This window comes from Nelumbo nucifera, chromosome 7 (genome assembly GCF_055504915.1).
Source record: "Nelumbo nucifera cultivar China Antique chromosome 7, China Antique-T2T, whole genome shotgun sequence".
In the NCBI taxonomy this organism is placed as follows: Eukaryota; Viridiplantae; Streptophyta; class Magnoliopsida; order Proteales; family Nelumbonaceae; genus Nelumbo; species Nelumbo nucifera.
Genome location: NC_142655.1, coordinates 15812473 through 15878558, shown reverse-complemented (window position 1 = coordinate 15878558; position 66086 = coordinate 15812473). Strand labels below are relative to the sequence as shown.

At 37.5% G+C, this 66086-nt stretch overlaps 2 protein-coding genes and 1 pseudogene across 3 annotated transcripts in view; 1 reads left to right on the top strand and 2 right to left on the bottom strand.

Annotated features, from left to right (window-relative positions):
* Positions 1–5644: 5644 nt before the first annotated feature.
* Positions 5645–36039, bottom strand: LOC104607784 (uncharacterized). 2 transcript variants are annotated; one of them, XM_010273479.3, is made up of 10 exons: positions 35726–36039; positions 34855–35006; positions 29941–30012; positions 29694–29774; positions 29584–29613; positions 15277–15363; positions 11961–12021; positions 11747–11822; positions 6583–6656; positions 5645–6002 (listed from the first exon to the last, which is right to left on the bottom strand). In XM_010273479.3, exons 1-10 carry the CDS (start codon positions 35874–35876, stop codon positions 5875–5877), a joined length of 912 nt encoding a protein of 303 aa, XP_010271781.1. In that variant the 5' UTR covers positions 35877–36039; the 3' UTR covers positions 5645–5874. The 2 variants fall into 2 exon arrangements, with proteins under 2 accessions (XP_010271781.1, XP_019055064.1); XM_019199519.2 differs by lacking the exon at positions 15277–15363.
* Positions 36040–39476: 3437 nt separating this feature from the next.
* LOC148790209 (heat stress transcription factor B-4d-like) lies at positions 39477–41106 on the bottom strand (annotated as a pseudogene).
* A 16701-nt stretch (positions 41107–57807) lies between these two features.
* LOC104607783 (pentatricopeptide repeat-containing protein At1g80270, mitochondrial-like) overlaps positions 57808–66086 on the top strand; it is a 15217-nt gene continuing 6938 nt past the window's right edge. Inside the window, exons 1-2 of the mRNA XM_010273478.3 lie at positions 57808–58021; positions 58278–58866. Coding sequence (XP_010271780.1) covers positions 57984–58021; positions 58278–58866 — 627 coding nt within the window. The 5' untranslated portion in view covers positions 57808–57983. The remainder of the gene's footprint in view (positions 58022–58277; positions 58867–66086) is intronic.

Here is a 66086-nt window from a genome sequence, read left to right as displayed (position 1 = left end):
ATGGTTCAAATGGGCTAACCACCTGGCCAAATGAGCATTTTGGTCTATATCCAACCCAAGTGTTACAACATGGTACAAAGCTAAGAGTGTATTGGCTTTATTTTCATGTCTTATTGCTGGAATAATCATTCAGCAATGCTATCATTAATCTAACTAGTTATACTAATGTCATTGTTCTTCCGTTTAGAAGAAAGTGTTTGAATAATCTGTTCAAAGAGGCTGAAGTGGACATCTAAATGACTTATTAACGGCCAACTTTTGCTCTCCAGATTTTTCATCAAACATAGTTTATAGGTTGTTTGTGTGAGTCCTACCTTGAAAAGCCAAAAGTTGTTGCACTTCAGCCCTCCTAGACAGGCACTTGGCAACAAGAGGGGCCGAGTTGCAAAGCAATGAGATATCCAATGACAATGTTTTCAAGACACCGAAAGGGATATTAAAGGCTTATCCTCTGTTTGCATAGTCTCTTCTTTTTTATGTTATGGAATTTTATTTGTAATCTTTAGCATGAAGTCTTTCTTCCTATGCAAAATTTAAACAAGATTGGGTTCTAGGTGATCACATTTTCAATGGTTTTCTGCATGTTTGTGGTGTGGTGTGTTTCAAAAGGTATGAATTTAAGATGTATTGGTTTTGGGGTTAGATGGACCAATGCTAAGGATGGCCTTCTAATTCCATGAGTATGACTAGATTCTCAATTTATTTTCTCTCGTTTTATCACCCATTGGAACCTATTTCCTTCATTATTAACCTTATCCTTTCTAGTTTTATCACTCATCGTATCCATCCAAAGGCCACACTCATTTCTACACATGTTATTTCTTAAGTGCCTATAATTTAATGATTTACATGGTTGTGATTTGAATGACAAGCTAACTACCTAGTTGAGTTGCCCAATAAATGATATGGTTTTCTAAAGCATTATTAATTATCAATTTAGACCCAAAAAAAAACCCTTGCAAGCTTTGAAACTAAAACCAATAATCAACTTATTAATATGTATGATGGCCACATCATAAATTAGACACTTCTTATCATACAATAAGCAAGTAACCCTTATATGTAGAAGATTACAATGTCAAAAATATCAATACACCCAATACACATGACATACTGGATTTTCAGATCGTTAACATGTGACATGGGTGGAATGGCCTAATGTCATTCAACAACCGCTATGCACTATATCAGCTAATACATCCACTCATAGATACTGTGATGCATCGCCAACTAAGTGGTGGCTTGGTTCGCATGTTAGCTCAGTAGTCTCACTAGAGACGTGGATTCGAGTCTCACTATTTCCACCTACGTTGAAAAGTTAGTGTGTTGTGCTAAATACCAAAAAAAAGAAAGATATTGTAATGTATCAATCAATACTAGCAAGCAAACCCATGTAAAATGCATAGGGTTGAATAGAAATTTGGCTAGGTTTGAGTTGGCAAATCTGATTTGGTTCCAGGGAAAGGTCCATGTTTAGGGTTAGTATTGGGTTGACACTTAACTCCATCCAATCCATCTAATTTATACCCATGTTTTATAGAAAGGGTTAAAGGGGTTCAAGGATATTTAAGAGGAAATGAGGGATTTAACAGGGAGAGGGGAAATATTACAAACATTGACTATTGAAGAGAGAGAGAGAGAGAGAGAGAGAGAGAGAGAGAGATTTGAGAACATTTTATTGGAGATGAGTAACATAGATATAATTAAGACATACATGAGTTTTTATGGGGAGACATGTATAGTAAATTTTCTATTTTTCTAATTTTAAATTTTCAAAATTCCTACATAACTCCTCTATTTATTCCATCAATTAATTCCTATTAAATATCCCTATTTCTCTCTTCCATCTTACCTCTTTTAATATAACTTCTCTTCCAACTCTTCCTCTCCTTGCCCTATGTTAAATGCACCACATCTTAACTCTCTTCTGAGGCTAATATATAAAAACTATATGCTACTACAGCATTATATTAAAATATCATGGATTTTAATTTTAAACTTTTAATCCAACTTTATGAACATCAAAGTTAGTATTTTTTTTCAAGTGTTTGTGTTATTCCATTTCCAACATTTTAAAACTCAATAGTAGCCTCATAATGAATAATATGCTCAATGAATATGGCAGTTATTGACGAAGGACTGTCCCTTTTTTAGCAAAACAGTGAACAACCGAGCTACATGAATGAGGTGCGTAGTGCACACAGTAGCAATGTTGAAGGATGACAATAGGATCATATGCATGAGAATCCCAATGCACATTAGGAACATCTCCCCATAATCTATATATATATACACACTAAAATACAACAGCAAAGAAATTTTCTCTTTTTTTTGAATTTTCTATTTTTTTATTCCATGTTATTTTTTAAACAACCAATGAGATGCTCTCCTTTCGCATAAAAATTTCCTAAAATCTCTCTCTCTCTCTCTCTCTCACACACACACACACATGTTCCTAATAATCTAAATAATATCCTCTCCTAAAATTTCTTCTAAATTACCTCCTCCACTATCCCTCACTTTCTCCTAAATGATCTCTAATTTAATACAGATTTCTCTCCTAAATTATCTCTAATCCTATTTATCATCTCCCCCACTTTTATCTATATCTATCTAAAGAAAGTTTGAATTAAAAAATTTTTAAATTATTTAATATTCTCATGAAATTATATAATAACTTTAAAATATTTATTGAAAACACAAAAAACAACTTCTCTCTCTCTCTCTCTCTCTCTCTCTCTCTCTCTCCCCACACACACACACACACGTTACAATAACCTAAATAATATCCTATCCTAAACTTGGGTTGTATCAATTTGGGTCATTTTTTTCTGTTTGGTCGATCGGTTCAAAAGATTTAAACTTAAAAAATTAAATTTAAATATAAAAAATTATAATGGCATTATTAAAAATAAATTTTAAAATCTAAATTTATGATGCGGGAAAGATATGGTATCAGAAGAGTATTGATTAATCAAAATCCACCCATGAATTTTGATAAATAAGACCTTATTGGCTACCACATTCATGATACCAATTGATTAGTCAAAAAATTTTCAAATATCATATATTTCCCATATCGTACTCAAACCCAAAATATAAATAGTTATTAATTATTTAAAAAATTAAAAGTACAAAAAAATTGTATAATCTTATGTGTTTCTATTGTTTAGCCTTCGCTTAATAAATCTCGTGCATCGCACGGATCGCACGGGTCCCTGCTATTTTAACATAAATGACCAATTGAGTGGTGGCTTGGTTGTTATGTAAACTGAATAGTCTCAAAAGTGATACGGTTTCAAGCCCCAGTGTCGGCTCCCACCACCTTTGAGAAGAGTTATTGGAATGATGTTGAGAAAAGTGTTGTACTACGCCAAGAAAAATAAAATAAAATGCGGCCCCTATGGGGGCACAAAGGCGAGTGATTCAATACCAAAAAAATATAAATGTATGAAAGATATTCTCAATGTGTGAATGAAATCTTTGTGAGCAAAGTTTTTGCTTGCAAGAGATTCAAGCTCAAATTCAACAGCTTGATAGTAAACTATTTCACAATTACTCCTTGTACCAGTATCAGTGATGGATGCATTGCTAAGTGAACGTGTGATGTAGAGGAAACCCAGTTGACAGCCAAAGTCATGGAATAAGGGCAGCCATGGTTTTCTTTATGCATATGTTTGGCATCGATGTTGCAGTTGCAGCAGATGTGTGGCTTGGAGCACCGTTTCCTCGGAAAACGATGCTTTTTTTTGTTTGGAATAATTGCTGTCAGGTAGGATGTTTCCTGGAACAACTTTTTGTGTTTGGTACCAATGCTCCAGAAAACGTTTTCTACACTTCTACCCATTATCCACTGCCCTGTTGGCAGCAACGAATTGCAGCTCTAGGAAATGCCAAATTTGGCATTGCTCCAAACCATGCCTTCCCGACTTCCAATGCGTGACTTGGAGCATCGTTTTCTATAGAAAAATGGTTCCATACAAAAGGTTGTTTCCTGAAGCACCATTTTTTTTCTACATGGCACTGATGTGGCGCCGTTTTCTGAGCAACAGCAACGATTCCAAATAGACACAACAAGAATTGTATCCTCAGCAATCGGTCCCAACAAACTAGGTCGTGTTGTCTTAAGAGGGATGGAATGAATATTCATCTAACCTTTGGCATTCTTCTTTTCCATTTCCTTGAAAGATAGAGACAGTGGAGGTTTTATTTATTTATTTATTTATTTATTTAGTATGCTAGTAGAGTTCTTCAGAACCTTCCGCATAGTTTTATTTTCAATGCAGTGCACTAGTGCAAAAGTACGGAAGTGCAAATGAGTTAGAATGAAAATTCTAATTTATTTTTGTGTTAAACTTTACCTTATTTTATCTGTTTGCATTGTAAATGAAATAAAATAAAACTCAAAACAAAGTAAAAGCTGAAGTACAAGTGAATCAGAATTTACACTTTTCTGATTTTTACTCCTGTGCATTTGCACTGGTGCAAATGAAATTGCAATGCAAACAGACAGAACTGACGTTCATTTCTCCACATAATCACATCGTTACTTCAAGGCTGTCTCTTCCTTCCATGTCATACCTCCCTTTTCTTAAAAAGGTATGACCAGCATGGTTCAAACATATTGATTTTAACCCAAGTGGTGGCTCAGTTGGTACGTAAATTGGGTAGTCCCATAAGAGAAACCGAAGCCTGCTATAACTCCCATCACCTTTGGCAAAGATTTGTTAGAGTGTTGCTAAAAAAATGTGTTGTAATATGCCCAAGAAAAAATGAATTACCGCCCCTATGGGATAGCAAGTCGTGTGATTCAATACAAACATTTCAATCATTATGAGCCATTTGAAACACATTAGAATGCATTTCCCATAACCCACATCTTATCAAATCAGACCTATTTATCACTTTTGACATTAACACAAATGACATCCATCCTCTGGAAAACAACTTCATATCAGACTCCATTTCAGTGTTACCAACCACCTATGCTTCTTATCCTAGGTATTAAGCCCAGCACATTATAACCCTACCTTGAGGCAAATGAGTTGGAGTCAAAACCAAGGTTCAAAATAATATGTATATGCCACTGAGATTTTGGTCCTATTAATAACATTAAACAATAATAATTATCAAAGTAAAAAAAAGAAAGAAAAAGAAAATGAGTATCAATGGTTGAAAACTCAAGATACACAAATTTTGCATATTCAGAGTATCAATGCTTTGAACCTTGGTTAAGGCTAGCAAAATTTGGTAAAAAGTAAAAACAATTTTTTTTTTCCTTATTTTTTATGGTACAAGGGTTACTTAGCAATTTTAGAGCATACAGTGTTGTAACCAAGGTTTAAAGTATTGACGATACTGATACAGTCCGATACGTATTGGCCTTTGGAATAACCAATACCTGGCACGGTATCGGTATGACTTGTAACCTCTCTTATTATGTAGGGTTCGACTATGATATAGAAAAGATATGATATCCAAAAAAACGTCTGACCAATCAACTGGAATCATAAACGTTGCAGCCAATCACATGTTATTTATCAAAACTTATGGGTGGGTTTTGATTGGTCAAAACTCTTTCTATATCATGTCTTTTCCGTATCATAGATTTTCCCTATTATGTATCTTGTGGTTACTTCTCATACTACTTCGTTTCGTTCTTATTAGTACAATATTGTTGTTACTTACAAAAAAAGATCTCAGTACAATCTATTGTATGATGATTATTTCACGCCAGGGACTGAAACTGAATTCCAGGCACCCCATTATACAAGGATAAAGATATTCTTATCTGACACTTGTCATTGAGGACTTTTCCTTCCCTTAGTTGCATCATTCGCATATATCCATACAAACCAGACCTGAATTAAAATCTTATGAGGTAGAACTTGCACCTGTCCGGCCACTGATAATTTCTGCAAACTCCTCCAAATTCATCACTATGACATTTTCTCCATCTTGGATGGCAACTAACACAGTTGTTGCAACACCAGAAACAATGCCTAGAGAAACATGATCAGATAAGAAGACTTGATTTCAGATCATAAAATTTGAAGCATAAGCGTTTTCAGGTGGAAAAAGTGCATGTCTAAACAGTCTTAATGTATCTCTGACCCATGCTGCCATAACAGCCACCAATGGGGCTTCCTGGATGAAGCAGATAATGGCATCCACATCCATATGATCAGATGACCATAACCACCATACAGAATCCTTTTGATGGCCTGCCAGATAACACACACACACACATATATATATGTTATCTGGCCATCTCTGGGATGTGACTATCCAATGGTTAGGTTTACATAGTCTGCCAAGATATTGAGTCGAGGCTTTGTAAAATGGATCAGTTGACTTCATTCAGACGTGTGGTTCATGTGCCCCAATTGTTTCGGGTGTCATTAGACTGCACATATGCCCTTATTGTAGGTAAAGATGGTTTATACACTTCTTGTGACATAGTACTTGAACTAAGTCAACAGCATGAAAGAGTCGAATCATGTAGGAATGATGAGAAAGACGCATGAAGTAAGAATGAGATGAATATTTTATATTTCTAAGCAGGGTAGACTTGTATCTTACCATTTTCAACCACTCCAGGTATCATATTGATGTTCTTCTCGAGTTCAGATGGGTTCTGAATCCCATTTGGAAAGCTAGTTGACCAGACAAGGAGTCAAATAATGATTATTGAATACATAAGAAAGAAATGGAAATCGTTCAATTTCATAATAGAAAACAAGACCACCCAAGTTCATGAAAAGAAAAATTTAATAAACAACCAGACATTACAACCTGTGTTTATTTCTTTTTGTTTTATTAGATGGAAATTGAAGAACCTTAACATGCATTACAACAATCAAAATCAAAGATCGGAAATTTCTGCCAGCAGAATTGATCAAAAAAATTCTTCCAGCAGTAACTGTGGGGATCAAAGTCCATAGACTCCAAACAGCATCATAGAATGAACCCTCCCTCACCCCCTCCATTCCACAGACACAAAAAAAGCAGAAGAGAAAAAAGAAAAGAATAGAATGGGTTCCAGATTCTGAACCTGCTGCAGTCAAGGAACTATAGGCATCACCTACACACACTTTTACTTGTCAAGGTCGACTGCTTCTATGTAATGACTAAGCCTTCTCAGAAATTAGAATTAAAAATGCATTCATTAAATTTCACAGGAATATAAATATTGAGCAGAAAAGTCCATGCACATATAAATGGTAAAAACATGTATTAAAGAACTATAGCTTTTACTACTTTTAGACAATAAAATATGATCTTAATTAGACAAGGAAGATGGAGGTCAATGGGTCGCATACAACTAGAATCTTCAACCTTGCAGCTCTGGGGACAAATGCTAATCATTATGACTTACAATTATGCTGATATCTTGGATTATGCTCTTTTTCCTTTTGCAGTTTAAATCCAAAATCTATATCTCATCAAATTATCACGCTATAAGGAACTTCAGCAAATCTAACAATTCTAAATAGGCTGGATGACCCTAAACGGCCCACCTCTGGAACCTTTTGTCTTCTCTTAACAAGGTATTGCCAATTTTAATTTGAAGTGAACTCACAAACTCACATATAGGTTGAACCTAAAATTTTGAGTGAAATGCCCTAAAATTTTGAGTGAAGTGTCTGGATGCTTACATCTTTTAGGCTACAATCCTGGTTCCTGGATACCTGTACATGCCTAGCGCACCAGTGTCAGATATGATATTTGTTGGATACAATACCGGGTACCACATGGATATTTCTAGATGTACTTTATGACATTAACACTTCTATGACATCTAAAATGGTATGCTTTAACAAATAATACTATGAAAAGATTTCCACATTTTAGAAATTAACTAAATTTGCAAAGACTTTTTTCAGTAGAAAATTTGGCAAGACTTAAGTCTTGAAAAATGACTTTAACTTCAAAAGCTAAATATATGCGCATGATATAAGCATATTACACAGGATACCTGTATCATTATCCATATCCAGGATTTTAGGAAATAGGGAGCCATATCCCCATTTCCTGTATATGTGTCAATGTCCATATCTGCATCTGAGCATCATAGCTTACAGGAGAAAAAAATGATTAGATGTTAGCATTATCTAACAATTTTCAGATTTCTTTTATTTTCTTTGTTGCTTGATTGTCCCAGAGAATGCAATATGTTCTTTGCATCATCCACTTGGTACTGATTTTTGTCAATTATGCGTCCTAGCTGTAGGGCTGATGTAGGAGGTATGGGGACCTTTTGGCATTTAGTGTATCATGTGTCAACAGGCTGTGGAAAGAGAGATCTAGGAGGAAAACAAATAGCTGTCTGATAGGTGAAGATGTGATCTGCAAGAAAAGTTTCTTTTATGAGTGAACAAAACATTTTATTAATGCATAAGAGATAGATGTATAAAAGGCCTGAAGACAAAAGTTTCTTTGTTGTCCTGCTGTTCTCTGTTTGGGAAGCTAGGTGGTTTTTTCAATGAAATCTTTTCAGTTATTTATCAAAAAAAAAGGAAACTTTACCACCTTCTGCACCTCCAAAAGAGTGTACCAATTATGGTGATACAACTTGGCTTTGAATGGAGTTTTGTTAACTTTTCTGACCTGAGGATACAGGCTTGATGAAGTGTAAAATGTTCAATTCGGGCACCCAAGTTGCAACCTTGACCAATTATAGACGAAGACTCAATGCTTGAAATTCTGACAACCTTGACCAATTTTCAACCTTCTCCAAGCAGTTGAAAATTCTTCAATTTCTTTCTTCCCAAACAACTCAACAAATAGAATCAGGTAGAGCTCCAACTGCCTATTGAACTTAGAAACCAAAAGTTAATAGCCTCACGAATGGAATGAGAGTGGACTAACCATGATTTTTTTTTGATAAAGAACAGAATTGTATTGAATTAAAAAGAGAGCCCGAAGTTATCCAGAGTGGACAGAAGGGAAGGTACAATGAACACCTACGAGCTGAACACAACAAAGCAAAGCAGATATAGAAAATATAACCAGTTAGAATTGGACCCTGGCCCAGGCAACCCTAGATACATCCTTGACAGTTGATACGCGATTTGGCTAGTCTATCAGCAAGGGAGTTGGACAATCTTGGAACCCACTTGAGCAAGCAGTTCAGGTTCCTTCCCAAATATTTGGCTTCCCTTACCAACACTCTGAAATTCCACCTGGTTATACTTCTGAAGTGAGCCACGGGATTACTACTTCGCAATCACCATCTATAATTACTCCCCTCCAATTCTGTAGGGTTAATAATTTAAGCCCTTGCATCACCGTCAACAATTCTGCAGGTTCCTGCAAGGTGGATTAGCCATGATGACTCAGTCCCTAAGGAATGAGGTGCCTAGGTAAATAGAGGTAATTCACCAACTCCTCTGGTTTGCACATGATGCACAAATTTGAGAGAAACATAAAAGTAAACAATGAGAATAAGGGGTCATATACACAATTTGGGGTTGAGGGGATAGAGGCAGGTCTTGAGAAGAGAGATGAGGGTTTTCCAGGGTTATATGGCTGTATGAAGTGATTAGAAAGCTAGTTTAGTGCTGAAATTCCTGCAATATGCAGAATTTTTTAGAGAGAACCACAAATTCAATACCTCAAGATTGGAATAAAATTTCTTCAAACTGTTTTAGATGAAGTTTGGGTAAGTGAACCAAACTAGGGGGGCGAATTTGGATGGGATTTGAGAAAGCTAGTTTAGTGCTGAAATTCCTGCAATATGCAGAGATTTTTAGAGAGAACCACAAATTCAATACCTCAAGATTGGAATAAAATTTCTTCAAACTGTTTTAGATGAAGTTTGGGTAAGTGAACCAAACTAGGGGGTCGAATTTGGATGGGATTTGAGAAGGTTTGGCACAAAATGAGAGTTCTCAAAATTAGAAACATTTGAGAACTAAGACTGTTTTAATGGGGGTCCAAAGGAACCTTAGATATGGGGGATGAGTCAATCAGATCTAATTTTCACCAAGCTTGGTAGGGAAGATTTAGAGAGAGAAGTTCGACGTTGAGAATTGAAAGGAATTGAGACTTGACTTGAGAGGAGACCTGCCTACTTCTTGTGTTCAAGTGGAAAATCTAGTTACTATCTATTAATCTCCTGTCAATTTGCAGCTTCTATTTGGAGATTGGCTTTATACCTTTTTGAGTGCAGGTGGACTGGTGGAGTGAGCCAGTTGGCCTTGATTTCATATCCAAGGGTTCATTCCCCCCTTCATCAACAAAGAGAGGCAAGATTATGTAGAGATTCATTAGGGCCACAACTCTCTGGATGATTTTAGCAAGAAATGAACAATAAAATCTTCAAAAGAAAAGGAATAACTCAATAAGCAATTATGGAATCAAGAAAGCTAAGGCTTTTGAAGCCTTTTCCACTGAAGATATACTTAGAGGATGGACTGTGGTAGCAAATGCTTCTTCTCAGAACGGTGTTGTTTCGTTGCATTTTTCCCACCAAACAAAGGTTGATGAAATTACACTTTGATGGGTGCAATTTGGGTAATAACTGTGAGGCATCCTTAGAGATCACAATGGACACATGTTGGCTATATATTTGAGACCTTTCGGCTGTGTTTGGTTTGAAGGAAAAGGTAGGGAAAGGAAGGGAAAGACAGGGAAACCTGTACAAATCTTGTATGGGTTTCCCTACCTTTTCCTTCAAACCAAAAACAGCCTTAGGGAATGGGAACTCTGTTAGGTAAGAGTTGCCAGCAGTATTACAAGATCTAAGATTGCCAATGAACTTAAATATAAGGAAAATTGTTGTTGAGGGGGACTCAAAGGACAAAGGTGGTGGTAAGCTGTCTGATACACAACAAACAAGGGTCATGGCTATGCTGGAACTACTTGGAAGAATTAAGAGCCCTAGCAACAGTTTTTTTTATCAGCAGAAAGATTATTTTATTAAATTAGTTATATATGGAAACAGTATAATTTGATGACATGAATTAAGAGCCCTAGAAACAGACCTGGAAGCAAGCCTTCAGTGGACTTAAAGATCAACAAATGTCTTGACTGATGCCATGGCCAAACAAAGGGTGAATAGGGTACATCTATACTGGGGCACTTTGTTATGGAGTACATTAATGTAAGGCAAGGTGGGGTGAAATGTTCCAGCCTCAATGGAAGAATGTATGACATTCTATGTAACATATGTGACTAACTCATAATTCTTATCATCAAATAAAAGCCATGTTAACCTTTAAAAAATATTGAAAAATCCATGAACCGCTGACTAACTTTGGCAGCAAAGAATATCACCACATAGGTTGTCTTCAATGGCCAAAATGAGATACTAGCTTGCTTGACAATTTGAACACCCACTAAGAGAGCTTCTACTTCCACTTTAGGAGAGTCTGCATCACCAATAGAGCCACTATAAGTCCATAGACACCTATTCTGCCTCTAAGAGAACAATTCCAATCCCAGATGGATCTGGGTCCCCTTTAGAGCACCCATCAAATTAAAGTCTAATCTTTGAATCCATGGGAAGGAGAAAGCAATCTACTTCATATCTCATTACCAGCTAGCCATCTCCTTAGATATCTTGATGACTAACCAAATTAAACACAAAAGCTACTAAAAATCTCTTTTAATGTACACATTACAACATTAATCAAAACTGGACTTATATTCAGTTAAGAGATGCTGAATCATAAATAGAGTCCTTTGACCACCTTATTTATCTCTATCTACCAAGAATAAATGAAGAAATACAAGGGCACACCTCACATCTACAACCATATTTCCTAGGTCAGTGATGACTGGACCATCCTTCCTCAAGGCAGATCGAATTTCAGGAACTGCCATTCAGTAACTGCAGTTAATTGAAAAAAACCCTTCAAACTATAAATTGAAGAAACCTATAGAAATTCTATATATGAACATATAATCTCAATGCAGTAATAGTTTGAAACAGATTCAGCAATATCAGAACTGACCTCCTCCAAGAGTAACAAGCCGCCTCAAAACTGGTGAAATTGCAGAAGGTAGAACTTCCACCTACAAAACATCAATTGCATCTTACCATGAATGAATTAATTATTTGTATGTATTCTAGTTGTTCTGAAATGATTAAATTACAGAAGACAACTTGCTTAAATCCTATCCCTGTCCTTCAATACTGTGAACAGGTAAACTAACAGGTCCTGATAATGTATCAGAATTATTTAATGCAGACTCACTGGATAGTATTGAGGGTGGGCGCGCAACAGTTGGATTGCTCCATTGCGTCCTGGGTGACCAGGATTCAAATCTCGGAAACAGCCTCTTTCTATGTGCAGGGGTAAGGCTGCGTACATTTATCCCTCCCCAGACCCTGTATTGGTGGGAGCCTCGTGCACTGGGCTGTCCTATAGACTCATTAGATAGTATTGAACAGGCAGTTTAAATGGCCTGTACTTACAAGAAGTTTAAACAGGACAAACTGTCTTACATGCTTTAGCTGCAATGATTTTCCAGTTAACAACTCATGGAAAGCCTTGGCCCAAGAGCCATCTCTCACATGAAAGAGACGTATCTTCTCAAGTTATTTCCCCCTTTTCTTGGTCAGGCTTTCGTTTTTAATTTTTTGTTTTTTTTTTTTCTGTCTAGGTTGGAAGGGAGGACTCCACTGCAGGACAGGGCTTAGAGCTCATAGACATAGGTTCTAAAATTCCTAGATGTGCGTGCAGCTGTTTTCTTGGTCATGCTTATGTATCTGAGGGTGTATGTGAACCACCTGCCTGCGTTGCACATAATAATGAAGCCTATAGAAAAACATGCACTTGCATCAACAATTTGTTTTTCAGTCATGCATAAACAACTTTTAAGTATGAATATGTTCATAGTTATATCACCAGTTCCACAGGTTTGATAAGAGAAACAATGTCTCATTTGCAACTTAACTACAAATATCAAAGCAGAAAGGGTTTCCTGAAGCAATAAGCTCTAAGTTCTAACCCTGATATTAACTTTCAGCTCCAATGGAAAAACAACCAATTCAGGAATAAGAGAGTAGCGAAAGATGTTCGATGGCACCAAGAAAAGTCGATCTGGTGTGGTTCAGGCTAACATGAGGCAAGTCACAAAGCTGTGCCATGCCGGCACAGCCCCCCACATTACAGTTTACACCTCTACCTGATCCCATATGATGGACCATTTTTAGCATCAAACATTGAACAACTCAACTCAATAGAACCTTATTCTGACCATTTGGAGCCAGCTATATAAATCCTTCTTTGCCATTTATTTTGTTTGTATTGATGGTAGAATCTTTTATTGAAAGTATTCATAGAAAATATTATGTACAATAGGGATTAGCACACCCCCGCCCCCTTTTTTGTTTTCTAGGCTGGCATAGGCCACCTAGCCCAAAAAGAACTTCCGTTTTACATTACAACCTGCTCCAAAATGTCACATGCATAAGACCAGGTCCAGCATGCACACTCCCGTGCAAACAGCCAATGTTTTTAAAACTGACCCGGACAACGAACCGGCCAGGGGTCCGGTTCCCGGGTCAAACGGTCTGACCGTTCGAATCGAATGGTCAGCCCATTCTGACAAAAAAATAAAAAACGATCAAAACCATTGAGCAGTTCGAACGGTTCAACCACCCTGGTCAGTGGTTTGCTGACCAAATCAACGTTTTTTGGCAAAAATCCGGTTTTGGGGAAAAACAAAACCAGTCGCATGACCAGTTCCCAGTTTTTCCGGTCTGACCGTCCAGTCTGATCCGGTTTTGAAAACCATGCAAACAGCCCATTTAGCCCATTAACTAACAAGGTCGATGGTGTCAAGTTGGAGCTGAGGAAATGGGTCATCTTCAAAGGTGGAGAGGAAGTCTTTAGGAGTAAGGCTCGGGCTGTTAGTAGTTGTGTCAATCATTTGTGTTAACATGTCAAGTTGATGTTAGTGGGGCCATGTTTTCTTCAAATTAGTAGGGGATTAGTTGAAGCCTAATTTGGATTGTTGCAACTGTTTAAGAGAATCCATGTAAATCAAGATATCAAAACTATCATTGGTTATCCAACTCTTTTTCTCTCTATATCTCTAAATCTTCCCATGAACTTGAGCTTATCCCTCGACTTCCAAGCCTTCCAACCATAGGTCCCAAAGCTAAATTGACCCTTGATGGAAAGAGGACGCAGCCCTACAAGGTGTACAGATTGCAAGAGAGTTAGGATTGGAAAATTTGGTGATAGAAGGGGACTCCAAGGTGGTGGTGGGTTGTCTAAAAAACCTAGATTCAGTGATCTGGGCTTACAGAAATGAATTGAAGAAATTCAAATGGTTAACTCAGCAGATGGAGGTAACTATACAGTGGGTGGGGAGGGAGGCAAATGCTTTTGCTGATTCTCTAGCTAAACAAGGGGTAACTAGGGAACAGTTGTACTGGGCCCAATTGTAACTTTATGATGTTTCTGTATCAATGAGTAAGGCTGCACCTTGCGCCTCATATTGGGATGCTTGTAACAAACTATTTATCATTTGCTTCTAATGAAATCAATTGAATTTTGTCTATCAAAAAAAAAAAAAGGAGACAGGGCTGAACAGAGCACAAAACCATCATTGCCTATTCACCCCCTGCTTTGCCAATGTGTCAGCTATGCTATTAGTTGATCTCTGGACCCATATATTCATTCCAATAAATATAATGTTTGATCTCCCTCATGATATTCCTAATCTGCCAGGACAGTGTATTCATTTTTCAACCAGCTTATAACCACCTTAGTATCCCCTTCTCCAACAAATCTAAGCAATTGAGTGCCCTTTCCAATCCCAATTACCATTTGCAAATTTTTAGGAAATCAATTAGTAAATAGATTCCCCACTTACATTGTACAGGATACACAGGGGGAGATAAACATCAATTTGGCCTTCTCCTTTGGACTTTGGAGTTGGTCACTAGCATTGATCTTATGATGATACACCTCCCAAACAAAAGTCTTAATTAAGAGGGGTATAGACCCACTCCAAACTTCTTTAACTAGAAAAACCTAATAGACTAATAGACCAAATTCTAGAGTCAGGTAAGGCAGAGTCAAGGAAGACCCCTTCAAGAGCATTGATTCCATTCTATCAAGAGATAAATCCTCTATAAATTATAAACCTTCAGATTTTTTTCTCAGTACTTCAATCCACACACACACACACACATTATTTGTGTGGGCGTTTGCAAGCAAGGATGCAGAAATAAATAAAATATGCATACAGGATGTGTCTATGTAATCATCAAAATTCCTTTCAACACAACAACCCTAGAATATGCTAACTCACCGGAACTGGAAATGTGCTACCAAGCTGGAGAACAACCTTTGATTGATCAGCCAATATAATACACTCCTTTGCTACAGAATCAACAACCTGATTAAACCACAAACCATGGTTCTCAGCATATAAATGTCAACTTGGAACCAACAATCCCTGGTTGCTATTAAATACTCAACCAGAATTTTGACATGAGAACTATAATTTGTACCAACAGAATTCATTTTGCTAGTACAATTTTCAATAGTTTATAGGTCACTGGAGTGGGTTGAGAACTACTGGACAGGGTGCACTGTCAAGCTTGTTCTTTTTTTTTTTTTGGTAAGTATCAAGCTTATTCTATTTTTTCTATTCCAAATCATTTTACTTAAAAAATTCTTAATATTCTTACTTTCTCCATGCATTATTCATTTATTTATTTATTTACTGTTGATGAATACTTTTCTTCATGTTGTTCTGTTATTGGTACCATACCACTAAATTTTGAAGGAATGAGCTGCAGGTCCATATCTCAATAAGATCATTACCCAGTGTAGGTCCCAGCTACCTGGGGTCTTGGGAGGAGTAGACTGGACTGGATACAGACCTAAGACACCTAACCTTTGGCTTTTTTGGCACAACGTGGCTGCTCTCAGACTCGCACTCAAGTTCTCACACTCGTCAGGTTCACATCCCAATATGGTCACAAATGTCAAATTGTCAAACATTCAAGTGAAGCTAGAAAATGGTGCACATTTAGCAGAGTTCCAGCAAAAGTCATGTTGATTGAGCATCATAGCTGTTCGATTTGTTAACTATTAGATGGTCAATAAGAAATGGTGAGAAATCCTATATATGCATATTTTGGACCTTACTAATAGGAGGGGCAGGATTTTGGGGAGATGTACCCGAGCAGCGGTGCTTTGAATAGTTTGGGAGGAAAGGAACTCCAGATTTTTTTAAGATAAAGAAAGAAGTAAGGAAGCTCGGGTAGAAGTCATAACTCTAAGAGTGGTACACTGGGCTAAAAGTCTGAAACTTTTCTCAGATTTTAAAGTTGAGAACTTCCTCAGGTCTTGGGGTGTAATTGCTGCCTCCTCATCCAGAAAACAGAAAATAGTTGAGGAGTGGTCACCCCCAAATTGTGGCTGGAAGAAAATGATCTTTAATGGAAGTTGTGTGGGCAATCCAGGCCCCTCAGGTATAGGAAGGGTCATTAGGATGGGGAAGGAAACATCATAGCCTTGTACTCAGGACCAGCTGAACAAGGTGATGTGGTTAGATCAAAGCTATTGGCTGCAGTATATGGGGTTGAGAAATGAACTCAGGTGATTTAAATGGGTACCAAAAGACATGACAACCAAATTAAATTGGTTAGGAGAACTGCCAACAGTCTGGCAGATGGTCTAGCTAAGCAAGGGGTACAAGAACTTCCTTGTATTGGGCTCAATTGTATTTCTTGGGATAGGTCAGCTTCTCTGAAGCTGTTTTTTTCTCTTTGTCCACAACCTCTTGTAATTATTTTCTCTATAGTTAAAGAAATCATTTCTGTGCTGCTATATATATATATATATATATATATATATTGGACAGCTACGTTCATCTGATAAGAGTTGTTTTTGCTGAAAAATCCGCAAGCTAAGAACCCATCCAATGGCAGTTTCCACTAGTCACTTTTATCAAGATTCTAAGCAAGGACATACCAATATTGTACAGATATGTCATACTCAAGATCTGCTAATCCTTTCAAATTATGCAATGTTTTATATCGTTTGTGCCCAAAAGTAATACATGCACAATGTATCAACAGAAACTTCACATAGCAAATGTAATAAGATTAAGGATATACGCATGGATTCAAATAAGGTGAGGTTAAAACAAAGGATTCAGAACAGAACAAAAGCAAGCTTCTGAATATTGATTAAAAAACAATGCACTATGTAAGAAGGCCGCTCAGTGCTGTATGTTTGCCTGCTTAAAAGACACTGTCATGTTCATCTTCCTGAACATCACACCTAATATATACTATGTATATTGTTGTTAGTTATAAAACCCGTGTGCATATGAAGCTATTTTTTTTATCAGCAAGAAAATTGGAGTTGTATTAAAATATGAAATTGGTTAATACAATGAAAGGGCAAATGCATCCAAAAAACAGCCCAGTCCCAACAAAGTTACAAAATTATAATATTGCCCAAAATAATTTTTGTCTATATACCCCTTGTTTTGCCAAAGTATCAGCCATCCCATTTGCTGTCCTTCTAACCCAATTAAATGTTATGCCCAGCTCCGGCTTGATGCTTTCTATTTCCCTAAAATCATGCCTATAGATCCATGGCACAAGATGCCTACTCCTGGCCCAAGAAATGGTAATTTTTAATCTCCTTCTACTTCTTATTGCTGAAAATTTGATTGTTTGGCAATTTGTAACCCTTGTAATAATGCCATCAGCTCAGCCTGTAGTGAATCTCCCAGCCCCAAAGGTCGTGAAAACATAGCCAAAATTTTCCCTGAACCATCTCGAAATACTCCACTAATACCTGCCATTCCTGTGCTTCCCATGGAACTCCCATCAAAATTTAATTTTATTTTGTTAGCCATTGGGGGTAGCCACTCCATAAAGACTTTTTCCTTTCTTTTAGAAGAAGATGCCACTTCAGTCTATGTCATCAGGATATCATTCACTGAAAATTCTTTGAATAGATCAACTGTCTTTACCCAGTGTGCTGCTCTAATTTTTATAATTTCAACCATTTCCTCTGTCGTTCTACTTTTGTCATTGCATATGAAGCTATTATCAGCATGTTCTTTTGATATTGGACACTAACATTAACTTTAGAAGCATATCTAACATTACAAGTGTTGTTATGCATGTTTTTGCATTTTATGTTTTTTGATCTCCAAAACTTGCCACATCAGAAACCTCATATTATTTCATACTGTCAGGACCACTGTTCTGAAAACACTAATCATATTTCAAATCATAGAGAAGTTTGAATAAAATCAAATTGTTAATATTATAGTAAATTTTAAAATTATTTCAGCCTTTTACAAAGTTGCCAAAAAATTAAAAGTATGAATACACACAAAAAGACTTACCCCATGTTTAATCCATATCCATGGCATATGTACTTGGTACCATGTACAGATAGGCTCTACCATATATGTACTTAATACAGCATAGTTTACCACTTATGCAACAGAAGCCTAAAATGATACAATCAGGTTTAACTTGAAAATCAATTAACCCACAGACAGTAACTCTTTAACCTACATATTAGGGAAAATAAGCTTAATAAGGTGTTCAAATAGGTCTTAAATAACCTAAACAAATCTTATCTAGTAAGGGTTTTAAAACAAAAGCCCCTTGAAAAAAATTAAGGGTCTGTTTGGCTCACAGTTGGAATCAGAATCGGAATGGTCTATTCCCATAGTCTGTTTGGTTCAGACAGGAATGGGAATGGAAATAGGAATCAGCAGGAATGGAATTTCATTCCCAAGGGAGGGGCAGGGAATGGCCATTCCCTCAAATGGGAAACGCCATTCCTGCAGGAATGGGAATGGGATTTCGATTCCACACAACCAAACAGTTGGAATCGGAATAGCCCATTCTGATTCTGATTCCAGACCCCTATTCCGGTTAAGGGGCCTAAAACAAATAAAGGATGAAAAGACTAGAGATTAGGTTCTATTATGATTCGGCCTGCCCCTTCAGTTCTGTTAGTCTGATAACAGCCAAGAAGAGAGAAGAAGAAGGAAGAAAGAGAGAGAGAGAGAGAAAGGAGAAGAAAAGGAGAGGAGAAAAGTCTGGTTCGAATGAAAGAAAATTACCTCTCCCATTCGTCCAGATATGTTTTATATCACTAACATAATGGAAAAGTGTTGGAAAACGTGGGGTTACTGGTGTAGATGTATATTTGGTAGTTAGCATCTATATTTGGTAGTTGTGTAAAAATAGGAATGTGTGAATATGTATTCCTAGGATTGTGGAAGAGTATAATCCCTTAAATATGGGGATTAAAATAGTTAGTCCCTTAATTATAGGGATTGATTTAGGAAGATGTTTTCTATTTATTGCAGCAGCTTACTGTATAAATATGCCGGTTGGCAATGGAATGATAAGATCAGTTTTTACCATTTCAAAACATGGTATCAGAGCTCTAGGTTTGCCAACCTTGAGATTTTTTTCTCCGGCCTTCATTGCCAAATCTTTCCCCTGCTTTTCTGGCCTTCATTGCCAGTTTTTTTTTTCGTGTTTTTCTGGCCTTTAGTGCTGATCTGTAATCAGCAGTGTTTCTTTTCCTCCTTCTTTATTCTCCTTTCCCGCTAGCCTTATTCTTCCTCCATTGAAAATGTCCGACGTGACTGCAACAAGTGCTCCCGTCCAAACTTATGAAGGAGCAACGAATTCTCATCCTCATACCGGTGATTTGCAGAATATTCAGGCAACATATAGACTGAATGGCCAGAACTATTTGAAGTGGTCACAACTAGTGCGTACCTATTTGAAGGGAAAAGGAAAAATTAGTCACCTTCTTGGAACAGGGCCAAAATTGGGCGAGCCAAATTTTGATGCTTGGGACGAAGAGGACCCCATGATTATGTCATGGTTGTGGAGTTCAATGACACTCGAGATTAGCGATACTTGTATGTTTCTTCCCTCTGCAAGGGATATTTGGGACGTTGTCCGACAAACCTATTCCAAAGCCCATGACGCTGCTTGTGTCTATGAGGTCAAAGTGAAGACAGTGGCGGCCAAACAAGGAAGCAGAAGCGTTACAGAGTATGCAAATCTGCTGCAAAATTTGTGGCATGAGCTTGATCATTATTGGGTTCTTGAGACAAAGTGCCCCGATGACACTGTGATCTTGAAGAATTTTATTGAAAGAGATAGGGTGTATGATTTTTTGGTCGGACTGAATGCTGAATTTAATCAGGTCCGAATACAAATTCTCGGCAAAGAAGAAGTGCCTCCATTGAATGAAGTTATAGCCCTTGTCAGAGCTGAGGAAAGCCGTTGTGGAATCATGCTTGAGCCTAAAGATCCCGAAGGTTCTGCTATGGTGGCAAGGGAAGGAAATTACCGTGGTTCAAAGGGTGAGAACAATCACAACTTGACTCGTGACACAACCACCCGTGACTCTAACAATAACCTCTGGTATTGCAAGAAGCCCAGACACACAAAAGATTGCTGCTGGAAACTTCATGGGAAACCTCCCACATCCAGCAAGGAATGGGGCAATTGAGAAGTTTCGAAACCAGTTCAACAGGCCCATAATGTCTCCACAATCCCGCAGCAAGAACACTCAAGTCAGGGGCCATTTAATGATGAAGAAATTGAAAGACTAAGGGGTTTCCTGGGATCCTTGAAACCAGGAAGTGGTTCTACCTCTCTTGCTCTCTCGAGTGAGTCTTTATCACTAGGATTACATGTCTCGGCTAGTGTTTTTCCATGGATTCTTGATTCTGGAGCTACTGACCACATGACACCCTCTTCATTACATTTTCTCACATATACACCCTGTCCTAGTAGTAGGAAAATTTCTGTTGTTGATGGTTCTTTCACCACAGTGGCAGGAATTGGGAATATTCAGATTACTACATCCCTATTACTTAAAAATGTGCTTCATGTTCCTATGTTATCCACTAGCCTTATCTCTATACATAAACTCACCCAGGATGTGAACTGCAATGTTGTGTTCTTTCCTTCTTACTGTGTATTTCAGGACCAGGTTTCGGGAAAGAAGACTGGACTTGCTAAGGAAAGGGATGGACTCTACTACCTTGAAGCAACCGGCAAACCATCTCACACTGTTATGCATGTCACACACGAGTCATTCTTATCTTCCTCCAATAAAGATTTAATTTGGCGTCATCACTTTCGTTTCGGTCATCCTTCATTTTCTATTTTAAAAACAATGTTTCCTTCCTTGTTTAAAGGGATTGATGTTGAAACCTTTCATTGTGAAGTTTGTGAATTTACTAAACACAAAAGGGTTTTTTTCCCAATCAGCAATAAAAGATCTCCAATCCCTTTTTATTTGATTCATTCGGATATATGGGGCCCTTCTCGAATTCCCAACATTACAGGTTCTAGATGGTTCGTCACCTTTATTGACGATTGCACTAGGGTCACATGGATTTTTCTTCTTAAGTCTAAATCTGATGTGGGCACCATTCTTCCCAACTTTCATAACATGGTCCAAACTCAGTTTGGTGTGAAAATTAAAAGATTTCGATCTGATAATGCTACAAATTATTTTAATCAGAATTTGTCCCCATTTTTCCAGAAAGAAAGCATTGTGCATGAATCCTCCTGTGTTAACACTCCCCAACAGAATGGGGTAGCTGAGAGGAAAAATGGCAATCTATTGCAAACCACCCGAGCCTTTCTCTTTCAAAACTGGATCCCAAAACAATATTGGGGAGAAGCTGTCCTTACCGCTGCATACACCATAAATAGACTACCATCTAAAGCTCTTGACAACTGAAGCCCAATACAACTCCTCTCTCAATTCTACCCTGATATTCGAACCTCAAATAATCTCACACCAAGAATTTTTGGTTGCACTGCCTGTGTTCATGTCCATAATAAGGGAAAATTAGATCTACGAGCAATCAGGTGTATCTTCTTGGGATATTCCCCAACTCAGAAAGGTTATAAATGTTATCATCCAGCCACCAGAAAATTCTACACCTTCATCGATGTCACGTTTGAGGAGAGACAATCTTTTTTCACTCAACCTTATCTTTAGGGGGAGCCCTCATTAATGGAAGATAAGGCCTCGGATCTACTCTCCCTAGATGTATTACCCTCCTCACAGTCATCCAACCGTCAAGAATCACATCCTTCTGAGTCACATTCCTCTAAGCCCCACATTTCCGAGCCTCAACAAGAGTCAAACAACCTGACCAGTGAACCAAATCCAGACACTATTAACCCCACCAATGATGTGCATGATGATGTGAGATATATGCAAGTTTACTCTAGGAGAAGAAATCCAGATCCTCAACTTGTGCAAGTCCAAGATTCAACTCCTAATCCTAGAACTAAGGGATGTTCAAAACCTGAACATGTACCTTCACAGTCTGAGTATGAGTATGACCTACCTATTGCCCTGAGAAAAGGAACCAGAGAATGTACCAAACGCCCATTGTACCCTTTAGCCAAATCTGTGTCGTTCCAAAGATTCTCTGAACCCCATAAAAGTTTTCTAGCCAACCTTAACACCATTCCAATTCCTAATACTCTAACTGAGGCACTTTCTAATAAGGAGTGGAGAAAAGCCATGAGAGTGGAAATGGAGGCACTAGAAAAGAACAACACGTGGGAAGTTGTGGATCTACCGAGAAACAAGAAGGTTGTAGGATGTAAATGGGTGTTCGCAATTAAGTACAAATCTGATGGGTCATTAGAAAGGTACAAAGCACGACTGGTAGCCAAGGGATATACACAGACTTATGGGGTAGATTATCAGGAAAATTTTGCCCCAATAGCTAAAATGAATACAGTTAGGGTGTTGTTGTCTTTGGTTGCTAACTATAATTGGGATTTGCAACAGTTTGATGTAAAGAATGTGTTTGTCCATGGTGATCTAGAAGAGGAGATATACATGGACATTCCACCGGGTTTTGGAGAAGGCATTAAGGAGAACAAAGTTTGTAGGTTGAAGAAAGCACTATACGGTCTCAAACAGTCTCCGAGAGCATGGTTTGGAAGGTTTACAAAGGTGATGCTTAGTACAGGTTACAAGCAAAGTCAAGGTGACCACACATTGTTTATCAAACACACAGCCTCAGGGGGAGTTACTGCTCTATTAGTCTATGTGGACGATATAATCGTTACTAGGAATGATAAAAAGGAGAATGAAGCATTGAAAAATTGCCTTGCCAGAGAATTTGAGATAAAAGACTTGGGGAGACTAAAGTATTTTCTCGGAATTGAAGTTGCACATTCTAAACAAGGCATCTTTATCTCTCAACAAAAGTACGTTGTTGATTTTTTGAGAGAAACAAGAAATATAGCATGTAAACTAGCTTCCACGCCTATAGATCCCAATCATAAACTTGGAGAAGCTAGCGAGAATGCAAGTGTAGACAATGAGATGTTCCAAAGACTAGTTGGAAAACTCATTTATCTTGCCATATGTTGTAAGTGTAATAAGTCAGTTTATGCATAATCCCAAAGAAGTTCATCTGCAGACTGCTCATCGAATTCTGCACTATTTGAAAGCCAATCCAGGGAAAGGAATTTTATTCAGAAGGAATGGGGGACTGGCTCTTGAAGCATATACAGATGCCGATTATGCAGGATCTCCAGTAGATAGACGGTCCACTTCTGATTACTGTACCTTCTTTGGAGGAAACTTAGTCACTTGGAGTAAGAAGCAAAATGTAGTGGCTCGGTCAAGTGCAGAGGCAGAGTTCAGGGCTATGGCACAAGGAGTGTGTGAATTACTCTGGTTGAAGATAATTTTAGAAGACTTGAAGATTCCACGAGAAGAGCCTATGAAACTATATTGTGACAACAAGTCAGCCATCAATATCGCTCACAATCCTGTTCAACATGACAGGACGAAGCACATTGAAATTGATCGACACTTTATAAAAGTGAAACTGGACAGCAAGCTGATTTGCACTCCCTATGTATCTACAAAAGGACAACTGGCCGATGTACTTACTAAAGGGTTCAATAGTACAGACTTTCGTAGAATTGTAGCCAAGCTGGGAATGGAGGATCTCTATTCACCAGCTTGAGGGGGAGTGTTGGAAAACGTGGGGTTACTGGTATAGATGTATAATTGGTAGTTAGCATCTATATTTGGTAGTTGTGTAAAAATAGGAATGTGTGAATATGTATTCCTAGGATTGTGGAAAAGTATAATCCCTTAAATATGGGGATTAAAATTGTTAGTCCTTTAATTATAGGGATTGATTTAGGAAGATGTTTTCTATTTATTGCAGCAGCTTACTATATAAATATGCCGGTTGGCAATGGAATGATAAGATCAGTTTTTACCATTTCAAAACAAAAAGACACATGTGCCCCTTCTTAAGTGAGGGACACTAGTTCTAACATAATATTACACATCAGCAACCCCAACATAATTATAAAGACAGAAATGCCCCTACATACTCAACACTAACACTCCCCCTCAAGATGGTGAGTATATATCATATAATCCCAGATTGTTACATATGTAGTCCACTCTTCCCCAACTCAACCCTTTAGTAAATAAGTCTACCCACTGGTTCCCTGTGTTAACATATGCAGTATCTATCACTCCACTTAGCACCTTCTCTCTCACAAAGTGACAATCAACCTCTATGTGCTTGGTTCTTTCATGAAACACCGGATTAGAAGAAATATGAACTGAAACCTGATTGTCACAGTAGAGCTTCATTGGAGTGTTAACATTGTATCCTATCTCCTGTAGAAGGTTCCTTAGCCACACTAATTCACAAGTAGTATGTGTCATGCTTTATATTCTGCCTTCGCACTGCTTCTCGCCACGACTGTCTGCTTCTTACTTCTCCATGTCACCAGATTACCCCCAAGAAAGATGCAATAGCCTGTGGAAGATCTCCTATCAAACATAGAACTAGCCCAATCAACATAGAACCAACCCAATCAGTTTATACATGAATTGACATACCACACTAACCGCAAATGAAATATCTAGCCGAGTAATGGTTAGGGAGTTCAATTTACCTACAAGTCGCCGGTATCTGCCAGGGTCTTCAAACACTTCACCCATATCACTGCTCAACTTAGTGTTTGTTTCCATAGGTGTTTCAGCTGGTTTAGCACCTAACAAACGTGTTTCTTCCAGCAAATCAAGCACATGCTTAGACCTTGCTACTTCTATCCCCAAGAAATATTTCAATTTACCAAGGTCCTTTGTTTGAAAATGTTCCTGCTGAAAAGTCTTCAACCTATCAATGCCCATTTTATCATTTCCGGTAATAACAATATCATCTACATACACCACTAATAGAATTTTTCCTGCCTAAGAGTCATGACTGAAGACTGAATGATCAACTTGGCACTGTTTCATACCAAACTTCTTTACCACCTCACTGAACCTACCAAACCATGCTCAAGGAGACTGTTTAAGCCCATAAATAGCCTTCTTTAGTCTGCATACCTTACCATCCTCCCCCTGAGAAACAAACCCCGATGGTTGTTCCATATAGACCTCCTCGAGCAAATCACCATGCAAGAAAGCATTCTTGATATCAAGCTGATAGAGGGGTCAATCATACATAGCAGCAAGAGATATCACAACATGAACCAAATCTATCTTAGCAACTGGGGAGAAGGTCTCTATGTAGTCAATACCAAAGGTTTGGGAGTACTCTTTTGCAACCAGCCTACCTTTCAATCGCTCTACACTACCATCAGGTAAGTACTTAATAGTATAAACCCACTTACAACCGACAGCCCGCTTCCCAGGAGGAAGAGTGGTGAGGTCTCAAGTATGATTATGAGTTAGAGCTGAGAGTTCTTATTCCATTGCACGGCGCCACCCTGGAGTGGGTGAAACAAACTTGGAAATAGAATGAAGGGTACAAGTGTGTTTACCATTCCGCAAGGCAATGGGAAGATCAAGATCAAATATTGGGTTTGGGGCTGGTGTGGGGACAACTGCCGGATTTGTCGACGTTGATGGAGCTGGAGGAGGAGCAGCCAGTACATGTGGACGATGTGTATACACTTGACGAATAGGTGGTCGTTCAATGGGTGGTGGCACTTGAGGCAAGGACTTGGTCACAGCTGGAACAAGAGGAACAGAATCCGCAACTGGAAGAGGAAGAGGAGGAGGTGATGAGGATGAAGAAACATCACCGGACCCCAAGAAAAATGGAGTAGACTCAAAGAAGGTAACATCAGCACACACAAAGGAATATCGAGATCTAGGATGATAACACTTATACCCTTTCTGGGTCCGGGAATAGCAAAGGAAGATGCACTTAATGGATCGTGCATCTAACTTGTCCTTCCCGGGGCCTAGATTATGGAGGAAGCAAACACACCCAAAAACCCAAGGAGAAAGAGGAAATGGAGGCACGGTGGGAAACAAGGTAGTGAATGGGGAATGACCATCAAGGATAGACGTGGGCATCCGATTAATCAAGAAACAAGAAGTAAGCACCGCATCACTCCAAAAGGGTTTGGGAATATTCATGTGATGCATGAGAGATCGAGCTGTTTTCAAAAGATGACGATTCTTTCTCTCAGTCACCCCATTTTGTTGTGGGGTGTAGGTACATGAGGTCTGATGTATAATGATATGTTGGTCCAAGCATTCTTGAAATGATGAAGAGAAATATTCACGGCCATTATCGGAACAAAAAATTTTAATGTGAGCACCTAATTGGTTGCGAATCTCAGCATAAAATTTTTGGAAAATGGTAAACAATTCATTCATTTCTTTCATTAAATAGAGCCACGTCATCATTGAATAATCATCAACAAAAATGACAAAATATCTATATCTATTGTATGATATCACTTTATAAGGACCCCAAACATCTAAATGAACCAAAGAAAAAGGACTCGACATACGGTTATCAACTATAGGACTAAAGGGGACATGATGATGTTTCCCCAATTGACACGACTCACAATCTAAAACATAAAGTTGAATCAACGAAAGAACCAAAGACTTCAAAACTTTCAGTGAAGGATGACCAAATCGACAGTGCCACTGGAGAGGAGAGAGAGATGACTAGAAAGTTGTTGATGTTCTTCCACCACCGTCAAGATAATACAATCCACCAGCTTCATGCCCTCCAACAATCTTCATCCCCGTCTTGAGATCCTAAAAAACACACGAAGGGTAAAAAGTAATAGAGCAATTGAGTGACTTGGTCAACTTACTAACAGACATAAGGTTAAACGGAAATTTAGGGACATACAAAACTGGGGATAAAGGTAAGGGGGTCATGTTAACATTGCTAACACCACAAATAGAGGATGTGGAGCCATTAGCAAGGGTAACAGATTGTGATGTTGAACAATGAGAGAGGGAAGAAAACACACCTGGAGTTCCAGTCATGTGATCGGAGGCTCCATAGTCAATAATCCAGGGATTGGGTGTGGATGTCAAACAAGCCATACCTGAGTATGCGAGAGTAGTCGTGTTCTGCTGAGATGTGGACTGGACAAACCTCTCATACTCATCATGGGGGACACTCATCATCTCCTTCCCGGGAACATCTGTGGATGTAGGAAGCATCTGATCAACTGAACGACTCTCCTGTCTGAAGTTGTTGTCACTAGTCATAGCATGATTGGCCCAAGTTGAGGGTAGACCATGCAAGTCATAGCAATAATTAATGGTATGTCCATCCATACCACAGTGAGTACACCTCATCGGACCCGAATCACGTCCTCTGCCATGGGCTCCCCCTGAATCTCTACCTCCAGTACGACCACCACCACAATTATATGTAGGTCCACTACCACCACTCCGGTCATATACCAAACCATTGCTACCACTACGACCAGACTGAGCTCCACCTCTAACCCCACGGCCCCTCAATACTACAAAGGTTGATCTATCGGAAACATTAGAGTTCTCAGTAAATCCAATGGAAATCCTTCGAAATCGAGCAAACACCTCATCTAAGGAAGGGAGAGCTGACCCTCCTAGTATTTGAGCCCGCACTGGTTCATACTCAGATTTCAGCCCCACCAGAAATCGAGTCACATCAAGTTGTTATCTCTGTTGTTGCTGAATTTTGACATCAGAAGTGAGGAAGTGATAAACATTCAACTCATTACGAATGTTTCTCATACTAGCATAGTACTCCTCAAGACTCTGATTCCCCTGTTGCAGATTATAGTATTCCTGACACAGTTGATATACTTTGGTTGTATTGTCTTGACCAGAATACAACTTCTTAGCATGGTCCCACACATCTTTGGCAATGTCAAGAAACATGAAATTTACATTAATCTTGGGTTCCATATTGTTCCATAACCACTTGATAATTTGTGCATCCTCTTGTTCCCAGTCATCATACTCATGAGAATCAATGGAGGGTTTTTCCTCCCTTATGTATTTCACCTTCTTCTTTTCCTTAAGAAAAACTTCTACAGATTTATCCCAAAGTACATAATTCTCTCCATTCTGTTATTGTTGAATTCAGCACACTATACACTAGACAACACCACACACTGATCAAACTAGTTTCAGCACTTGCTATTGCTGAAGATTGCACTTTTTACACCACAAACCCTACCCCATGACTACCTAAAATCTCATCACACTATATGAGGACTACTCCCCCTTCGAATCACACTGAAAACAGCATAAACCCAAGCATACTACAATCTGAAATCCCACCATACGATCTGAAACAAACTTCTTATTTGATTCACAACAAAAAAAAATGCATAGAAATCTCTTACCTCATCACCCGAAAATCAAACCACACAAGATACCCACTGCACCACACGAATCAGCCCTCTTCTCTTCATCGATTAGGGGAGGGCTTCTTAGAAACCATAGCAACCGACCACAAACAGCACAACTGGAGGCATAGAAACCTCCAAGGGAAGAGGGAGACCACTCCTTTTCAGCCCTTTCCCTTATCTCCAACCGATGGCAAAGAAACCAAGAGAAAACCCTAGACTGAGTGCGCAGAAAACAGAAATCTGGGCAGATCTGAGTTGCTTAGTTGTGCTCCGATACCATATTATGATTCGGCCTGCCCTTGAGTTCTGTTAGTCTGATAACAGCCAAGAGGAGAGAAGAAGAAAGAAGAAAGAGAGAGAGAGAGAGAAAGAGAGAGAGAGAGAAAGGAGAGGAGAAAAGTCTGGTTCGAATGAGAGAAAATTACTTCTCCCATTCGGCCAGATATGTTTTATATCACTAACATAATGGAAAAGACACATGTGCCCCTTCTTAAGTGAGGGACACTAGTTCTAACATAATATTACACATCAGCAACCCCAACATAAGTATAAAGACAGAAATACCCCTATATACTCGACACCAACAGGTTCCAATCAAATTAATTTAAATTGCATGAATTTATATTTGTAAGTTTTTTATCAGTATTTATATTTATATTTGTAAGTTTCACAAACAAAATCAGAACATATTTTATCAGAAAATGGTTTAGATGTAAGATTCAATCAGAACCCTTGATATCCATGATTTGAATCATGAATCCTATTGTAAATTGTAAGATTTTTACTACTATGGCAACAATAACTAGTGCCCCCTTAGAATATACTTTGAGTTTTGAACTCATGGTACTCTGGTAGAATGATAAAGTATAAGTGGTTAGATGAATAGTTACTTTTAAGACACACCAAGTTACCTTTTGCATGGTATGTGCAGCACCGCCACCCTAGCAAGAAAAGAGAAATTAGTAACTAATGTAATCAATGTTAAATGCTACAATGGAAATAAAGTGAGAAGTATTTCAACCTTTAATAAGTTTTTATTTAAGTCCACTTCGTCTACACCATCAAATGCAATGTCGATGTTATTAACATCATTCAAATCAACCTGCAAAGAATGAAAATCATAGAAAGCATATGGAAAAGGGGAAACAACTTTTATTTTCATTGTTCTTGAATGCTGAAGTATCAAAAACAAAGCTCACAATAATTAAAAAAACAATAAAGTCAAATGAAATAAACAAGTTTCTAGATGTTTCCTGATTACAACTTACAGTTTTCACACCGAATTGCCTAGCCAGAACTCGTGATTGATAGTTTGCCCCAACAGCAACAACATCTTTCAACTGAAAGAGATAAAAGAGGCACAACAAAATCATTGATAAGATCATGAGAACAAGTTGAACTTTGGGCTGCATTACTACACTTTAGTTATCATAAATCTACCTCATTGTGGCTTAAGCAACCAAACTTTCAGTGTTCTAATCTACATTCCATAATCATTTCTGTATCTCAGAAATTTAGTGGGAGTCCCAACAAGTTCCTTTGGCAATAGAGATCCTTAGATCACCTTCTGATTGCCATTCCCTATGCATTTTGTAAATCTTTTTGTAACTTTGAATTTTTATCATATAAAACTTATACTTTTAGAAAGACCATGTAACATGGTTCTATTCCTGCAACTTCAAATCAACCATAGGAGATAGAACAATGTCAAGAACTGAACCAGGTTTAATATTTCCTAGGTTATAGACAAAGAGTAATATCGTCATTTTAAATAAATCTAACAAAGTTAACTAGGCAGTTTAACAATATGAGATTTCCTAGAAACCATCAATGTTAACTAGGGGTGGCCACGAACCGAGCTTCTCACGAGCTATTCGAGCTTGGCTCGGCTCAGTTCAAACCGAGCTTTGAGCCGATCTCGAGCCTGATGTATAGGATCGTTTGCTAATCAAGCCGAGCTCGAGCCAAGTGAAGCTCGACTCGTGAGGCTTGTGAGCTTAATCGAGCCTAGTATAATAAATAATATTTTTATATTATATATACATATACATATAAGAAATAATTTTTATTATATATATAATATTCTTATTTTTTAAGTATAATAGTAAATAATTTTTATAATTCTTAATCTTTTGTATATAAAATAAAAAATATTTTTATATTTATACTTTTTGATTTTAGAAAAAACTTGGCTTGCAGTCGAGCTCAAGCTGAGCCAAGCTCGAACTTGTGAGCTTTGAATTGAGCCGAGCTCGAGCCAAATCTCTAGCTTGAATCGAGCTCAAGCTCGAGCCTAACACAATTTCAGCAAGCCGACCTCGAATAGCCAAGTATTCAGATCGGCTCGGCTCGAATCCACCCCTAATAGCCAAGTATTCGGATCTAGTGATGCCAACCTCATAGTTTCGTCTTTCTTTCCTTCTTTTAGTTACATATATTCTCATTGTCCGGCTCTTATAAGAATGTCATTGTTCCCTTTCACCCTTAATGCTTATGTAACAGGCTTGTCCACCATAGAGCTCCTAAACATGGTTTCAAATGTTGCGAAATGTCGCTAATGTCGCCCGACATATGTCGATGTCGAGGCTCATCGACATGGAAATGGATGGTAATATAAAAATTACATTATTTCAATCGACATTTCCTATATTTCGGAAATGTCGACCAAACCGGTCCAAATAACCAAAAAAAAAGATAGTTTTTCCTATTATGTCAACTAATGTACATTAATGATATAATATATTAGTATATTATATTATTATAATACATTATATTAATCATTCATCAAAAAAATATAATACATTATATTAATATAAATTATTCCATTAATAATTTCTATTTAATATTTCAAATAAAATATTTATAAAAAAGAATTAGCAAAATATAAAAACAAAAGAATAAATTAATTGCTTTATAATATAAAACATAAAATATTTTTCAAGTAATAAAATATTAACTAGTTAGTATTTTTTAAAATATTTATTAAAATCAGAAAATGATTATTAAATTATAATAAATCATATTCTACATTTAATACAAAAAATCAGAATAAATTTATTATATTTTATACTAAATCATAATTTATTATAAGTTTAGTATTAAAAATCATAATAAATTCATTAAGTTTTATAAGAAATCAGAATTTATCATAATCTTAATACTACAAAAAAAGAGAATCAGTTTATTAAAATTATAATAAAACATAATGTATTATAACTTTAATATTTAAAAAATCAGAATAAATGTATTTCTATTTACTAGTGTGAAATAAATATATTAGAATTTATAATAAATCAGAATTAAAAATAAGAAAAGAAAATATCGGATAACCTTGTAAAAACATCAAAATGCATAATAAATCAGTAAATCATCATTTACTAATTTGTTATTGATCTTAGTTTCTTAGCTTTATATAATGGTTGGGAATAAGATAATAGTCTAGAAATATGTATTAATGCTTCTTTTATCATTTTACAAAATACCATTGCATATTTCCACATATTTCATAATATTTCCACAATGTCTCTAATTTTTACAATATTTCCCCTCGACATTTCCGACATATGTCCTATATTTTGGTAAGCAACATTTTCATCGACATCGACATTTTAAACCTTGCTCTTAAATAACAAAAAGGCAAGATGCAACACCCAAAAGCTCTACTGATTTTGCACAAAATACTGTTTTACAATGTCTTTTTGTTATTTAAGGCCCATGATTCGAGAATTGCTCTCATAAAGGTCAAAGATATGTATTAATAGAATAGAGAAAATATTTTTGAGAAAAGATAACAGGTTTCATTAATCAAGGGAGGGATGTAAATGAGATGTACAAGGCCTTGTCAACAAAAAACAAAAAACAAAGCCCACTGATAGTTTGGCAATGTATGTGCACTATACAAAAAGTCCCTTCCCAACCCAGATTTTGCTAGGACATCTGCCAACTGGTTTAACTCTCTGGTAATCCATCTAAAACTGCACTGCTAGTAAGAGGAAATCTCCCAAATTTCTAACAGGAGGTGAGAGAGCTTCCAAGGATCAGGGATCTGTCCAGATGCCCAATTTATGGCACTCCTCAAGTCTCCTTCCATTGCAATGGAACTAAGCTGCTATGACTTGGCAATTCTGAGACCTTCAAGCACCATTTGATCTGCCTTGGAAGGACCACTAAAATCTCAGGCCAAGTCACCATTTGATCTGTGCAACAGACCGCCTATTCCTGCCGTGGAGGAGCCCTCCGAAGTCTTCCTGAAACTTCCATCAAAGTTCAGAATAAACTCACTTTCTTGTCTTGTGGTGATTTTAATGGGAGGCAGAGGATGAAAAGGAGAGTTCAACAGCAGAATTGGCCAATTTCTTTGCAATGTCACTCCAATTGATACCATCAAAGGCTTTACTGTTCACCATCCAGCTATTAAGATTAGCTAGGATACAACCTCTAGGAGTCTCCAAGGAGGAGTATTTCTCTATTCTATCTTCTCTAATAGAACAGAAAAATATTGAAAAAAGATTGTGTAACAAGGATATTTATCAAAAGATTATGAATCAATCCAGACCCGTACAAATTTTTACCATGAAAATATAGACTTGTTTTACACTCTATTGCATTCATTCCCCATTTCACTAAACTGTCAGTGATACATTTTGCTTTATGAAAATCATCTCAAAACAGTTATATATATATATATATATATATATAGAGAGAGAGAGAGAGAGAGAGAGAGAGAGAGAGAGAGAGAGGACCTCTGGGAGACCTCCCCCTAAAATCAATAAGGGACATTTTTTTCCATTTATTATTGAAGCAGCCAAGGGACAGCATAATCTTGCATAACCTTCTACGCCAAATAATTTACAAGAATTACCATGTGAGAAGAGAATAAAATGCTAATAATGATGAGGGTGGAAGATGAACATCAGTGTCAAGATGGAGCATTCATTTTATGAGAGAGGAAGTTACTAGATTATCTTCTGCAGAGAAGTATGCTTCAAAAGCAAGTGTTTTAGTTTGACAGATTCAAAAAGCAAGATCCATCAGAAAATCTTGTGTTTGATGTGTAATGATAGTATAAAGAAAATGTATTATGATGATCTGAAGGATGATTTCCTTATCTAGAAAAAGTATGATTACTACCTCCACTTTTTGTGACATATTCTTCAGTAATATAGAAACCATGCATTGTACAAAAGCTGTTAATCTGTTATAATGAAATTGTGTCGGTTTTTTCTTACCCATTGGTTGTCCTTTATAAAGCATTTCTGTTTTGGAGTGGTAAGTAATTAATGAGGTTTACAAGCCAACAGAATTTACCTGACACGATTGATAAGTGTTCGTGTTTACTGTGGTCTTTTGAAGTCCTTTACAAGATTTTCAAGATAGATTTGTTGCTTATAAATATCAATTTTTAATTAATCTTTTCTTTTTGACAATCACCAAATGATTAAGCTTCTTTCTTTTCTGTCTTGAAATTTAATTAAGATTTCCTTTTTGATAATTACCTGTTGTTTAAGTTTCCCTGTCAAGAAAAAGAATATACATGAACAATTTATATTACCATACTTTTAGTTCTTTATCCAGTAAGGACATGTCACGGGGCCCTGGCATACCAAGATTCGAAGTATCAATACAATACACCCCATATTGTATTGGGAATATCGTTTCATATCTTGAGGTGGTCGATACGCCTATTTTAAAGGCTTTTTCAGATTTACGGTTTTTAAAACATTAATATTGATATTGGTTACGACAGATGGCCTGTCAAAATATCAGAACAAAACATTAAAAAATAATCAAATTTTGTGTATCAAGAATGTGATACTGTTATGGACGCCTTCCTAGTCTCCTATTTAAGGAGACCCCATTATTGAATGAGATATCGAATATTCAGTTGAAGAAGTGAGGTAGGAGAGTTGGTGATCTCTTGAACAAATCACCAGAGGCGCCAAGATAGGTTCATCAAGAGCAGGAAGGAACAAGGGAAAACAAGAGGTTTTCCCCGTGGACCGACCCATGACGAGATCCTATTCCCGGGCCCTCAATAGATACTTTGAACCATGCATCATACCAATATCCACATCCATGTCAGAGTCCAAAATTTTTCAGTGATTGAAATTGGTTCAAGCCATGGCCTGAAATACATTACATCCAGAGGGCACCCCTATGATAAATTGATTTGGCAGCCTCACCTTTCCTTTTCTAATCAGCCTCCCAAGCTCTTCAGTGGCAAGTGATGCAGTGCTTCCTGTGCCAAGCCCAACTACCATTCCAGGCTTGACTAGTCCCACGGCTTTCTTAGCAAGAGCACGCTTTAAAGCATCCTGGGCTTCAGGGTTTGTCGCTGAGGTACCACAGCCAATGCCAATGTTAACATGTTGTCATCACAAGAATGTATTTGCAGTCATAAAAAGTGTTGCAGGTTTTTCTTACATATTTACACATCCACGTACACAATAACGTATTTAATCATCTCCAAAGCATCAAGTTTAGAAGGGTTGAAGTTTGTCAAAAAAAACACAAGTTTAGAACAGGGTTAAATCAATTTAGAACTAATGGTATCCTGTTACAATCTGTAATGATCAAAGATTCGGATGAAAATTGATGATGGAAGACAATTATTATTCAGAAGCGCACCAAAGTAATAGCTGAACCTAACGATATTGACATGTTTACTAGTGTAAGGACATAGCTATACATATAAAGATCCCATGGTTAAGCAGTTTCTGGTATTCATAAGTGCACGTAACATAAGCAAAAGCAGAAGTGCTTCCAAATCAAAACAAGCTGAAAGTTTGAAATTCGAATAGAGAGCAGACGGAAACCAAACTCAGTAGCCAAATATGTAAAGAAAATAAACATCCATGAACAATGCTTCAGAAACCAAAGTTATATTGACACAAAATTCAAAACCGAAACACCGATCACGAAAACAAATCCCTCAAAATTTTAATACGGTTTTGCACAATCCGCATTCATTACTTACACTTAAACTAAACCCCGCATTCAAATTTGGAACTGTCGACTTCGAAGAAGCAAGAGTTAGGGTTACTGAGAGTTTACCATTTTGGGAAACTGCAGAAATGGACAAGCTTAGACTCCTTCTCTTGGAGTCACTGGACTTTGTTCCATTAAAGGGAGTACGGATGGTATTGGGGTAGAACAGAGACTTGTCGCCCGATGTTAGCTGCTTAAAGGAAATGGCACCTTGCATTGCAGAAACCAAACTGAGCCTAATATCCTGATACTTTGGGTTTCAGGATTCACAGATTCTACAAAGATTGAAGAGAAGAAACTCTAGTTAATTATAGGATTCAACCCGCACTGAACTTCAGTGCAGAGATTAAGATAAAACACCATTAACAGAGAAATTATTCAAGGAAAGAGAACGAGATCGCCCTTGTGATTATCAGTGCCACGAAAGAACTCTCCTCGGCCGCCCACGTGTCCTAATTGTAAAGGACACATCATTCACTGGGTCCCATCTCATGGATTGTCCACCGTACACTTGCTTATTTGGGAACATAATAAAGGAACAAAAATCCATTTGAAAAGACAAAGGCACCACCATTCAAAATAACTAATAGATTAGAATATGCAGTGGTAATTTTGTCTTTTTAGTGTTTTTCTTGATTTATAGCTTAATTCCACGTCAGCAAAAAATGCCAAGAAAAGACTGGTGCCTAGCAATAAATCGCTCCCAACTCATTCCAACTTTGGGGCCCAGTGATACTGATGTGCGGACACAGATCATGTTAAAACGTCACCCTCGACGTATACACGACTACACGAGTGTTTTTAGGGCGGAAAACGGATCGGATGGAATGGGATACGGGCAAACCTTTCTTCATTTAAATTTGAAATCGAATCAAACCTTATCCGTTGAATTTATGTCGAATTCGTATTGCAAATCCGGATCTCCTGCCCACGTTTAACATGTCACAGTATTATTCAAGGGGAAATGTTCCCAATTCATGAGGTAGTGTGTTGTGGGTAGACGTGGGCAGAGTTTGTGTGGGCAGGACATGAACAGAGTTTGTGCTGGTAGGAGATCTGGACCTCCTACCCACACAAACTCTATCCACGTATATCACAGCCACACATGGAAAACATTTCATCCTCTACATAGTATTATGTAAGGGGAGATGTTCCCAATTCATGAGGGGTAGTGTGTTGTGGGCAGATGTGAGCAGTTTGTGTGGGTAGGAGATCCGGACTCCTCATGAAGCTAACTCATTGCTCCCTTCTCCCTCTCTCATTATGACACCTCACCATGTCTGGCCCACCCCTCTTTCCTCTATGTTTATCCCTTTGGATATCCCTTCTTAAAACTATTCCTAAAATCTATCTCTATCAAAATCTAATCTAATCTAACCAAATGGCACCACTATCCTCCACTTTCTCCTAAATTATCTATAATTCATATTTTTCTCTTAAATTATCTCTAATTTAGTAGAGATTCTCTCCTAAATTATATCTAATTCCTATCTATCCTCTCCCTCACTTTTCATCAATACTAATAGAATGCCCCATGCGATGCACAAGATATTTGGACCAATGAATGATACTACAACCAGATAAAAATCTTAAACAAATTGGGTGTAGCCACTTGTTTGATTCTTCACTCGTGTTAGCGTCGATCTATTTGATTGTCCTAAAATAAAACCATACTTCAATTACTTCATCATAGTTGAGTGTGAGTGGTAATGTTAAAAAAAACAAAATTGACTTAAAACCAACGCTTTCGAATCGCTGTTAACCCGGACGGTCAGACCATTCAGCTCGAGAACCGTCCAGGCAACCGGTTTTGTTTTTACCCCAGACCTGGAATCTGGTAAAAAAACATTGAAAAAGTCAACAAACTGTTGACCCGGGTGATCGAACTATTGACCCGTTCAACCCAAAATCTGTCACTTTTTATGATCCATAAAAACTAAATTCAAATTGCCTAGCATGCCAACATTTTGGGTTTTGATTGAGTTATACTATGTAGGATCTGAATAGGTATTATTTCCAGGCTAGATCAGTAGGATTAGGGTTGTTCATAAGAAGGCCCAACCCGACCAAACCGACCAACCCGAACCGACCCAACCCGAGTCGGTCAGGTTTTCATCAGCACCGGTCGGTTTCGGGTTGGCCAAATTCATAAACCGATATATTGGGTCGTTTCGATTTTCTTGTGTGAAAACCGAAACCGACCCGAACCGAACTGAACCAATTAGTCGTCTTCTAGTTCGGTAGTTCCTACTTAACTAGTCTTCTAGTTCCTACTTAACTAAATTGTATTTATCCTAGTTTCTATAGTCTTTTACACCAAATAGGCAACCCATTAGGTAATTACAATTAGAATTAGGTGTCATTTTTTACCTATATTAGAATTTAGAAAGTTTCTTGAAATATAAATATTTCAGCCTTCTTTCTATAAAACAATTTGACTTTCTATTTTATTGATAACTTTTGTCTTCTATTAGAATTAGGTGTCCTTTTTTACCTAAGTTGTATCTAATATAGTTTTTATAGTCTTTTACACCAAATAGGCAACCCATTAGGCAATTACAATTAGAATTTAGAAAGTTTCTTGAAATATAAATATTTCAGCCTTCTTTCTAAAAAACAGTTTGACTTTCTATTTTATTGATAACTTTTGTCTTCTCTTCTATTCTCTAACTTGGTCCGCCCCCCTCAAGTCCTCAACTCAAGACATCATTTGATTTTTGAACTTGGCTCTCCCAACTCTCCCATCTTCTCAAATAAATTTCCTTATAGTTCTAGGCTTCTCTGTCCTTTTTGTACAGGAGCAAAACTGAAACCGATCCAAACCGACCCAACCCGAATCAAACCGACCAGGTCAGTTTTGCCTATCAGTGGGTCGGTTTCGATTTCCACTTCAGGTAACCTGACCAGGTCGGGTCGGTTGGAAAAACCCTAGTAAACCGACCCAACCCGACCCATGAACAGCCCTAAGTAGGATCGGTGCTTGATAGTCAGAAAGGGACAATAATAATGAACTACTCTTTCTCTACATGTTTATTAGTTGGACTTAATTCAATTAGGTGGATCAGGTCTGTGATACCCACAATCAGGCTTTACACATCAAAAGGAATAAGTAAATTAACATAAAATAAATTTTCCTAATTCACCAACTTAGTAAGATTGAATGTTCAATTATAGACTTTTCAAACCAGCTACATTAACCACTATTGAAAAATCACATGAGTTGAGTAAACTGTCATAGAATAAAATTAACCTATTCAAAGGTAAGTTGAACGATTCCTCAAGAGTTAGGATGGTATCAGAGCCGGTTTGACCAAGTGGTCTAGTGTTGCATTAGTTATGAATGGGTCTGTGCTTGGTGTGAGTGGGTGTGTTGGAGAAGAAAACATGTTCAGGGACTTCACCTACCAACTTAACTACTTAAGCTCTTGTTGTTTTTGTTTTATTTTTTTTTTATGCTTAAAAGCAGAGAAACCCAAAAAATGAGCTAAAATAATACTTGAAAAATAATTTATTGTTTGTGGTTTTCAATTTTTACTGAAAATGAGATGCTCATATTAGAAACTATAAAAGCATTTCCAACACTGAGCATATACGGTTTGGATGGTTTTTTAAGTGATCATTGTCTCCAAGATGCAAAAGATGTGGATTTTGTCAAAGTTTAAGCTATTAGAAAGAGGGGAAAATTGATTTAAAGCTAATGTTGATCATAGAAAAGCTTCACTTGTCTGAACAGTTCGTACTTACATAGCGTCCCTTATGATGATACCTCGATAGAGAACTAGAAAATGGTAGTTGAAAAAAATCATAGTCAATGATGCTAATCAAGATAAACCCCACATTGTGGCTCTTCATGATGATCAATATTTTCTAGGTGCAATCTCTTCTTCCCACGAAGAGGGACCCCGAAGAGCATGACTGTGTTGTTGGGTTCCTCAGCTAATGTCACCGAACAGCTGCTCGTACCATAGGTTTTGAAGGTTTGAAGGCCAAAAAGAGTATGTGCTTGAAGAGAAGGAGTCATTTCTATGAGCTAGGCCCCAAGCTCATGGACCTTCGATGATTTGCAGGCACTGGTTTTACATGGTTCTGGAGGAAGTAGATTATGTCATTATAAAGCTTCTTCATGTGGGTCAGTTCTGATAAGAGCATGTAGTTCCTCTTCCTCAAGCATTGGTTATCCTCTGTGAGCAATGGTGACTCAACCCAACCGCCATTTTCATTTGAACTGAGAAACGGGGTTGGTGCATCAATGTACTGTTGGTGATGCTGTTGAGAGCTTTGAGGTGTTTTCCTTCTGTGGATCTCAGACAACAAGTGTTTCCCTCTGTTTCTGACGAACTCATTTGCGAACTCCTATCTATGTGCATCAATCTTCTTAAATCCCTGTACATATAATAAACAGAAAAAAAAGGAAAATGAGAGAAGAAAATCTTATTATCAAATAAGAGAAAATATTACAAGAGTTGTTTCAGACACCATCTTCAAGAAGTATTCATATGGAAAACTCATAAAAGCTTTTGAAACTGATTTCAAGTGCAGCTTGTTCCAGAAACCAAGTTTTCTTTTTGGAAGAAGACAACGCAAAACCCAATGAAAAATTGCTCATTCTTCTCACAATTATTATGTAAATAGAAGGCCAATAGCTTACTACTGTGTTGGTCAAATACATAAAAAAAATATATAGATTTGAAGAAAAAATCCTCAGTCCATACAACAATTGAAAAAAAAAAGCTAGTACTAGTCATGGAAAAATGCATAAAAAATATATATATAAAACTCTCTAAGTCTTCTTTTAGATCTCAAATAAGAAAACCATCTTTTATAATTTTTAGAAAGAAATGTTGTTGGTCAACCTTTCTCAAGATGCTTAGAGAAACAAGAGCCCTTCTCAAAAAGGTCAGAAAAGATATTCAATGCTACATGCAAGAGTGGTATCTATTCCATTAAGGTAACAAACATGGAGATAACCATGGCTTTACTGCTCATATCAATCAAAAAACGATGCAGCTAGAAGGTTTATTTAATAAAATCCATCACTGCGGCAATCCAACTCCATAGATCAGTAATGGAAACACAGGAGAAAGAAAGAAAGCAAGACTCTGAACTAAAAGAATAAACAAACTCAAATGATCATAATCCATACAAGGGACCGAGAAGTATGGAGAAAAGCAAAAAGTGCTGAGAAGTTTTGTTGCTCACATAAGTGTTGAGTTGCCGAACAAAGCTTGAGAAGTTGTTATGCTTGAAGTAGTTTGGGAGGAGATCCCTTGCAAACTCTGGGGTCTCCAAACCACAAAAGTGGTTTCATCTTCTCCCAAAGACACAATGTGATTTGTGCAAGGGTCATCTACAAGCTGGTAAGTCTTGGTCAGGAAGGGTGCAGGGACTGCCTTATGAGAATCCACAGACAACACCATCTCTTCACACCTCTCCACCATGAATGTCATACCAATTAACTGAGAAAAGAAGAAAGAAACCTAGCTACTCTCTTACTACTCATAATCTAAAACTCAGCCCACTCACTCAAAGATGTATAGAGCGAGCACCTCTCTCTCTCTCTCCCTCTCTTTCTCTTTGTGGTTCCTAAATTTTAAGAAACATATGACTGTGTTAGTAAAATATTAAACTTTTCTAAATCTACTATTATGAGATCTAGTGAGCTATTAATTATATATTGATTCTTCTCCAAAGGCAGGTGAAAGTGGTTGATTTATGTGTCCCCATGCGCATCATGAAATTGCTTGGACATCGTCTGATGGACTTGTGGTCCTTGTACCATTTATCTGCCCCAAACTACACCCTAGGTTCAATGATCCAGATCATTCAAAATGTTGGACAATCCTTCATCAATGGTGTTCATACAAAAATGAATTAATCCTCAAAGAATCCTAACCTTCTGATCAAGGGTAAAGAGTTGAATCTCCAATCCATTTCAATAGGTCTTAAGGATATATAACGTATATCTCTCCATTATAGAGAAAAATTTCACATCCTTATCTCTTTATTCTTTTTTTGTTCTATTGTAACTTATGGCTCGAGAAGTTCTATTGCATTTTTTTTTTTCATTTCTTGTAATTTTATCCTTTAAAATAAACTGAATCACATGACTTTGAAGATATACAAGATTTTTTTTTTTTTTTATTTTGGTTAAAATCTTTTTGGGTTTTATGAAAGACATTCCTAAGATGAGATCATTTTAAACTATGCACGCTTAATAAAACTATATTAGTTTCTTAACTTTCTATTTTTATCTATCTAAGAACATTCATCTACTTTATTCACTTGTTTATTTTCTTTTGTAGATATCAAAGCACACCCATGAGTTGGATGTTATATGAGAAAGAAGTTCAGGGAACAATTTATATGTACTCTGGTAGAAATACTTTTTCAAAAAAAAATTATGTGAAGAATCATTTTTCTACTTCTTGGTTCTGTTATTTAGCTACATGATGTGATTCAAAGCTGCTTTCCCATAAAAATAGTTCTTAAAACTCTCTATAACCCATAATAAAAACCTTTTTTTATTGAATCTTCTTTCCCATAATTTTCATTTTTAACCACTACCCATGTGAAATCAAAGTACCCCAGAGCCTAATCTCTCGCGAGATGAACTGGAAACGAGAAAGGAAGAAAGGAGATTTGATTTTCTATGTACAAATGGCAGCAGTATGACATAGTTGTTCACTGGATATTGTTAAGCACAAGGTAATGACAAACCCAAAAAGCTTTTAATAAAAAATGATGAATCTAGAGTTTCACTAGGACAATGTTACTATTAATTCCCAAATCATGGTCGTAGAACTTCGTGTTGTAGATATTTACCTTATTATCTAGATCATAATACACTAATATATAATGTAAGATTACTGAGCTGAAGTCACTGAAATCTAAGATGGAGATGACACCAAAATGGGTATCAGTAAAGTGTGAATAAGGTAACTCATGAGACTCCCAACTTAAAGAAATACTTCCATATTATTCACTAGTAGTTTGGTGTCTGCCATCTCAAAAATTTGATTTCTCATGTGAAAGAGACGAAGATGGTCTCATCTTTCTTCTTCTTCTTCCATACAACTTTATAGTTAAGTATAGTTGTGGTCTCCGGGAAGCTCATGGTCGGCTTAAAAGAGTAGGAGTTGCCACCCATTTTTTAGAAGAAATGGGCCCTCAATTTCAAGTTTGAAAAATGGTTTATTGGCCTTGATAGTGACTCCGTTCTCCGCCAAGGAAAGGCACTAAACCGAAAGGCTTTGGGTTCAAAAGATTGGGAGAGGGAATGTGTTAGGCACCCCTCTCTCCAAGCTGCTATAGCAGCCCACTACAGGAGTAATTTAGGCTCAAATTTTGGCAGAAACACGTACTAACAAGATTGTCCAAAACTCTTGAAATCTGGCGAAAATGTTCCCAACTTTGCCCATAATTGATTTAAGGTGATGTTTTTGGGTCTTAGGTATTAGTTTTCCTAAGACTATCGCCTCTTTACCTCTTTTTCTCAATCCAAAGGCAGATGAGAATGCAGATTTCCCAAGATTTCAGAGTTTTAAGCAACCTGAAAGTAAACTAAAAGCAAAGAGATGATGGAATGAGAGGCTTACCTCTCATGTATGACATTGAAACAAGCTTTTCAGTAACCGAAAGGACTTCAAATGAAACTTGAACAAGGCAGGAGCTAGGCTAGGCGTTTTTGGTGTTGAGACTGAAAAACAGAGGATGAGGCTTGAGCTTGGCTACAAGGATACCGAGATTTCAAGCAAGTTGGGTGTGTTACAGGAGTTGGAAAGCTCTCTCCCCTTTTAAGCTCGAGCCGAACCTCTATTTATAGAGAAAATGGAGGGAGATGGGTCTAAAACTCATCCAGCTACAATGTCTATAGCTCAACAAAGTTTTTTTTACAGAAATGGGTAAGAATTTTGAGAGAAAGGGGCTTGTAGTTGACCCTTCCTTCTTTGTGCAACAAATCTTCTCGGTTTTGGGTGGTTTCTCATAGGTTCCGTGCGTCCAATGATTGGGGCATGCCAAACGTTGCAGCCCCGTATTTGGGGCTGACAATGGCAAAAAACGTAAATTTAAAAAAAGTTTTAAAAACTATTTTGTCTTTTCTTGATTTTAAGTAGGGGCTTATTTGGCATTTTGGGTTTTTTAAGCCTATTAGGCTCAAAATCACTGGTCTATGTGTTTTAATGGGGTTACATAAGGATCTGATGTCACTCCCCACCCACTTAAGATCCTAGGTTGGACAGCTGATGTGGCGATTCAATTGGGTGCGTCAAAAAGGTATGAAATGTGGTGTGTTGGGTTTTTTTTGGGTCTCTGAACACAGCGGTGAGGTTTGATCAGGCAAACGGGGTTGGGAAGATCGAGATCTATGGCTGACAAGTTTGGATCAATAAGATTTGTTGAAATAGAATCTTTGTTTAATGAAGGATCAAACGAGGGAATTTTGGAATTAAATTTGGTGGGTAGGCACTTTCAAACATCCTAAATATGATGGAAGTGACGGATCTTTGATCAGATGTGCGGATTGACTGATTTAGTTCAGATCATGGTCTTAGCTTATGGTTTTTCAATTAACGAGAGGGCCCAAAATGGAATCTTGCTTGTTCAACGGTCAAATGGAGGTGTTTAGTCGTGAAATTTGACGTGCTGAGATTCTGTGGGTCACTGAACATGGTGGTGGGGTCTGATTGGTCAGATAGGGATTGGATTATGGAGGTTTGTGACAGGTGAGCTTTTGATCAATAAGATTCGCCAAAACAAAATCCAGGCTTGATTTTAGGTCAAACGAGGGAATTTTGGGATAAAATTTGGTGGGTAGGTATGGATTGAGATTATGAGGCTGTTGGAAGGGTTTGATTGTATTAGGTGTATACAGATCACGAGTTTTAGATTCTAGGAGAGTCGTAGTGTTATATGCATCAAAATGGAATCTCTGATGGATGATTGGCTAAATCCAAGAATTTGGGGTTGAAATTTTTACGTGATTGGTTGTTTGAGGATTTTGTTTCATGTGATGGATTTTGATCGGGGATCAGGTATGGTGGTGTGGCATAATCAAGATCATCAAAAGGGAATCAAGTGGATTTAACGGTGGATTTATGGGCATTTGGGCTAAAATTTGGTTTCTTAGGGTTTAGGCATGTTTTAAAGTGATTGGTATAGTTCGATTGGGCATCCAAAATGTATGAAATGGGTTAAAGAAGGGACCAAGTAAAAATTGGGTGCTGACAACAGTCAAAGAAAATTGGGCCCAATATAAATCATCACAGATGGGTTGAACTCCATTCACGTTTAACAAGGAGACAAGAAAATTGGGCTGGTACATAAGGAGTCCAATCTGTCCATACATGCCTTTGGTGATAGGCTAGCCCTAGCCATGTGTTTTTGGGCTGGACCAGTCAACAAGAAATAAGGATCGGCTGAAAATCTCCACTCCCTGGCATTATTATAGAAAAGTACTAATGGGTCACCTGGAATTCTCCTCTTTCAGATGTTTGGATGAGTAATGTGGCCAATCCATTAGGCACGATCACTATGGAGTAGCTATTGTATGCCACTGCCACTTCAACAGATATTGGATTTCAAACATTTATCTATGACCTTAGGCTGCATTTGGTTGCAGTTCAAATCTGAACCAAATACAAATTTGCACCTGGTCAGTTTTGCATCTGTTTTTTTTTTTTTTGTCTTTTTATTACCTGACACAGAATTTGTACTTTTTGTCTCATTTGCACTACTAATATTGTAAATTTTGCATCTCAAAATTTGGTGCAAAAATTTCACCACCTTCCCCCTAACTCAATTCCCTCTCATATTAAGTGGGAGACCCATCATCTTGCTTCCTAGCTCACTCCTAATCAAGTAACCCTCCTTATACTCCCTTTCTCTTGCATATAAGGTAGGATCATACTATTTTACTTTTCACAAACAAGACAAGGTCAAATCTAAAGCAAAAGTAAACTAGAATTTACACTCAGCCTATTTGCACTCCCAAGCATTTACGCCAGTGCAACTACAACCAAATACCCAAACTTTCAAAATGTGACAATCTAGTACCTGCCATTAATCAGTCTACTAATCAGCCGTTAAGTGACATTTGAAAAGTCAAAAATGCCCTTTGAATGACACATAATTCTCTTTATCAATCATCCAAACATTGACAAAAAACTGAACAGTCCCAAATCTTAGCCTTTTTTATTCAAAAAAGTTGGTGACTATTTAGAAGAATCTAGGACTTAGGATTGTTCATTTTATTGTCAATGTTTGGATGGTTGATAAGGAGAATTAGATGGCATTTTTTACTTTTCAAATGTCACTTAATAGATGATCAATGAACTACTTAACGACAAGTACTGGATTGTCACATTTTGAAAGTTCAGATACTGGATTGTCGCATTTTAAAGTTCGAGGAACAAATTGTCACTCGAACCAAAGTACAAGGTACTGATAAGGAATTTTCCCATTAAAGTAATATGGTCCATGCTACCCGCAAGGACAATAACTTGGGTGGGCCTTAGCCTGTTGGTTATAGGTTAACCTAAACACAGGTTGTGCTTGAATTGAGTTTTCAAATTGCGCAACCCAATTTGAACCCCGGACATTGTATATTATAAACACAGTGACAGTATGTTAAGTCTCCATTATGAACTCATGATAAGTATACATGTATATGCATAAACATTTTTATACTATTATATACAACGTAAAGTATATTTAGTAATATAACATGTATATAATTGACCTAATCTTAAGCCCATGCACAAACATGTACGAAAAGACATATCTTTCACATGTTATTTATATTAAAACATTTTTTCCAAAGATGCATTTAGTAATGGCATTTATACATATTTTTAATTTGTTATATTCTTAAATTAAGCCATTAAGCCCTTGGGTTGGTAAATTTGGGCTTGACGGGCCAAGCCTGTGTCCAAGGTTTAAGTCGTAGAATTGGCCTAGTTGATCATTAAACCAACCCAACCTGCCCAAGTTGCACCCCAGATTGGCATGAATCCAATTTATATTGAATTGAACCTACTGTTGCATGGATGCATGTTTTACGTGCGTAGCCGTTCTGGACCTAAGACAAGGTGGGCCAAAACGTTTTGGGGTCCATTATCTATTTCTTTTGTATGCAGTGTTATCGGTTGTGCTGTCTAGAAAAGTGGGGCTTAAACCAATATAACATTTTGAATGCCTTAGTGATTCGATTTGAGTACCTATTTGGGTGGGCCTAATCCAAGGTCATTGGCTGGTTAGCTCATTGTAACAATGGAGAATCCTTCGGACAGCAGTGTAAATAGGGCCATTGATCAGATCTATGCGAAGAGGAGACAGCAAAACGAAAGAGACCTTCCCTCGAAGAGGAGACAGGTTCTCTTTCGGACAGCAGCGTAAACAGGGCCATCGATCACTTTCCTCGAAGGTCGTCGGAATCGAAGGTCGCCGGAAAGGAGACAACAAAACAGGAAGGCCTTTTTTGTTCTTCCTTTGCAATGACAAGCTCTCCTTCGGACAACAGCATCCGAGGGCAAAACAGGGTAAAACGGCAAATGCACAAGACTGAGAGAAACTCAAAAGCTCAAGAAGCTCTCTCGAAGAGGGAAACTCAAAACATGATTGGGTTGCTCTCACGTGGGACTCTCGATCTACTCGCACAAGTAAATTCTAATTGCTGAAAGGAGAGCATACCCATGTATATATATATATATATATATACACTACACATCTGGAACATTTAAGTGATGCTCTACAACATGGATGATCTTTGTTTTCATTTGTTTTTGAAACCTACATGTTACCAAAAAACTGAAATATGTTCTTAAATTGTGGTTTTATTTTGAGAAGCAAAAAATAAATTGGTTTTGTTAAAAAAAAAAAAAACATCCATGCTTTTGAAACCATCAAGATGATGGTTTTTAAAATGAAAAAAAAAAGGTTTTGGAGTACAATTATTGGAAACAAATTAAAAGACACATATACAAACCAAGAACATGGTTTTATGTGTTTTTGTTTTAAAAGCCAATTTAATTTCAAATCAGATGGTTTCAATTTGTTTTTGGAAATCAAAACAAAGAACAACATTTACATTGAATAACACCCCTTGATAACTTTTGGGTGCTCTAGATGTTCCAAATACAAAATACTATAGATTAATACATTATATAATTAGCATTTCCCATCTTCATTAGGGGTGGCAATTTTCCCCGTCCCCGACGGGTACCCGGGCTCCCCGACTTGATGGGGTCGGGGATGGGGGGTACCTTGGTAGGGTCGGGGTTGGGGATGGGGCTACCCCTGAATCCCCGATTGGGCACGGGGACGGGGAATGCAATCCCCGCCCCGACCCGTCCCCGATTAATATATATATAATTATATATATTATAAATTTATATATATATATATAATATTATTCATTTTTAAAATATTAATTATTAAAACTTGAAAAATAATAAAAGTGTAAAATACTAAACAAGTCTAAAACCCTCGACAGAGAAAAATCGAGAACTCTCAAGTCTCAACTCGTATGTCTCTGGAACAGCTTTGTTGATTCGCCTTCCAGCCCTTTCTTCATCTTCGACTCTTTGTCGCCAATTCGCCGACCGTCGGTGTTGTCACCCGTCGTTGCCGCAGAAGGTTCAGAACCCTAGCTTCATGCCTTATCGAGTGATAGAGAATAGATAAAGAAGAGTTTTAGTCGTTAGTCCTTTAACCTTTGCCTGTCGTCATTGACCACCGTCGCCCGTCGGACTCTCTCTCGTCGTTGATCTTAACTTTCCCAATGGTCATCTCTCTCTTTCTCTCTCTCTCAGTCTCAATCTCTCATTCTCTTTGTCTCAACCTCTTAGTCCATCGGGGATTCGGGTCTCCGACGGGGAATTCTTCCCCGTCGGGGTTGGGGATGGAAGGGGGATTCCTTTCCCCGCTGGGGATTGGGGATAGGAACGGAGGGTGATTTGGGGGCCAGGGTTGGGGATGGGGAATGTAATCTCCGCCCTGTTGCCATTCTTAATCTTCATTTTAAAATAAATGAACTGATTGATATGGTTGATGACTCAATGTTTTGAGATAAGGCCAAGGCAGGACCTTTTATGCAACCTGTTTGATAATGGCTAAATCAATTGAAGCATACAACCACTACCATCTAAGGTGGATGACAAAAATACTAATAATCTTAATTTCACAGATGCCGAATGGCTTGTTGATATGAATATTTTTAGTTTTATACACCTAAATACCTCACCATATGACAATTTTATCTACTAACAGAAGCAATTGAATCCAACCAATTCTGCAATTATCAAAATTCCCCCTTTATGGTTGAGCCTAGACAACCCCAAATCCATGCCAGCTTGTAAGTTATGTTTTTTATTGGCCCTAGCTAGGCCTCCTTAGGGGAATAGGACTATGTTAAGTTTAGATGCAAAGCTCTTTGCTATTGACCCAGTGGTTGAGTAGGTCAGTCGATATCCCTCCAAAAGAAAAACTAAGGTGATGTTTGGTTTAAAGGAAAAGGTAGGGAAAGGAATTGAAGGGAAACATAGGGAAAATTATACAATGTTTGTAATGTTTTCCTAGGGCTGTTCTTAAGAAGACCCAACCCGACCAAACTGGCCAACCAGAATCGGTCGGGTTTTCTTCAGCACCGGTTGGTTTCGGGTTATAAAAAATCATAAACCGATGATTCGGTTCGGTTTCGGTTTTCATGTGTGAAAACCGAAACCGACCCGACCCGAACCGACTTAATAGTTAGTTCCTAGTTAGTAGTTACAACCTACTTAGTTCCTACTTAACTAAGTTGTCTCTATCCTAGTTACAACCTACTTAACTAAGTTGTCTCTCAAACTCTGCTCCCTCCACAATTGGATCCATGGATGGGCCACAAAACATTAAGGAAATGTTGGTTTCCTTTGGGAATGTAGAGTCAGAAATGAACACTTGAACAACAACTAAGTCACCACTAAGTAGAGCCGAAACCGACCCAAATCGACTCAAATCGATCAGGTCGGTTTTGCTTAACACAGGGTCGGTTTCGATTTCAATTTCAGGTAACCCGACCAGGTTGGGTCGGTTGAAAAAACATCAGTAAACCGACCCAACCCGACCCATGAATAGCCCTATGTTTTCCCTACATTTCCCTTCCTTTCCCTACTTTTTTCTTCAAACCAAACACATCCTGGGATAAATCCCATGAAACCGCAAGTTCTCCATGGTATGGCTAGTTGGCCTTACATGCACCCAGCTATGTCCATATCCCTGATTCCCCTATAATGTAAACTATGAAATACCCCTCCCCCAAATAAAAGCTCCTTTCCCATCCTGCTCTTTATCTTTGGATCGAAAAACATTATCCAGACTAAGTAGGGAAAAATATCAAGGGCAAATCAGTTATATATCAAACAAGGTTTTTAAAACTGACACAGACAAAGAACCATTCAGGGGTCTGGTTCCCGGGTCGAACAAACGATTTGTTTTGACAAAAAAAAATAAAAACCGGCCAAATTGTTGAACAGTTCGAACTCCCAAGTCAATGATTTGCTGATCAAATCAGCAATTTTGGGGGAAATAACAGTTATGGGGTAAAACATAACTGATCACCTGACCATTTCTTGGTTTTTTTGGTCCGGTTTTGAAATCCATGATATAAAAAAAAAACGGATTTGAATTTACAATTGGACCAGTTGGATTTAATTCAATCTTGTTAATTGGCTATAAGTTATTTCTTGATGTGCCATGATGATAGCAAACTCATAAAAGTGCCTAAGCTAATCATGTGATTAAGTCTTGTAGCTTGAATGTACTAAATGGCTTGAATTTTGGCTTAAAAGCTTCACTTTCTATCATTCAAGTAGCTAACAATAGAAGGGATAAAGTATTCAAGTGCTCAAGTGTCAAAGTCAAAAGGGAGCAATGCAAAAGTGTTGAATTAAAAAGGGAGCAAGTTGTGTGCACTAGCAAAAAGAGTTCAAGTGTTAGATTAGGCCTTTTAGGGTCATTTTATGTAAATCTATACTACTAATAAAAGAGCGAATAACCCCGTTTTCTGGACTTTTCCTTAAACATTTTTACCCCTTATCTAAGCAACATACAACAGGCATAAAAAGGGCATATATGTCCTTTACTCTCATTCCAAAAACTGCCCACATGTAACAGTTAAGAAACTGCTCACTTATAAATGTTCAAAAACTGTCCACTTATAACAATTAAGAAACTGCCCACTTATAACTGTTCAAAAACTATACATGAATTGTAAATAGTTATTTTGGAGATACTGTCACGTGCAAATGCATGTACATGTTTACTAGTCAAATCAAAGGCATGAAACAATGGCTCGAAAGAGTTATTCCCAGATTGAACGTTAGGTTGGTTTCCAATATTCATTGACCTTTAAACAAAATTAAATTAGGCTTTGGAATGAGTTGGATGAAGAACAGTCAAATTTTAAGTCTCTTTGGGTATCATAAGTCAACCCCTACTTGGTAGGAGATGAACTCTTAGTAATTGTCAAAACACACAAATTTGATAATATGGTCAAGGGTCAACCCCTACCTTACAATGACAGAAAACACAACTTTCAAGGAATGTTTACATCGAAAATGAGATGTAATTTTACATAAAAAAAGAAGTAAGTTTACATTCGAAGTGGGCTTTTGTTAAAAAAGGTATATTAATTTATCGGGATTTGTATATGCATCCATTAAAATTGTTTGGTAAGAATGCAGGATTTTTCCAAAATCTTGCTAGATCCATAGTAATGGATTGTTAGAATTAACAATAAAAAAAAATAATACTAACAAGACCAAAAGAACCCTTAGTTTCATACGTTTACAATGCACATTTGCACAAATATGACCAGAATGAATAAATAAATGAACAAAACAAAGCCCCTCTCCACAGTCTAAAATCTATGTGGATAAAAGATGGAAAACCAAAATACCAAAAACTCAACCCAAAATCGATAAATAGGGCACTCATCAACTGCAACCTCTATTTGGCATTTCTTTGTATTGCAAAACAAATTTTTGCCTTTGCAGCATCATCTCTTCATAGAACCTTTGAATGAACATTTATGCCCTTTGATCCATAGATTCTTTTTCATCTCCCCGAATCAAAGGAGACTGAGGCAACTCCCTTAGAGCTTCATCATCATTATCGGTATCATCTATGATTGTTGGAAGTGCTTCCAATGCATAAACCGTCAATCCTTCTTCACATTCTCCATCTTCTCCTCCATCAACTCTCCAATTGTTGGAATGGCGACACAGAAAGAACAACGAATAGATATCTCCACAGCCTTTCTTCTTGAATGGTTGTTTGTAATAAAGAAACAGAGGAGTACTTAAGGAGAGAACTCATATTCCTCACTAAACGCATAGTTGTAGTGTATGCGGTACTTGCATGTGCCTCTTGAGTTTTCTGGTTTTCCTCAAGAAAATGAAACTTGGGTAGACGGGTTTTCCCATTTTCTCCATGAAAATGAAAACTACAAGAGATTCAAAGCCCTCTTGAAAATGGGTGGTTTTTTTTTTGGGCATTTTTAGGGATCTTTGCTTCACTCTCTCTTTTTAGTAACAAAAATGTTTAGGGCATGAGGCTTATCAAGTTGTGCAATGGGATTAGGATCACCACAACTATGAAAAGGAATCATCGATAGTGTTGTAACTATGAATGGGGAGAAATTTCTCCCTACAAATAGATTGGATCGGATTCGGTAAGGGCATATCCGATCTGACTCGTTAAGAAAATCTGACTAATCCGAATCCGATAAGGATCTGTCGGATTTTCAAAAGTATGATTCAAATTTGAATTCGAATATATTATCAAATATCCGATTCAATTAGAATTAAATTTATAAAATAATATATTATATTATTTATATAATATAATAATATATTAAAATATATAATTATATAAATAATATATAGAATATACATATTTAATATGTAAATAATATATAATATTTCATAATTAACAGGTCGGATCGGGTCACAATGGATTGGATTGGCCAATATCCAAATTTGATCCGTTAAGTTAACAGATCATCTTTTCCAATTCGATCTGATTTGTTAGGATCAAGAATAATATATGAATCTACATCTTAATAGATTGGTATCGGATTTGGATAAGATCTGATCTGACTTATTTGCATCCCTATAAATGCATGACTGCCAAGCGAGTGGGATCACTGCTAGTGCCTCGTCCTCCTTGCACCCTAGTGTCTTCCTGCTCAGATCTAGCTGTCGTAACTGTAAAGGGGTGGAGAAGTTTTCCAAAGGGAGAAACTTATAATCACTGGTTCACCTATTGTGCTGAGTGAAGAAAATGAAGGATCAAATGCCCTATTTTTGAGTTAAATGAGGGGCATAATGAGTTATTTACAAAATTGTAAATGGGTATTTTTATCTTTCATTGCGATCTGAAACATATCTGAGCGCGTTAAGTCATTGGCCCATTTTAGTAATAACTGAAGTTAAATGATGTGGAAAGTAATAATTGAAGTTACATTTTCAACCCTTAGAATTAGAAATAGATTAAATACACAAATATGGCCATTTTAGTAGTCATTAAAGTTGTCATTAAAGCTATACTTTTCTCAAACTGAGAAATAGAGGGTAATTTTAGTCCAAAAAAAGTTTCACACTACATTCACACTCTTATATATAGTATAGATTTATGCTATCTATAAAAGTGCATATAGGTATCCCTGGATTTTAGAATTTTCATTGGATAGGCGTAACCCTCTCCCAAACACCTAAACCCACATCCTAGGTGAAATGGCAAATCAACCATACGCTTCCGTAAATGTTGGGATTTTTTAGGTAATGGACTATAGGCATAACCCTCTTCCAAATCCCTAGACCCCCATTTTGGGTGAAGAGGTGGGTCACCCTCATACCTTATCAAGTTTGTGAAGTTTATGCTTATTAAGTCTTTGAAATCTTTGTCAGATTCCCTTGGGTTGAATGAAGGAGGAGAGAGATAGAGGAGATCAACCAGAGATATTATCTGGTCTATCAACTTCCCTTGGTTAAGAGTGGAAGAGAAGAGAGAGATAGAGAAAGGAAGAAGGGAGACTGTTTGGATTCAAAGTGGATGAAGCAGAAGAGAGAGGGGAAGGAAGAGAAAAAAAAATGAAAACATTTGAAGAGGTGAACTGAAAGAAATGGAAGAAAATGAGAGAGAGGAAAAAGGGAAGAGAGATAAATCATCGAGAGAAGTGAGAATACAGGGGAAGAGAGAGAAAGCTTGCTCATCAAGCTCCTCCTTGGGAAGGTAAAATAAAAGAGATTAAAGGAAATGAGAAGGAGAAAAAATTGGAAAGTAAGCGGTGGTGAGCCAAGAGAGGGGGGATAAGTGAGCCAAGAGGTATGGAGAAGGGGGGAAATCTATACCACTATAAAAAGTATGAATAGCCTCTAAAATTTCTAAAAATTTTCTTAACCAAAATACTCCCTTTTTGAAATATGGTCCCTCTGTTATGAAGGTAGAAAATGTAATTTGAATACTATTATTCAATTCCCTTTCATTAAATCCCACATTTAAGGTATTAACTCCCATTCATCCTCATTGAATCATATATTTAAAGAATTTTTATTTATTCTCATCGGTAAATTCTACTACTTAAATAAAAAAAGTACGGACATGCCTAATGCAGATTTTTGAATTAAACTATAGATATAACATTCAAAATGTCAAAAACCCCACTCTATACACCAATTCCCGCCCGTGAATTGGCATTAATTTCGAGCTGGCACCCACCCCAACTATACTTTGGGCCTAAAAATTTTGACCCTGGGCTACACCGTCATTCTCCATACTTAAATCCATACATAATAAATTAATAATTCCAATAACATAAAAACTTATGCTTTTAAAATGTAAATGAAAAAAATAGTGTTTTCATCTAGGCGGTGATAAAAATTAAACCATTTTGGGTCAAATGGGCTAACTCATGTTGGCACAAAAGCACAAATAAACAATAAAAATTCAAAAATAGATAAAATGCAAAAATATAGAAATTAAAGAAAAAATTGAAAACATTTTTAACATCATACATTTGACATATTAAACAATAATAAGGGTGTGAAACTTTTTTTTAACAAAACTACCCCTATTTTTGAATTTAGTCCCTCTTTAATTATGAGGCCTAATATGTAATATCATTTACAAATTTGTACATCACTTAATTCCCTCTCATTAGGTTGTACATTTAAGGTATTTACTCACATTCTCTCACATTAAATCTTGTATTTAAGGTATTTTTTGTTTAATAAATTCTAATAATTAGACCTTTATCAAATACTTTTTAACAAAATGAAACCCATGTTTTTTAAGGGGTAAAATTCTAAAACCCCTGTTTTTGACCATTGCTGAAACCTCCCCTAAAGTCTGGTAATTGTAATCACCTCCTCTGAACTTTGTAACACAATTGCAAGTGGACTCCTTATCTTATAATCCTCATTCCTCAAACAAGAGGCCTGAAAATGTCCAAAATAACCATGTAGTTAATTTGACTAAAATGTTTATTTTTCAAAATTTTCCTTCATATCAATCACTACCACAAACCCTTCCAATCTCTTTTTACGAAATTGATGTATTTTTTAAATTTTCCTTTCATATGAATCCATCGAAGTTGCAATTTAAACTTCCTTTTTTGTTGTTGTTGCTCATAAAGTTTGCATTGTTTGTTATGCAAAAACCAGCCTCAATAGTAACTACATGTAAGGGTGTCAATGGATTGGTTTTGTATAGGACCCTATCCAATCCAAAATCAAATTGGACAGATGAAAAAGACATGGTGGATTGGACCAATCTGATCCAAAATATTTATTAGATTGGACTGGACCTAGTTCGTCTATAATAAATTTATATTAGATTTGGTTGGATTAAGCCAATATCCAATTCATTAAAACGAATTTGGGTTTGGGTTGAAACCAATCTACATTAAAATGAATTTGAACAAATTGGACGGTCTAGAAATTGAATTGGACCGGTCCAAAATGGTCCAAATTATGCATTGGATTGGATTGGACCTGGTTCATTTGTAATAGACTTACATTGGATTGGATCAAATTGGGCCAAATCCAATCCAATTGACACCCCTAACTGCATGGGTATTTTGGACACTTGTGTGCCTCTTGTTAGAGGATTTTAAGAGAGGGGGTCTACTTGCAACTATATTAGAAAGTTCAAGGGAGGCAATTGCAATTACCAAATTTCAAGGAAGATTTTAACAATGGTCAGAAACTTCAAGGGAGGTTTTAGAGGGGAAGAAGGAAGTGACAAGGTAGAGGGAAAAAGGGAGAGCATTTGGATTGGAAGTGACAAGGGAAAAGAGAGAGGGAAAGAAGGAAGAGAAAACAAATGAAAATCACATGAGAGGTGAACTGAAAGAAAGGGAAGAAAATGAGAGGGAGGAGAAAGATAAGAGAGAAAATCATCGAGAGAAGTGAAGATATTAAGGGGAGAGAGAGAGAGAGATTGCTTGACAAGATTCTCTCCGAGAAGGCAAGCTGAAAAAGATTGATGGAAATAGGAGGCATAGGGGAAAGAGAGAGGGAGAAAAAATTGGAAAGTAAGAGAAGGTGAACAAAGAGAGAGGGATGGGTGAGCCAGAAAGAAATGGAGAATTGGAAGAATTTAATAAAAGGGACACATGCCACCATTCAAATACAACACATGTCAAACATAGGAACCCCTACACACCTCAACCATTTTCGGGTGAAGAGGTGGGTTAGCCCGAGACCTTATCGGGTCTGTACATGAAGTTTTTGTCGCTTTCCCTTAGGTTGAATGAAAGGAAGAGAGAGAGAGAGAGGGGAGAGATATAGAGGACATTAAACATAGATATTATCTGGTCTATCAACTTCCCTTGCTTGAGAGTGGAAGGGAAGAGAGAGAGAGAGTGAGAAAGAGAGACAGAGGAGGGAATAAGGGAGATCGTTTGGTTTGAGAATGATGAAGCAAAAGAGAGAAGGAAAAAGAAAGAAAAAAAAATGAAAACCATAATATAGGTGAACTGAAAGAGAGGGAGTCGCAAGGGAAGAGAGAAAAGGGTAAGAATCTAATAAAAGGGACATGTGAGACCATTCAAATACGATGCATGTCGAACAGAGAAACCCCTCCTAAACACCTCGACCATTATAAGGATATACTTAGATTGGATTAAAAAAGAATGATGCTCAAAGTCGAAAGAAATCTTTAGCTTGTGGACGTTGGGAGTTTTTTTAGGTAATGGGTTACAAATGTAACCCTCTCCCAAACCCCTACACCCCATCCTAGGTGAAAGGTCAAATCAGTCATAGGCTTTTCATGAACGTTGGGATTTTTTTGATAATGGGCTATAGGTGTATCCTTGTCCCAAACCCCTAGACTTTCATTTCGGGTGAAGAGGCAAGTCAGATTGAGACCTTATCAGGTTTGTGAAGTCTTTCTGAGACGAAGGAGATCAACCAAAGATATTATTTGGTTTGTCAACTTCCCTTGGTTGAGAGTGGAAGGGAAGAGAGAGGCAGAAGAGGGAAGAAGGGAAAGCATTTAGGTTGAGAGTGGACGAAGCGAAAGAGAGAAAATAAAAACCTTAGGAGAGGTGAACCGAAAGAGAAGGAAGAAAATGTGAGGGAATCAAAGGGGAGGAGAGAGAATCATCAAGATAAGTGATAATACAAGGGAAGAGAGAGATTTCTTGGCAATAAACTTATTCATGAGTTGGGCTCGGGCTTAGTTTTTGTCAAAATTTAAATGTGGCCTGGCCCAAAACCCGAGCCCGATATAGTATAAATCAGTTTCGAAGCCCAACCCATGAACAAGTCTACTTGGCAAACTTCTCATCATGAAAGTAAGAGATTGTAGGAAATGAGAGAAGAGAAAAAAAGAGAAAAAAAGAGAAAAAACAAATTTAAAAAATAAGAGAGAGGGTGGAGGGGAGATGGGTGAAGTAGAGAAAGGGAGATATGTGAACTGATTAAAACGGAGAATGGGAATAATCTAATAAAAGGGACACATGTCACCATTAAAATACCACACGAGGTCCTCTTAAACACCTCGGATATAGTTAGATTAGATATTTTGGGTGAATAATAAATGTCAAATCTAAGTGATAACATTCAATTCGAATTCAAATATTAGTAAGATCGTATTCAAATATGAGTGATATGACCCGAATCCTAACCCGATTACGGCCCTAGAACTAGAAGTTCGAACTTCGAACTTTCGATTTTCGAAGAAGGTTTTGGCTTTAGGGTTTTACAGATGGGAGTTCTTTGTTCAGACCACTGAACCGTAGGGTTTATGAAATTTTGACTTTTGTTAGGGTGGACGTAGAATCATGATGTGGGCACTTCGTAGAGCTGCTCATCCTCTCAGGTGGAGCCTTTTTATCCATTTCATGTTCTGTTTTCACCATTTCCTTTTCTAGGTGAAATTGTTTAAGTTCGCATGAAAGCATCTATTTCTTCAATTTATCAAATGGGTTTTTGTCAAATTCTAGCAGCATTCGTATTTGCTTTTTCTGGGTTTTGTGTATAAGCAATTCCACCTCTTTCTTACTCCTACTCTGTGTGTTTGTTTTATCCTGAGAGTTCTTATGGTTGGGATTATTTTAACATGTTTGCACTTTCAGGAGTCAAGGATTTCGCGGGGGTGTCTCTCGAGCTTGTGCTAGATTCGTTATAGTAAGCGATGATGTAGAACACAGTGTTGGTGTTTGTGAGTCTACACAATTTGTACCTGGTAAAAGCATTCCCCTGGAGAGGTTTCACCACACTTCGTATCTTAATGCAAGGTTCTCTCTGGGGAACTGTAGCCTTTCTTCGCAGGCTGGTACTAAAAGTAGCGGGGAGGAAGATGAATTTTCTGAGCTTGAAGCTCCAGTTAGCACGGGAGAGATTGCAGAGGATGCTGTAGGGGAGGACATTGATGAGGAGTTAGGTTCTGAGCCAGAGCTCTCGGGCGATGATGTTGAAGAGAATTTGGGGGATGTTTCCCATGATGAACCTGAGGAGTTGGATACTGATATTGGTGATGAGAAAGAGTCGCTGAAGAAAAAGGGCTATTCAGAGTTGTTCAAAGTTATAATGGATGCTCCAGGCCTGTCAATTCATGGTACTCTTGATAAATGGGTTGAGGAAGGGAATGAATTGAGTCGATCTGAGATATGGCTTGCATTGCACAATCTTCGGAAGCGTCAGTTTTATGGAAGAGCTTTGCAGGTTTCCCACTTGATCCTTTCTTTATGTACAGTACCATCTTTTTTGCTAATCACATGGACAACTTTTAGATTTAGCTATCATTTCTTTAATTGTTTTATCAGTATGACGTGATTGAAAAGTGCACTAAACTGTGTAGTGAATGCCTACTAAATTCAGAATATCCCACCAATAAACCAAGGTTTTAAATGTCGATGTGGTGGAAATGCCGGTCATCTAAATATAAGAAACACGTCGGAAGTGTTGGAAATATTGTAAAAATTGTAGACACGGTAGAAACATTATAAAATATGCAAAATATAGAATGACATTTTATGAAATGATAAAAGAAGCATAGGCATAGCTTTTTAAAATATAATCTTGTTCCAAATCATTAAAAAAGCTAAGAAACTAAGGTTATAGACAAAATAATACGTTATGATTATGAAGTTGCCTTGTAAACCTTAAGGTTCAGAGCTTCATGATAGAATGAATTAAAGCAAAATTTAAACTCAGAGAAAATATAATGGTTAATGGTTGTAATAGGTAAACCAAATAATCTATTACACAAACAAAAACTAGGGGTGCAAGTCGGGCGGGTTGGGCTGAGTTTATGGTTAACTTGGGCCCAACCCTAAAATTTGGGCTTAAGGCCCGAACCCAGATCGAGCCCAAGGTCAAGGCCAATTTTTCCAACCCAAGCCCAACCTGCATTGTAATTTGATGTTTTTGGGTTGGGCTTGGGCCCAGGCCAGGTTGGTTAATGAACCCCAATGTTTTAAAAAACAACCCGGAACCGGAATGAGTCAACGGTTCGATCATTCGGTTTGAATAGACGACCCATTCTGACAAAAAAAAAAAAGATAAAAAACTACCAAAAACTGTTGAATGAGTCAACGGTTTGATTGCCTGGGTCAATGGGTCATTGACCGATTCAATAGTTTTTGGCCAGGGACCGGGCTTGGGGTAAAATGAAACCAATTACCTAGACGGTTCCCGTGCCGAACGGTCCGACCATCTAGGTCAATAGTGGTTTGATTTGAAAACCATGATGAACCCACTCTAAAATTATACATACATATATATATATATATGTATGTATTTATGCAAATATGTATACATATGTTTATGTACATATGTAAATATGTATGCAAAATATGTATTTATATGGGTAAATATGTATACAAATGTGTATATATATACATACATACATACATATATATGTTTGTATGAATGTGTATAGTTGGGCGGGGCTCGGGCCGGGTTTGGGCTACCTAAGGGCTAGGTCCGGGCCTGACCTGAAAAATTAAAAAGCCCGACTTCTTGGGCCCGAGCTCAGCCCGAGGACCAAAAATCCAAGCCCAACCAGTGTAAAATTTTGGGCTGGGCCAGTTCGGGCTCGGGTTGTGCTTGCCCAAGTTGCACCCCTAACAAAAACTAATATTTGATTTCATGTTTGAAATGAATAGCTAGCTCAAAGTTCTAATCATGTAAGTTAGGTGGACAATAACTTGTTACTTCACATATCTACAATATTGTCATGAACTTATGTTATAATACTATCTCTTGTATTCCACATAGTACTGGTAGTGTTCAACTGGGGAATATTTCGATTCTAGTAAAAATTTCATGTTGCTACCCATGGAAGTGGAAATGGAAATATGTTGTGGAAACTATCTCCTGTACTCCACATAGTGCTGGTAGTGTTCATTTGGGAAATGCCCGTTCTGGTAAAATTTCATGTCACTACACATGGAAATGGAAATATGTTGTGGGAGTATTAGGGAAATTAGGGACATTTTAAACCATGCAATGATGCAATAAACAAGGAAATGATTAGATGAGGAAATGTGAGAAATTGCTTTCGCATAGGATCTGCTATTGTTTAAACATTACTAATGTTACCTCAGCTTGAGGTCTGTTTTGCTTTCTCCAATGTGGTTACCAACTATTTTTTTTACATCAGATAAGCATATCCCAAATTGAATTGTGTTCAGTAGAACAAGAAGACAAATAGTCTGTTATTTTTAGAATTAAATGAGGTCAGAGAATGCTTTCCTAACCCTCAGCTCAGTGGGAAAAACAGAGAAAAGGGTTTAATAAATTTCATTAATTTATTGATAGTGCAGTAAGATCTATTCAAAATTAAATTATGAAATGCAGATTTGCATCCTGATTTCAGAGTCAAGATGTTCTTTTTAATTTTGTGGCTTTGCATTAAGCCAACATAGCAAGAATGCTTCAGATCTCATCACAGGGCAAAACTTTTAAATTTTCATAGTTTTGTGATAATGTTGGCCTTATCTGGAACTTTGCAACTTCTGGCCTACTAATTAGAGGCTTGCTATATATGTATATATATTGCACGTAAGAGTCCAGGTTTGTGCTTGTTGTAATGGTGATCTTTGTTGCCCTCTCAAGTTATCTAAATGATACAGCAGAAGTAATACAGATGCAGGATACATTGTGATAAATGCCAATTTCTTGTTTACACTGATCATTCTTCAGAATAATAAGGACTCAAGAAGTACCCTTAAGGGTTTATTTCACATTAAATCATTTAGGTGTTTTGGTGTTTTGGAGCCACTGTCTGCAGTTGTATTAGTTATTAATAGATAGAAGAGTATAGAAAAATAGGAAGATCCCTACTACTAGGAAGGCCTAATATAGCAGACACAAAATTCTTGATGGGGTGTTTCTGAATTCCCTCTACGCTTTGGACTCTATTGTCCCTTGGCTCTTTCTCTTGCCTTCTTTGAAGTCTGCTCACAGTCGTCCATAACCACACATCCTCTTCTTGTGAAAGAGCTTTGTAGAGTGTAGACTGATCTCTCCGAGAGTTGGTGCTTTTTGTTGGGAGGTTTTCCATGAGAAATTTAACACATGTGACCTATAGAAAAGGAGACCTAATTTTTGACTCTCTTTTCTTGGTGTTTACTTTGCAAAGCTTATGGTGACATATTTTATCACTTGTTAGTCTCATGTCTTTTTGTTTCTTGTATTTGGTGGGTTTGGTTTCTTTCTTTATTTGGTTGTAGGTGGTCGAGTCCTTCTAGCACGCCAGGTCTCTTTGCACTTCCTGTTTTTCAGGTGGCCAAAGAAGAGGGGGAGGATTTTATGAAAATGTATTAGAGCAGCAATATTATGGACAGTTTGGGAGGATAGAAATGCTTGGATTTTCAAAGAAAAAGAAAGAAATCTAGAAGCAGTAATAGTGTATTGCTATTAGAGTTGCTCATTGGGCCAATTCCTTGGTGAGCTTCTCAACTTTTTCGGTAGATGACGTTTTGAGAACATGGAGAGAGAGGTGGCAGGAACTTCTACAAAAAAAGAATCGGACTTGCAAAATTTGGACTCCCCGAAGGGTTCATCAAGCTCAACTTTGATGGCAGCAGTAGAGGAAATTTGGGACCTTGAGGGATTGGAGGCATGTCTATAGATGAGAGAGGGATTATAGTGGCACTCAATTTTACCACCTATTGGAGTAGGGGATTCTCTAAGAGCAGAGACCATGGCTGTTACGGAAGGGTGTTCGAAGAGCAAGAATGATGAATGTAAATAAGATGATTATTGAGGGAGACTCTAAGTTGGTGATATAGTGGTTACAGAGTGGGGATGCAGCTCTATAGCAGCATAGAAATGAGCTAAAATTGTTCTTATTGGCAGACTAGAGATGGAAGTGAAATTTCAATGAGTTCGAAGGACATTTAATAGCATGGATGATGAACCAGCCAAGCAAGGGGTGGGGAGGGAGCAAATCTTTTCGGCACTATTGTAAGGATAATTCATAATTTTATGGGGAGATAAAGCTTTTTATCTCTTCCATTGATGCTTGTAATATGTACATCCTAATTTGCATTAATAAAATGCTCAGTTATTGATAAAAAAGCAGGGAACAAAGTATATTGAAATACAATACAGATTGGAGCTGAACTAAACAAAAATAAAGATAAACTAGAGCTTGTTCCCTGAAACTAGAATTTGTTTCCCAAACCAAGCTGTAGCAAGTTAATTTGCTAAATCATCTGCTGATCAAGGGGCAATCCTGAACAAGGTTTTCAAGAGAGTAGCAAAGGCTTTTGCCTCTTGGAGAAAATCTGAAGGGCTAAGGGCTAAGTATCTTTCTTTCTGTTGGATGTCATTGAATGTACGTGCCAAAAAATGCTCTATGCATGTTAGACTACATTGCAAAGGTTTCAAGTCACTCAAGGGATGAGATGTGGTGGAAGGAATGCTCAAATGGATTTTTATTTTGTTAAATCACCATTTAGCCCTTTTCAGAAACTAATTGGATTCAAACTAGGCTGAAAGAGTTTTGGGATAACCCTGTCCCTCTGAGGGTGGAAGCCTTTGCATGGCTTGTTACTGTGGATGGTGTCTTGATCGTGGATCATTTGAAAAGTAGAGGCTTCAGTATGACTAACATTTGTTACCTGTGCAAAGGACAAGAGGAACCAGTTTGTTATTTATCTTTTGCATGATTACTGGATTCCTGTGGAATTATCCATTTGTTCACAGCATTGTTCGGTGTAAGGAGCTTTCGTCCAAGGGCACCTTCAGTGATATTCTCTTCTTGGTGAAAGATCAGAGAGGGTAAGAAGGCTAGGCTGATTTGGAGCTGTGTCCCTTTTGCTAATTGCTGGATTGTCTGGAATGCTCAATACAAATATGTAGAGTACAAGACCTTGCATTTTGTATGTATTTGCTCTGTACATGTTTGTATTTGTACTCTTTCAAAACTGAGCTTAGGAAAGAAATAGAAGAGTGTTTGAAGACAAGGCTTGGAGTTTGGATTGGCTGGTGGTGGTTTGTGGAATTTCTGACTGGGTTTTGGTGCTTCCAGAATTTGCACAAGTTAATAAAGAAGATCTTGGGGATAGGCTTTGGGAAGATTTGGAGTTGCAATTTTGTAATTTTGATGGTTTATTTTGATTTGTTTTTTTATGTGCATGTTTTGTTGGTAGCTATTGCCTTAACAGCTTAACAGCTTGAACTATTTTTCTTTTTTAATGAAATCTTTTCTTTTACTATCAAAAAAGAAAAAAAAACTACCATACTTGTGGTAGTCATTGAATGTCATTCATTTAAGAATTTAGCTGATCATAATCACCATTGTCAACCTTATCCCTCCTAATGAGCTTAAGTGTATAAATATTGTTCGTCCTTGTTATCTATCCAAAAAAGAAATATTCAGGGCAAATCCAGGGCTAAATCTTCTATCAGTATCGACCATTGAGCTTTCAGTTTTTTTCCCTGTTATCGGACATTGTTTTGACCATTTCTTCTTACCTTTCCAAGTTGCACTGAGTTGGCCCAACATGCAACCTGGTTTGTAAGGAGCTTGACAAGTTGAATTGAACCAAGGAGGTTTCTTCATGCTATCTCTTAAGTTATGCCAACCTGCTTCATGTGACTGAGATATTATGTGATTTGTCCTGTCTATCTTTTGTCCTCATTCTGGAGTATTTCTATGGAGTTCTCTCCACCTGATCTAGCTGTTAGTTCATCAAGGGATGGTGGACCTCAAGTGGAGCAATCAATTGAGTGTGAGGTAGTAGGGACCAAATTTGGGGAAGATACCAGGACAAGAGGGTGTGGCTCTATGGGTATGATGGAGGGCAATGCTATCACACCAGAAGATGTTCAAGAAGCTATGGAACTGGAACCTCAGATGATCAGTGATGAGGTGGAGTTGGGTGTTATCTTGCAGAGTGGAGAAGCAAAGATGATAATTAGATGGGGATTTCTCAGGTGGGGGAGTGTTTTGAAGTTTTAATCTGAAAACTATGGGTGGGTCTGGATCATTGTATGATTGCAGATCAGAGGTTGGTGTCTCAGTTCCCAGGAGCAAGGTTCATTGGATGCTACTTTGAGGGCTCTTTGTGAGAAGAGTGCAAGTTACAACATGGGGAAGTAGATTAAGGTGCAGAAAAGTCAATGACACTAATATTTCTAGAGTCTTTGCTAGGCTTAGAGGATTCTTTTTGTGGCTGTCTAACATAAGAAATTGAAGAAGTGGATTAAAGGAAGGCATTGAAAGGCAATTCACAGCTTAAATTAGTCAAGCAAATGGACTTTAACCAGAAGACCAGGACAATTTGTTGACCTTCCCTTCCTGACAATGACAAAAGGAGTAGTGATTCAGGGGGTGTTTGGTACAGTGAACGAGATGAATTGTGGTGCGCTTGAATCCATTGGGCGCCACTGTGGTATGGTTGAAACCACACCACACTTTTGTAGCATGTTCTACATTGTGGTCTGGATTGGTATGGATTCATTGTCAGCAAAACTTTCAATAAAATATCATAGTTGTTTATTGCAAAACTTTATAAGAATGATTGAATACAGTGGTGTGGATTGATCCATGAGATTTAATCGTGGATGAGAAATTCTAATATAATCCAGTTCAGTCCATGCTTTAGTGTTGTTTGAACTGAATTACACCTTCAAAGTTCAAACAAACACATGGATACTTGGCTTGGATTGGAACCAAGTGATACATGATATTTCCACAGTACCAAATACCCCCTTAGTCTTGAGTAGCCTATCTTGGTTTGGAAATGATGGTGGGCAAAATATCCTTTGCGCTTTTACCATTATCACATTTATTTGGCTACACATTCTTATGTGTTTGCATTCCCCTAAGGCCCTAAGCAAGTCCTTGATAATGCTAATGTATCTGCTCTGGACATCTTTTTCTCTCCAAAGTCAGAATTTTCTTTGTAGGAAGTGGGTAGCCTAGTAGGCTTTCTCCAAATCATTGAAACTATGCAGCGCCTAGGCGTCCCCTTGACAACTATGCCCCTAAGAAAGTCCTTGATAATGCTAATGTATCTGCTCTGGACATCTTTTTCTCTCCAAAGTCAAAAAAAGTTTCTTTGTAGGAAGTGGGTAGTAGGCTTTCTCCAAATCATTGAAACTATGCATGAGGGTTAAATCTTCTTCTGTTCATGAATCCCTTTGTAGCAATTTCTTGAAGATATGGCCTCTACAGTTGACTTGGATAAAGTTGAACTGATTTCAGATGCTCCCATTTCATGTCATAGTTTTTAGCATTCACTTAATCTCTCTCCTCACATTTCATGCTGTGATTTGTGAGTTTGATCTTACAATAAATACAACTCTGTATGTCTATGCATCTCTTTGTTCTCATATATAGGTACTGGAATAAAGTTTAATAATTAAAATTAAATTTAATATTGATTGCACAGGGCCCAGGGGCACCACTTGGCATCTAACCAATG

Bases quoted from the DNA above. Each gene is read 5' to 3' on its own strand.
- LOC104607784 (XM_010273479.3), bottom strand. From the start codon at position 35,876: ATGCAAGGTGCCATTTCCTTTAAGCAGCTAACATCGGGCGACAAGTCT. The intron at 30,013-34,854 runs GTGAGGCTGCCA...TATCTCTTTCAG, and splicing joins GGCTGATTAGAAAAGGAAAG to TTGAAAGATGTTGTTGCTGT. The intron at 15,364-29,583 runs GTAACTTGGTGT...TGGTTTAATCAG, and splicing joins CTGCACATACCATGCAAAAG to GTTGTTGATTCTGTAGCAAA.